Source organism: Dipodomys spectabilis, unplaced genomic scaffold (genome assembly GCF_019054845.1).
Source record: "Dipodomys spectabilis isolate Male_0828 unplaced genomic scaffold, ASM1905484v1 ptg000304l, whole genome shotgun sequence".
Taxonomy (NCBI): domain Eukaryota; kingdom Metazoa; phylum Chordata; class Mammalia; order Rodentia; family Heteromyidae; genus Dipodomys; species Dipodomys spectabilis.
Window position 1 is genome coordinate 3,000,918 of NW_024870981.1, and position 72,089 is coordinate 3,073,006.

Genomic DNA, 72,089 nt, shown 5'->3' on the forward strand with positions numbered 1-72,089 from the left:
TGAACTGAGATTCCCAGATCTCTGCCTTATGATTAAAGGTAGAATTAAACTCATGAGCTACAAGTGCCATGGAAAGTGCCTGACTTTTTTTGATTGTTTTTACTTTTGTTCAAGATCAACATTGAATTCAATATCTGAAAGCAATGCTCATTAGGTAACAAGTTGCCACTTGAGCCATATCTCCAAAAATGATTATCTTAAATAGCTGGAAATCATTAAATTTTCTTCAGATGATATGTATCATTAGTGTTGTTCTAAAAATTATCCTAACCAAAACAGATTTATAGACCCTAGAGGTGATCTGAACAGATTCTTATGGTTGGCTTCTAATTGCATAATATTTTAGGGACATGATTTTTTAATTATTATTTTAAGTAGCAAAGGAGTTAGTAAACAAGGCAGTTTCTGCATACAATATACCTTGATCAATGCCAACCCTTTCAACATTCACATCCTTCCTCTATGCACCTCTTCCTTCACTCTTCTTAATTTTGTAGGATATTTACTGGATTACTCTGTGCACTTCCCCCATTTTCTCCTAGTCATTCTTGTACCTTTTCCCCCTTCACCCCTGTTTTGACTAGCCACTTACATATGATCCAGCAACTCTACTCCTAGGCATTTACCTGAAAGATTACAAACCAGGAAATAGTACATATTTCAGCACAACCATGCTTACTGAATCAGCCCAGATACCCCTCAAGAGAGAAATGATTCAAGAAAAAGTAATACACACACACACACACACACACACACACACACACACACACACACACACACAGGAAATCCTACTTACCCTTCAGAAAGAGTATTGTACTACTTGTATCTCTCATTTCTCCTTTCTTCTGCCTGGTATCACATTGTTGTTGTACTGTCCCTGTACTGCAGTAAGTGACACATGCAAACTGATGTAAAAGATTGTCAGTGTTATCGGCTAGCCATAGATTCCTAAATATGAGTTCTATGCTCATTCTCTTTGTTTATTCATGCCTTTGAGTAGTGATTGCACAGTTTATTTGTACCATTTGCTACACAGAAAAGAGATGAACCACGTGTATGTATATATACATATATGTACATACATGTATATACATACATACATGGATATTTGTACACATATGGGTATATATTAAATACTTGAATATATTTTATATTTTTGAGAATTATGGAGCTAACAAAAATCGCATGCATTTTATTTCTTAGTCAATTCTTTCAAAGCCTAAATAACTTTGTCTCCTTTGAATACATAATTTTAAAGAGAATATCACCATCTCTAATCTTTCAGTGGCCTTCAAATTAGATGTTCAAATGAGAAAAAGTTATTTAGGCTTTTTGGTGAAAGAGAGGAGTATTACTAGGGTTCTATTCAAGTGTTCTCTGCTTGCTAGATAGGACTTTATTTTTATAGCAACAAGCAGCTCAATTACTTTTGCCATACTTCTAGTCCATTTTATTTACTTGAAGTTTTGAACTTTTTGCCCGGGTCTGATCTTAGATTGAATGAATGATCTTAGATTGCTTCTTATGTCTCCCACACAATTAGCTAGGATTGCAGATGTGAACCACTATGGCCAGCTCATTTGTTGAGATGGATGTCTTGGCAGTTTTTTCTCTGGCCTGGCCTCATTTCTGCTTCCTGATCAGCTGGGTTTACAGATGTAGGTACTTTACTAGATGTACATGACACATTTTTTTAAAGAAGGTTTTTATTGAAAAATAAAGTATAGAGGGGTTATAGTTACATGAGCAAGGTAATGAGTAATTTTCTATTAAGCCTTGCTGCCTCCTCTGTTTTCCCCTACCCTTCCTTCCTTCCCACCTGCACAATTACTCCTCCACTCCCACCTTCCCCTCTTCCCTGCCTAAATTGCAAAGTTCCTTTTTCAACATAGTGTATTGTGTATCTCATTGCTACAATGGGTCAGCCTGTATCCCTATTTAAACAATTTGTTTTTTCCCTTCCCCTCCCAAAGCTAGAGAATTGTGTATACAAGATACAGGGCACTGACACCGAATACAGAGAAAACAGGGGTTATACCATGGTGGAGGAACATACAAAGAAACAAAAAAATCAGATGTTATATAATAAATCCCTATCTTGTAGTTCAATTTGCTTAAGGATATCTTATCTGGTCATATGTACATACTTTTTGAACTTTTATTCTTGTCCCAGATATATACCACTTATTGCAAATAAGGGAAACTATAGGACCTATGATTTTTTGGGTCTGACTTATTTCAGTTAATATAATTTTTTCCAAGACTCCACTTAGAGCTCACCCAGCAATCCCACTTTTGGGCATTTACCAAATTACCAAAAACAAGAACATACTAAGCTACCAGCACAACTATGTATATTGCAGCATTATTTACAACAGCTAAGATATCAAACGGACTCAGACGCACCTCAGTAGATGAATGGATATATACTTATATACATATGTATGGAATATATACATATATACCTATGTGTATATATACATATATATGTGCCACACTTTCTTATATATATATGCATATACATATATACGTACACATATATATGTATATGTATATATCTGTATGTATATACATACATACATATATGTGTATGTATATACATACAGATATATACATACACATATATGTATGTATGTATACATACAGATATATACATACATACATATATATATATATACATATATATATATATGAATTCTATTCCTGCATCAGAAAGAATGACATCATCCCATTTGTTAGGAATTGGAAAGATGTGAAAAAAATATAGTAAGTGAAATAAGCCAGGCCCAAATATCCATAGGTCCCATGGTTTCCCTTACTTGAAGTAACTAATACAGGGTACCATATAATCATATAAGATGTTGTTAAGTGAAATGAACCCCAAGATAGGGACACAAATGATTTTTATTCCACAAGCTTCTTATCTTTATATAATCCCCCCACATAAATTTGGAAGGGAGTTGTGGTTCAAGTATAGAGCACCACCAGTTAGGGAAAAAGCTTAAGTGAGAAGGTAAGGTTTAACCACAATATCAGAGTTTAAACCACAATATCAGCACTCAAATAAGTTTATTTCTTTCTTTGAGGTTTTTATTAAATTGCTCAGAAAATAGCAACATTATATTTATGTTTAACAGTACTATTAAAATCATGTTATATTCATTGATGTTATTCTTTATTTTCCTAAATTTTACTTACTCATTAATAATATCCAGTAATGAAAAGAGATGAATACTGTTTCTCAAGTTTTTATGACAGTTGAGTATATGAATGATGCATACAAGGAGTTTGTACTGAAAATAGATATTTGAAAGCTCTTCACATAAATAAATGATAGTTGAAGAAGCTGTGGGCATGTATGAAATAAACTAAAGAAATCGCAAGGAAAGATAAGGTATGATTCTGGAAACCACACAATTTTGGAAGAAAAAAAAAAGGAAAATATGTAGCTTCTGGTAAGAACTTTGTAACCCACCTATACATTTGATTCCTTATTTCTAGTGGAAGGAATTTCAGTTAACTTTATTTTACAAAGTTAAACATGATTGACATTTAATATTAACTGGCCTCTGTCTCAGGTAAGCTATTATTCTAACCAGGCACCAGGAACTCATGCCTATATTCCTAGCTACACAGAGGGCTGAGATCTCTAGATCCTAGTTCAAAGCCAATTTGGAGAGGAAAGCTGGTGAGTCGTTTCTGTTCAATTAACCACAAGAAAACTGGAAGTGGCACTGTGGCTCAAAGTGGCAGCACTAGCCTTGAGTAATAAACCTCAGAGACAGAACCCAGGCCCTGAGTTCAAGCTCTCTGAAATTATTCTTATCAGAATTTCTCTAACTTGTTTAGAAGAATGTTTTAAACTTAGGGATTTTTTATTTCATGTTGTCAGCATTGATTTTTAAGATGTGTAGAGAAAAATTATTTATAGTCAGAACCGGTTTGTATTGTTTTGTATTACACATTGCCTCTACACCCAGAGATCAGCAGGAAAGTAGATGGCCAAATCCTGACTGTTGGTAATGTATATGGATATGTGTTTCTTTTAGCAAAGAAAAAAATTATGAGTTGGTAGCCCTTATATATAACACCTTAATAGTAATTATATATAATTACTATTATTACTAGTATTTTTTTGTCGGTTGTGGGACTTGAATGCTAGGACTGGGCATTGTCCCTCAGTTCTCCAGCTCAAGGCTTGCAAAAGTGCCAGTTCACATTTTCTGAACTTTAAGTTGGAGATAAGGGTCTCACAGACTTTCCTACAAGTGCTAGCTTTGAAAAGAGACCTTCAATCTCAGCCTTCTTAGTAGCTAGGATTACAGGTGTGAGCCACTAGCACCTGGCAGTACAATTATTTTGAAAAAGAAAAAAACCCACGATTGTATCCTTAAAAATTCCCAATATGGCAAGTGTATCTGTAACGTAAGTTGTATCAAGGAACCATCAGCAGCAATCATTTTCAGATCTCACTATGTCCTGTCCAATGCCCGATAATATTTCATTAATTTATTTTACTTTTTCCTAACAGTTTATTAGTTTATTGAGTATAAAGAATTCTTTAGCCCTGGTGCTTGAAATCAGGGCCTAGGCACTCTCTCTGAGTGTCTTTTGCTCAAGGCTAGCACATTACCAATTGAGCCATAGCACCATTTCCAGTTTTTCTGCTTATGTCATACTGAGGAATCAAATCAAGTGCTTCATGCATGCTACCCTAGCACTCTACTACATTCCCAGTCATTGAGTCTTTTGTTGTTGCTGTTTTAAGATAGCATTTTACTATGTGTCCTTCTGTTGGCCTAAAATCAAGACTGGTCCCAAGCCTACTCCTAAATCAGCCTCCCAAATTCAGAGATTACAGACATTGACCATCATATTCAGCCCACGATTCTTTGTGATACTCTTTTCAGATATAGAAAGAGTTATTCTGTCTTCCTTGGATTGGATGGTTTTTGCTGTTAATCACATTTCTTGTCCTGGTATGTTGCCCCTTCTAGATCAATAGAAATATTTCAGGTTGTGATCTTGAAAATGATCCTTGCCATCCAACAACATCACATTTTTGTGAAAAGCACTAGCTGGCCTAATGAGCATAGCAGCCAGCTGGAGCTCAGCTATCTGATGGCCTTAGGGTCCAACAATGCAATCATTACTGTGCACCTGATGAAAACTGTCACAGATAATTTTGATTTATTCCATACAATTCTCAACTACTTGCCATTCTCAGTTTTGTATGCTTTAAATTCTGTTAAACATTAATTACTATTTCGTCATTCTCACAAGTAACATATATGTCTTACTTTAAAATGTATTCAAACATGCAAAAAGTTATCGTAGTTCTGTCCACCAGTGGCTCATGTTTTAAAACCTAGCTACTTTAGAGGTCAAAAACTGAGGATCCTGGTTTAAAACAGCCCATGCAGAAAATTGTGAGATATTTCTCTCATTAAGAAACCAAATCCAGGGCTGGGAAGGTGGCTCAGTAGTAGAGTGCTTGCCTTGCATGCATGAAGCCCTGGGTTCGATTCCTCAGCACCACATAAACAGAAAAAGCCGGAAGTGGTGTTGTGGGCTCAAGCGGTCAAACGCTCGCCTTGAGCTGAAGAGCTGAGGGACAGCGCCTCGGCCCAGAGTTCAGGTCCACAACCGGCAAAAAAAAAAAAAAAAAATCCAGAAGTGGAGATGTTGCTCAAGTAATAGAGTGTCAGTTTTGAGCAAAAAGACTAAGCAAGAATAATATGTCTACTTCTGACTCCATAATTTACTTATGGAACACTCACACACACTCACACACACACACACACACAAACACACACACAATTTACAAAATATACACATTCTTCTAGACTCTCCTTCTTGAGCAGTACTCAATGCCATTAACTTAATGCATGTTTTCTCCAAATAATTTTGGTAGGGATTAAACTACACTTGTATTATGATACTGCACTTTTTGTACTTTTTGTTTTGCAATTTTTTGTTACTTATGTAAGAAAACAGTGTTTTGTGAAGACTAACCAGAAATAAGCGTGTCGGTAAATAGGTAGGTGGCAGGTAGACTGAAAATTGCATATAATACCACTTGAAATTTTATTTCTCCAAGTTTAAATATATATACATATGTATGTGTTTAAAACTTCTGCCAAAATTTTATTTCCATTAACAATGATCTATTTGTTCCATTATATAAATTTAACGTATTGTATGTTTCATAGTAGATTAATATTTATAGAATTTCTTTTCTTTGGAGACAAGATTCTGCAGTTTAGACCAGGCTTTCTTCAACTCCTAATTCTCATGTTTCAGGTTCCTGACTATTGACTGTAACAGTACTTGTGACGGAATCTACAGTCAAACTGTTAGACCTGGAAAGGATAGATTGGGAAGCCATCTCAAACAGCCATCAAAAAGCTGAGAACTGTGCTCTGGGAAGGTCAAACAGTCAAGGGAAGACAAAGGTATGAGTTATTACCTCAAGAGTATTTAAGTTAGAGCTGTTGGACACTAAAAGATTAAGACTTTGGAGACAAGATGGATGTCTGCTATGGTTGTAATGACTATGGCTCCCTTCGGCTCTCTAACAAAAAGGGATTTATCATTATGTATACAAACAATACCTCATGTTAATAGTTGTAACCACAAGCTAGATTGATGCCTTAGTTTGTAAACATACCTGTAGGCACTGACCACCTCCCACCCCTGTAGTAGAATGAATATAAAGCATGTTAAGCAGGATTTTGGGATGCAGAAGCTGGCAATGAGGCTGTGGGTCCTCTGGTGTCTTCTTTCCTATCACTTCCTGTGATTTCTCAGATTTTTGGCCAGGTATCCCATCATCTTTGCTGTTCCATGGTTATTGTTAGTTACAGTATTGATATTCTGAACACCTCAAAACAAACTATGGAAAAACACCTCCCTGAACAAGATTCAGAAGTGTATAGGAGCACCTCAAGAGATAGCAAACATCAGCAGTCATCCTGTGATTTTCTAGCAAGAAAGTACAATTCAGAAGTATCTTTATTTTTAATAATATAAAGAGATAGATAATTGTCTTTTTGTATATTTTGTACTTGATATTGCATAAATTTTCAGAAAAATATATACATTGTGAAATAATGTTAATTTTTTCATAGGTTACAAAACCACGTCACTGGAGTAATGACCTTAATGTCTTATTTCAGTTGACTGAATCAGATTTAGATGAGTGTGAATTGCCTAATTATGAACATTTCTCCATGAAACTCAACAACATAGAACGAAGTGTGAGGGTCAGGCCATTCCATACCTCTAAGGATCTTACATATGTTAGCGTAATATACACCCACACTGCTCAGCACTAATGGCACATTGTTGTGTCATAATTTTCTTTATATCAGAATTACGCTAGAGCTTAAAGTAGAATGATGGGCTGTACATTTTCAAAGCAAGAGTGATGATCACCCCCTGCAATTATTCTCAGTGGAGAATCCTTCCTATACATTTTACTGACTTAGCTTCTACTCTATGCTTTACCATTATCAGGGAGGGTCACACTGTATCGAGCTACAATATTGCAGCAACCTTAGCTGCCTTTGAATTTTACCTCCAATCTTGATCCCAAGGTCAAATCTGCAACTCTAATCACATAGTTAGTAGTCACCCGAACTTTTCAAGCCTGGTTAAAATTTCAGCTATCATTGCTCATTGCCAGGGTTAAAGATCTCACTACTTTAGATTTATTGTTTATCTTCTTGTATTTCCAACACTGCCTTTGAAGTTGGTTTTTGAAGTAGAGCTTTTAGTTTGCATTTGATTTACGGAGGTGTTAGTGATTCCATTTGAACCGCATATATTATAATGTAAGTAATTTGATGTTTTGATATATGAATTTAATTTTGGCAGTTGAGGAAGTGAATACACATCACTCACAAAAGTTTATTTATGTGTATTGGTATTGCTTTATTGTGAGCTTCCTAAAAGCCAGTCATGAGAGAACATGTCCCTAATCCCATCACTTCTGTCACTGAGACAAGGCTTGAAATGTCCAGACCACTTGGCACTTCATAGTGAGAACCTGGCTACAAAGAAGGGGAGATAATAGCAAAAAGAGAAAATGTATCTCCCAACAGTTTTGTTATATGTGCTTACACGTAGCCATTAAGACCACCATAATACTATTTTTTATGACTTCTTACCTACTTTTTTCATGTTCTGAGCTGTTTTATTTATGGATATCTAAGAAATCATGTAAGAATCTTATAAGAAATCTATAAAATCATATAAGAAATCATAAAAAGTAGATTGGTAGGGATATATAATCCAAAAAGAATAATTTCAGGAAACTATTAAGAACATAAAATATAATGCACACCTAATATTTTCTCTTTGTTGAAAACATCAGCAGTTTTAGTTTATTTATTCTGATAAAAAAGATTATAAACTAAGTTACAATAGTATTCCAAATGGAACACACAACTAGAAATATGAAGGGTAGTACTAAAGAATGCTACTGCTACCACTAATAGAGTAAGAATGAAATTTAGGCAAAACTACTTCAGAGTAAAAGCCACAGGACAGCCCTAACATTATTTCTTTGTTTCATATGAAAACAAGACTTTTTTTAATAAAGACAAATTTTCACAGATAATATCAATTGGGTATATATTTCTTAAGACCTTCAGGAAGGATGCTGTGGACCATGTTGATGGAAGTTGACTTCTCTGGGACCTAGTACAAAATGTGCAGACACCATTCCAAGCACTGCACCTGCATTAGTGTAATTTTATGCTTATGACAGTTCTTCAAGTTAGGAAATTAATTATTTTTTATTTTTTTATTATTATCTTTTAGTCAGTTATGGGACCTAAACTCTGGGTGCTGTCCCTCAGCTCTTCAGCTTAATGCTAGCACTCTACCTCTTGAGCTATATTACCACTTCCGGCTTTTTCTGTTTATGTGGTGCTGAGGAATCGAACCCACAGCCTCATGCATGCAAGGCAAGCACTCTACCCCTGAGGCACTTTCCCAGCCCTAAGTATTTTATTAAAAGCAGAAGTAGGCAACAAGGCCAAACAAATTTCCCAAGTACCTAAGACTGACCAGATGTAGACCCATAATTCAAATCCAGGTTTTTACCAGGCATATCTGAGAATATTCTGACCTTTCAAGAGCTATTGAGTAGATGATCTCACATTTTCTTCCTAATTATGGTTATAATGGCAATAACATTGCTACAGAATATAAGTATTTTAAATGAAAGGGTCTGGGTAATGACATTGTAAGTGATTTTTATTCCAAATGAAATAACTGAATGAACATCATTCAGTTTCCACTGTTTATTATCCCAGGAGTAATTGCTTAAGGAGAACAAATGCATGTCAAAGACAGCTGTACTGATGATGAACACAGGCTTTTATCATTAAGTACCTTGAATACACAAGGAATAGTTTGCCATGGATATATAATGCAAAATGAATAATTTTTGTGACTAGTTTCTTCCTTGTTGTACCAAAGAAAATTTATTACCTATTCTAAAACATATATCAATTTAATGGATATTAGTGTTATCAGTATAAAATTGGTGTGCATAATATATGCAATATATTACATAACATAAGAATGATATATATATATATAATATATGAATAATTACTGATATTTTATAACTACTATAAATAATACATGTATAAACTGGTTTTAGTATTATACTGTGAAGGATACAAGGAATGACATCTTTATTTAAATACATGTATTTGTATGTTTTAGTCACATAATTTATTTTTGTGCCAGTACTGAGGTTTGAACGATGCTCTGGATGTTGTCTCTGAGCCATTTCACTCAGAGTGGCTTCATATATCTATCCTCAGATCTTGGCCCCTAAGTAGGTGGGATTACAGACATGAGTCATGTTATATTTTTAATTCCATCCATGGCATGTTCTTACATAATTATTTTTGAATGTTCAATTATATTACAACATTTTATTTCTAAACCAATTCAGGACAAATAACTAATTATTAGATAAAACTATATGTTACATAAAATTCTAAGGACCATACTTTGCTATAAATTTTCAAAGATATTCCTAGTTTAATTCCTGAACAGACAAGTAGAAAAATTAAGTTATGTGTGCATAATATATGTATTGTTATATTACATAACATATAAAGGATATATTTGTAGTATTTGCATAATTAGTGATATTCTATAATTACTATGAATAATATTTGTATAAAACTGGTTTTAATTTAATACTGTGAAAGATACAAGGAATGTCAACATCCCTATCTTGCCTCTTTTTCAACAGTATACAAACTATGCTACAAACATATATCTTCAAGAAAGCTCACCTTTGTAATCACATATGCACCTTCAAATATTCTCCTCATCACTATAAACATCCTCTAAGATTGGCTACACTTATCCACTAGAATCATCCTACAACCGCAAACACTGTTTAACTTTCTGAATAAAGTTGCTCCTCCTCATCTTCATCAACTTCCAGTAACTTCAGTGAAGAACATTTTCTCCTGCTTTGCCTTAGACAATATCATCCTTTGTTATTTCCCAGCAAAGAAATTGTGGCTTGCAGGCTTGAGCATTTGTACATTCAGAGCTTCTTTGGTTGTGAATTTTTCCATTCCTTTCTTGGTAAGAGAGCTGGAATAATAAAAAGCATTTAAGGCAATGTGTTTTAGTGTAAATGAAAACATACTGATTTGAAAATGTTAGAAATATTCGTTCTTTTTTATTGTGAAAATACCATACAGAGGGGTTACAATTAGATGGGCAAGATGATGAGTACATTTCTTATGAAGCATTGTAGCCTCCTCCTTTGTTTCCCCTTCCCATCCCTTCCAAGCCTCCCCCCACCCCCTCCACCTAATCCTCCCCCCCATAAAAGATGTAAATTCGTTTTTGATATGACAACTTGTACTTCTCATTGTTGCAACGGGTCCACATTTATTCTTATTTAAAAGATTTGTTTTTCCCCTTCCCCTCCACAAATTATACCTACATCAAATACAGTGAAAGCAGGGGTTATACTGTGGGGGAGGGACATACAAAGCAACAAAGAAATAATCTTATCAATGCGTTAGAAACAAATGCATGAAAGAAAAAATAAACATTTGAATACATATCTTAGGGTTTATTTTCCTAACATCACTTTTTATCTGACCTTTTCTGCTTGACTCCTACATATACTAAATATTGCAAATAAGGGAAACCATGGGATGTCCCTCAGTAGATGAATGGATCAAGAAAATATGGTATATATACACAATGAAATTCTATGCCTCCATCAGAAAGAATGACATTGCCTCATTTGTTAGGAAATGGAAAGACTTGGAAAAATTATATTAAGTGAAGTAACCCAAGCCCAAAGAAACATAGGTCCCATGAAATGTTAATACTTTAAATTTATTTTTCATTCAAATATAATAGGGGTGATTTTAGTGGTTCATGCCTTTAAATCTAGCTATTTAGAAGGCTGAAAACAGAGGATCATAGTTTCAAGCTAGACTAGTTAAATGGACCACGACACACTTACCTTCAACTAAGAACCAAAAAAGCTAAAAGTTGAGCTGTGATTCACATGGAAGCCTGCCAGCCTGAGCAAAAAGGAAAAGTAAAAGAACCTGGGCTCTGAATTTAACTCATAGTACTAGCACACATATTTTATGTATGTATGGTTCCTAAAATATTCTGTGAGTTAATTTGTTGAAACCTGGTCATAGATTAAATATGAGGTGTGAAAAGTATGTAAGTTTGAAATGACTGCCAGCTATTTTGACAAGACAACTAGAAGGGTTATCACTTAATTAAATAGTAACGCGGAATAGGTATGTATATAAATATCAAAGCTCACTTTGGGATCTTTTTAGTTTGTTAAAATCAGTAGCTAGTTGTCAGTAAACAGGATGCTATTAAGGACTTGAATTAAAGAAAAAAACAGAGCTGCAGAGAAAAAAACAGAAATAATTACATGTATTCAGTGATAACAACCATGAGAATGAACATTACAGAACTAAGCCCTGGGATACACAAATATGTAAAACATGACAAATGAAGAAAAACAGTAATAAGTATGTAATGCAGACTTATATGGATAGGTATTTTTAATGTTTAAGGGCTACGAAGTGAGTGTGTGATGACCTAAAATTTAAGAAATTGGTAAGGGCAATTATCCCTTGGACCAAACATAGCTAATAGTTTAAGTAAAACACGGCCACAATATTGTGTCTTGATTTATCATAGTAAAAACAAGTCAATATTTGGAAAGTTATTTTTTGGACATGTGGTTGGTGTGACAATTACTGACGTTTGTTCAAGTGTCAGTAGAAGGGTACAGTTTTAGCACAATGATAGAAATCTTTCAGGGATCTGGTAAATTTTCCCTCTGTCTTCAATTTCCTTTTTTTCTGAGAACTAAAATATCATTACTGGAAGCCAGTCCCAAATTGTGCCTTTTCCAAGTTATCAGATATTCAATCCAATACATGCCCAAATAATAGAGAATAGGAACAGGTCTACATTGAGCACTCACAGTAGACAGGTCTCTGGACTTTCTCAGGAAGAGCTTTCTGCCATTGTGGGATGGATAGGGGTGGATAATATACAAAACAGACATCATAGATTGAAAGTATTGTGCTAAGTTGACACCTGAGATATTGGATGTTTTAACTGCATAGTATTGGTTTTCATGAATCAGTTAATCAGATTCTTTACACAATATGATATTACTAGACTGTGGAATGCATGTTTATTGCATTTACTTTGTATAACATATTTTGAAATTTGGTATAAATCGTTCATCTTTTTTTTTTTTTGATATGGATTACTCCTAGTTGTCAATAGTGAGGAAATGCCCTGGAACTTTGTAACTTGAAGTCTTATGTTGCCATGTATCATATCCTATTTTCCTTTTACAGAGTTGGTAAAAAATTATATGTAATTTATTTTTTATTTTATTTCTTATCTATTACAGAATTTGAACTCAGAGCCTGGGCACTGCTTCTGATGACTTTTGCTCAAGGTTAGCTCTCTACAACTTCAAGGCACGGAATCAATTTTAGTTTTCAATGATTAATTGGTGATAAGTGTCCCGCGGGGACTTTTCTCAACCTGGCTTTGAACTGTGATCCTCATATTCCAGCCTCCAGATTAGCAAATATTACAGGCATGAGCTACCTCCACCCGGTTATACGTAATTTAAACTGTAGTTTCTGAAGTGTTTCATCCTACATTGAATATTTTTTCTTAAGAGCTTTCTAATAAATATGTAATCTATTCAATTTTGAAAAGTACTGTGTACCTCCCACTTACTTGTGGCATTTCTGAAATCCAAGTTTCTCTGTGTGTCAGGGTGGATACTTTTGCCTGTAATAAGTATGTTGAACACATAACATCTGGCTACTTACAGAACAAAGGATGTGAAGCTAGAGTAGCCAGATAAAGAACTTCCAGGACAATTCAATGGCAACTCATGTACTCTCTCTGTAGGTGAATAGGCAGCATAGAAAAGAAATTCTTATATTTGAAAGTGATTGAGTGTGTGTGCACATAGGTGTTCACTTATTTATCTGTTATTATAGTTTTAGATAAATTCACTAGTACAAAACAATATTTCATATATATATATGCAATAACAGTTTCCAAAATCCAGGGAACCACCTCCATGGGCATCGCTTTCCTAGGTTGCTCTTTGGGTAATAAGAATGAAACTTGGAATTGTCCTGTGGTAGAGAAATTACTCAGAGATTCAAGCATTTTTCTTTTAATATGTTGCTTGTTCCTAACTCTAAAATTAGGAAGTCTGTTAATATATATGTTATATTATAGTATATTTAATATATTATATATAATGTATAATATATTGTTTATTACGAAATATATTTCATATAATACCTGAGAATATTATATATTTATGAGGAAAAATACAACAAACGTATCAGTCCATACTTTCCTAGCCATGATTAGCTTCAGTACAGTTAGGCACATTACATCTCAACAGGAAAATTCTACTGAAGTTCTGATCACCTTGAGCTATATAAGAATTCCTGTAAAAGAAGCTTCTCCTCAATTATGAGAAAAGATATGTTTGGAAGTTTAGTTTAGTTTTTTTGTTTTGTTTTGTTTTGTTTTTATGGCCATTCATGGGGCCTGAACTCTGGGCCTGGGCGCTGTCCCTCACCTCTTCAGCTCAAGGTTAGTGCTCTACCACTTGAGCCATAGCTCCACTTCTGGCTTTTTCAGCTTATGTGGTGCTGAGAAATAGAACCCAAGGCCTCATGCATGCCAGGCAAGCATTCTAATACTGAGCCACCAACCCAGCCCACATTTGCAAGTTTTTGAGAAGAGGAATTTGGCATTTGCTTTGCATCCTTGATTAGTCATGAATAGATATCATTTTGCTCCAAATTTTGTCTCCTTGTAGGTTCTGTAAACAGTTACACATCAGCCTCATTCCATCACATATTTTTAAGTCCTTCTTTTATTTCTTTTTATCATTATTGTTTTGTTGTTGTTGCATTTCTGATCCTGAAGCTTGAACTCATGGCCTAGGCAGTGTCCCGGAGCTCAATGCTAGTGCTCTACCACTTGAGCCATGTACCACTTCTGGCTTTTTCTGTCTGGACATGCTTTGAATCATAATACTCAGATGTCAGCCTGCAGGGTAGCTAGGATCACAGGTGTGAGCCACCAGTGCCAAGCAAGTTCCTCTGTTTTAGATATTATTCTAAAAGCCTCTTATCCAATGTCACTCCTAAGATAGTAAATGGACCTATGCCAATAGTTCCTTCACACTCTCATCTCCTGTTATGGCTATGGTGTATCTTTTGCAAATTATATTGAAACTACTTCACTGTTCTCTTCCTAATCCATGATTCTAGATGTGTTAGTAATAATTACTTAAATTTAGCTGCTATAAACCCTAAATCTCTCAATTATTAATTTCTTTAATTCTTTGAATATGATTATTTTTCAATACAAATATGAGCTTATACTCACCTTCTTGAATTTACCCCTTGGCATGAGCAGTGCCTGAGCCTATTCTACCTCAAATGCAATAGGTTGGCAAAAGAGTAGCCTACGGTATTCCTGCCTAAGAGTCAAGACAAGTAGTTGAGTGCCTAAAAGAAGCAATGCATTCCTGGCATGGAAAGGGGTGGGAGAGACAACAGCCTAGAGAGCAACCTGACAGTCACAACATTTAACAACTTCCCCTTTGGGGAAACTGATCTCCTGCAAAGTGGCAGTGAGATAACTCACCTAGTGAATTTTCATACATGAAGGAAGTTGTCATGTCTCACTACACAACTCACTTTTAGTCAAAGAGAGGGTCATTCTTTTGTGTCCTCCTTAGGCCCAGCCTCATTTTATCTCCATCTTAGACTTTGCCCAGACTCTGTTCCTACCAGAAGGTCCCTGGTGAGGAGGAATGTATGATCTCTTGGCTTTTGATTAGCCCTATGGGAACTGAGGCCACTTTTAATTTTGATAATGTTCATTTTGACAAGGCTGTGGTGGGTGGTGAGAAAGCTCATTCTCTGAATTGTTCCCTATTACCAAATCTCTTCAGAGAAAGTCAAGTAATGACAGATTCTGCCTGAGGGAGTGAGTTTCTCCATTTCCAAAGAGGTCAATTAATATCTGATTATGAGGCCCACATGGTGATCCTTCCCCAGATCCTCCGAACAGGAGTGGATGTTACCTCAGACATCAGGCCATCCTCATATTTCTTCAGCTCTTTCTCATGCAACTAAAGGCCACAGGAGTTGAGTTGACAATCAAGAAGAAATGAGAGTAGCAGAATTATTGGCATGGGGAGGAATTAGAAACTCTGGGTGAAAAAAGGGCTCAGAATATCTAGGATCACACATCATTTGGGAATCACATCAAAAGATTAGGGAATAAAAGTAATAAATTGCTACCTAAATTAGTAACTCCACTGCTCTGACTACATTACATGTGTTCTCTCAAAAGGTAGCTGTCCTATTTTAATGAGGAAAAAGGAGCACATTCTTTCCTCACAAAGTTCTACTAAGTGTCTTCTTCCATAAACTAGGTTGTTCTTACCCTATACTTGTCGGTTACTTTCCTTTGCTGGATTCAATCAATGACACTTGAAAGTGTTATCATCTTCAGACATGTAATTACATTTTGTTTTAATCCATTTGTTATAAAATAAAACAAATTTTGGGGAAAATATGTCTATGCTATATTTTCTTCCATGCCATAGTTATTTGATGTTATTAAGTATTATTTTAATAGTTTCATTTTTAAAACTTGAGGAAAATGTTTTGTTACTGTTAGCACTAATTAGTTGCACCATTTTTTTGTATTTTTCCATATCTGTATATTTGTTATTAAGCTTCTAACATTGTATTTTCCCCCTACTGTTGCCTTCTTAAAATTGCCTCAAATTATAAACTCTATATGATGATCTGTATGTGTTCATTGATATATTTAAATTTTTATATAATATGCACATTTTATATGATATTTTCATCCTATTGTAACTGCTCTGAAATCAATAAGGAAGTCCTTCATTAAAGAAAAATCACAATACCACAAAACTCATTGAAATTAGGATTAGGTATCTATCCAAAAATATTTAGCAATGATATAGTAGAAACATCCACTTCTCTTATATACCAAAACATGTTTATAGCTATGAAAGGTGCATTTTCTTTGTTCTCTCTTTATGGAACATCCAGGTTGATTACACAGTTTGGTTGCTATGAATATTGCTGCCATGAACATGTTTGTTCATATTGATTTATATTCTTTCAGTATGGATCCAATTTGCAATAATGGTCTTCAAGATATGTGTCTTTTTTGTATCGAGTAAACTTCCATCATGATCTCCATATGGGTTGCACTAGTTTACAATGCCACACCACCAAACACAGTTCCTGATTTATTTCAACCTCTTCAGGAGTTTGTTTATTTGTGTGGTGATAGCTATTCTGGTGTGTAAGATGGGATGGCAGTGACTTTCCTTTTTATTTTCCTATGTATTTCCTATGTGGATAAGAATCTCAAACATTTCATTTATTTACTAAACACATTGGTAGTTCATTATTGATCAATGTCTTTCTTTTTCTTTTGGTATTTGATCAATTTTTAAGTTTAATAATATTTGATTTTTCCCATTCCAAATACTCACTTTAGTAAAAAGATTTTTTTTTCATTACAGTGTTGTATTGCTTGGATATTTAGATTTTGTGAAGGCTAAGAGAATTTGATATTGTTCTCTCAGTCAAATTATAAGCTTGTAAAAATGAAGTGAAGTTCTTTCTGCACATTTTCTCCGGTACAGATTTCTCTGCTTTAATTTTATGTAATACTGGATGCCTAACTAAGTCTGTGTGTGTGGATGATTCAGTAAGAATTGCAGAATTCGCCACATAGATTTTGGAGCAAAGGTAACAGCTGGTAACAGGGCAATGATTCAGAACACAGCTGAGGCTGAAGCTGTGATCCCTTCTACCTGTGTTCAGCCCCCAATCTCTTGTAATACACCGCTCACGTCCCATGCAGCGGTTTCTTTTTCTATCCGAAATGTTTCTGGAGCTTCATGTTGTTCTTGCCTCCTAGTATGCCAACATGAGGCGAGTGAAAGCAAGCAAGGCAGATGTGGCAGAGGAATTTATTTTTAAAAATTGTGTAAATACCATACAGAGGGGTTACAATTACATGGGAAAGGTAATGAGTACATATCTTATCAAGCATTGTGTCGGCCTCCTTTGATTGCCCTTCCCTTCCCTTCCCAACTCCCCGCCCCCACCCAGCGGTCCCTCCTCAGATCCCCGTCCCGCCAAAGTTTTAAAGTTCGTTTTTCAACATAACATCTTGCACATCTCATTGCTGCAATGGATCCACCTGTATCCCAAATTAAATAATTTGTTTTTTTCACTTCTCCTGCACAAAGTATGCCAACATCAAGTGCAGTGAACACAGGGGGCATACCATGGCGGAGAGACATACAAAGCAACAAAGAAATCATCTTATAAATATGATAGAAACAAACACAAGAAAGAAAAAAAATTTGAGTTCTTATCTTGGGGTTCATTTCGCCTAACATCAACTTATCTTACAGTTTCTGCTTGTCTCAGACACGTACTAATTATTGAAAATAAGAGAAACCATGGGACCTATGCTTCTTTGGGCCTGGCTTACTTCGTTTAAAATTTTTTTTGGTCGGTTTTGGGGTTTGAACTCTGGGCCTGGGCACTGCCCCTCAACTCTTCAGCTCAAGGCTAGCACTATCCCACTTGAGCCACAGTGTCACTTCCAGATTTTACAGTGTCGCTTCCAGCTTATGTGGGGCTGTGGAATCGAACCTAGGGCCTCATGCATGCAAAGCAAGCACTCTACCACTGTGCCACCTTCTCAGCCCTGGCAGAGGGTTTTTATCTGAAGATCCATCACACTTGGGAGCTTCTGGCTGAAAACACCAGAATGACAAAAGTGAAGAAACACTTAAGAGAAAATGTAAAACAGAAAGCCACAATGTTTAACCCTAAAACCAGTTTCTAGGATAAGGAGACTCAAGAACTGGTGTCACCTGAGGAGAAAGAGGAAATATTCAGGAAGAATGGGAGGGAATAGAGAGAAAGAGACCTAGACTACCTAGAGCTGGGACCTCAATGTGAGCTTAATTTTAATATGGGAAACCAGACCCAAGGACGCAATACCTTACAATTTTGATTACTCTCTCTCATGCAACAAAGCCTATTCCAGATCTACTTCCACTCAGCATGGTGTCCATTCTGGGATCCAGACTGATTGCTGGAGGTTCCCAGGGGATGCAAAGAGTGAAAACCAAAGGGCTAAAGCTCAGAAAAGACACATGCCATCACTTCTCACATGTCATTTGTCAAAGTAAGTTCTACAACCAAGCCTGGTATCAATGGGGATGGGAGTAGATATTGAGAGCATTATAATAGTATCTACTATTATTATCATATAATAATCTGACATCTATTGTTTCATCAAAGGGAGAGAGATAGCATTTCTCCCTTTTTAGGAGTATGGGACAGGGCATTCTATAGAATGTTCTTCAATTGGGGGCTCTCTGCCGTGGACCGGCTCTGTCAGGACGATGGAGGATACCTAGGGGAGGAACCTGGAATAGGGGGGAAGATGGCAAACAGACAACTCACACACATTAGGAGTGGATGCTGAGTGCGATTTAATGAAGAGGATAACAAACTTTTATAGCAAAAGTTTCCATAAGAAAGGGCAAAAGGTTACACAATCTTGCTCCAGGGCTTCATTCTTGGGTGGTCACCAGCTGGTCGCCTGAAAGGCACTTGTTTCCAGCTTATCTCTAAGAAATATAATGGGTTTCGATGTTTGTCACCATCTAACCATTACCTTATTTCTATAGAGGCCTAGATCTAGCAAATCTCTTAGTAAATAAAAGAGAGTAACAGGAAGTTCTTTCTCCTAAGTAGTTATCTCAGCAATTGCCATACATTCTTTCTGTTCTAGCCGCGCCTACAGCTTCTTGTAAATCTCTTACAGACAGTTCCTTCTGCTGAAGTGACTTCATGAAACCCCCAATACTTTTATATTTACTTATGACTTGTCTACTCGCCTCCTTAAGAGGGGTTTCAGGGTAGCACTTAACTCTGATGAGTTAGTCATATTTTTAAGACACTCATCAGATGTTGGAGTCGTCAACACTCTTAAGAAAGAGCTTTGAATAAAGGAACGTTGAGCATGAGTAAGTACAATGAGCAGCAGAAACAGTAAAAGATTAATAGGCACTCTTATACAGTGAAGAAAAGAAAAGAAAAGGAGAAACACATCTTTCCCAGGGGTTTGCCAGCCTTTCCAGGAGTAGGCCTCTTTGAAGCCCTATTCTCCGAGGTAGACTTCGGTGAAGTCCCAATACTCAGAGATAGGTCTCTGTAAAGCCCCATTCTCTGAGGTAGACTTCAGTGAAGTCCCAATACTCAGAGATAGGTCTTTGAAGCCCCATTCTCAGGTCTGAAAGCTGGTTTCCCATGCTAAGCAGACTCCACTGGAGTAGGCGTGGCAGCTCTCTGAATCTTTTCTCCCAAGATTGTGGCTATGAAGTTTCGGAAAGGAGAATTACAATGGAAAAGTGAGTTCTCAAGCTGGGTACTGATGGCTGACACCTATATTCCGAGCCTGAGATCTGAGGATTATGATTTGAAGTCAGTCTGGGCAGGAAAATCCATGAGACTAATCTCCAATTAAACAAAAAGAGCCAGAATTGGATTTGTGGCTCAAATGTTAGAGCATTAGCTATGAGTGGGTGGGGGACGGACAGAATCTTGGTCCTGAATTTAAACCCAGGATTGGGGGGTGAGAGGAAATGTGTTCTCAGTGCATGAAATCAAGGGTGTATGGTCAACATCACTATTGATGTTATATTTGGGGTAGAGTTGATTAGTTTTATTCTGGAAATGATTTGTTCCACTCTTCTCTGTCCTGTATTCTTTAAAAGAAATAGCTTTGAGCAATCTATACCTAAGATGTGTGGATTGCACTGAAGCACTGGTTTCATTTTTTTCTACTTACAAAATGATACATAAGTAGTGTACAAAGGAGTTTTAATTTAATATGTCGGTTTGTGAGTACATCTTGATCGATGTCATCAATTTGATCATTCTTCTCTTCTCTTTTTTGATCTTGTCTTCTCTATCTCACCCCCTCCATTTACGTGGTCACATTTTCACACATGTACATTGAATATTATGACTGTATTCTCCCACTGAACCAGTTTGGCAAAGAAATTTCTTCATTGTACAGGTAAAGAAGATGAAGAGGACTACAAGCCCAAGACAGCATAGCTATTACTTTGCATCGAGATTATTTGACTTACAAAATCTTCACCAAAAGAAGCATTATAAAAAATAACATGGCCAGGAACTAGAAGCATCTATCTTTGTGTGTGTGCTGGTTTTGGCGCCTGAGTGCTGTCCCTGAGCTGCTTTGATAAAGGTTAGTTCTCTACCACTTGAGCCACAGTACCACTTCCAGCATTATGGTAGTCAATTGGAGGTAGGAATCTCATGGACTTTCTATCTTGGGCTCATTTTAAACCACAATCTTCAGACCTCAGTCTCCTGAGTAGCTATGATTGCTGGTGTGAGCCACTGGCAGCTAGCAAAACATCTATTAGTTGTCCCAATTAAACATGTGGAGCAATAGGTCATTTGATACTGGTGACACTCAGATAATGATTCCTCTACTTGTTCCTTTCTGGTGTTATTACTAGTGTGATAATGCTTGCTCAGGTTCATATCATTGTGCAATCATTGCTCCATTTTGTTCAGTAAACTGCTTTTCAGGACAGGAGAACTGTGAGAGGAGAATATGGGATGAAAATTTTATCTGTACTTCTTGTGGCCTGGCAAAAGCTTCTCAGAATGTTTGCAAGCAGAAATAAGAGTCCACTTCGGCCGAATAAAATGAAAGACACACACCTGACACAGAAGCAGTGCCACAGAAGGACAAACAGGAAAACTCATCCAGGCTCAGAGCGAAGCATCAGTATGAGTTGTTCAGGTGCATGAAAATTTGTGAAGATTGTCTTTCTAACCATGGAGAGATCATTCAATGCTGGCATTTACAATATGTTCCAGGACTCATATCTGTTTAGGTCTGTTTCCTCTGAATCATCTTTGATAAAGACAGAAATGAGAATGTAACAATGGAACCTAATTATGTTTTCTGAATGAGATTTCATCTCTTTCACAAATCAAGTAAGGGTTGTAATGAATGACTGATTTCCTGAGAGAAATTCATGTTTGATTCCTTGTTTCTATTAAGCTTATCAACTGAATAACTTTACATTTGTAAGCTGTTATTATAACAAATATGAAATAATTTTTTTATTTTTATAGGAGAAACCCAGTTTCCTTTTTGAGAGAAAATATTTATCTGGCTTCCAACCAAAATCTTTACATCTCAGCCTCCAGAGTACGTAGGATTGCAGGCATCAGTCACCTCTCCTAGCTGAGACAAATATTTTTGGTATGGAAAATCACTATGATATAGAACATGAGGAATGAAGAATTTAGACTAACAAGGAATATTTTGAAAACATTAACAAAACTGAAGTTATCACAAACTTGCCTGCTTCAGTGAGGAGAAAAATGAGAAAGAAGTTACAGAGGCAGAGAATTGGAGACTAAAGAGAAGTGAGTGAATAGTTCTTTGTTAGAAGAGCTACTGAAGATTTCTTTTTAAGAAAATTCAGCTTGATATAGTGGTACATGTCAATAATTCTAACTACTTATGAGCTAGACTCTGGAAGGTATAGGAGGTTTGCAGTTGGTATGGTAAAAGTATAATACTGAGACTTCAATATTTAAAACACACTGGTGACACATGGTGATAAGAGAGGCAGAAGTAGGAGGGTCATGGTTTGAGGCCAGCCTAGGCAGTTAATAAGAAACTATCTGAAAATCAATATAAAGCTAAACAAAGTTCTATGTGTATGGATCAAGAGCAATTATCCAGCAAGTTTGAGGCCCTGAGTTCAATCCCTTCTCCTGAGAAAAAAAGACAAGAAAAAGGAAGAAAGATTATAATACAATTTTCAAGATATTTCCTTTGCAACTTTCTGCTATAATTTCTTTCTTCAATTGCCTTAAAATGTTTACGAAGTCACTTACACAAATGACTACCATCATTTGGGGAAATCACAAGGAAGTCTTTGCAACCAGCTTCGTAACAGAACAATTTTGTCAAGCAGATTTCAATGAGCTGAAAATGAGATAATGGGCTCACGAAATTGCACTTTATAGCTATGTGTCAGAATGTGAGGAGCTCATAAAGAGGATTTATTTCTTAAGAGAAGAGGAGGATTAAGTTGATTTATCAACTTGAAAAATTACGGTAAATTCTGTTGCTATTTGGGATACAATTTCAAGCAAGGTGTTAAACCAATAAAATTATGGTTGAGATTTTTATAAAAGCTGTAAGATAATTTTTTCATTGATTTTTATAGAAGCTATTCAACAATTGTTGGATAAATCTGTGTCATCTGTGTCATCTGATGGTATTACCTATCTCATCATCTAGGGTTGGAAGAATGTTATCTTCATTTTAAAAATGCAGAAATGGAGGCATGAGGAGAGTTGGTGTGTTTCTGAAGGCTGATGTGTAAATGACAATTGAGATTGAGCAGAACCAGAATCCATGGCTCAGATTCAATTCATGATTTGGAAACCCCGTGACTATACTAATATCTAAAACTCTTGTGCTAGCTGGGTGACATTTTACATGTTTCTTAGAGTAGTCATCTGTTTTTGAGAATTAAAGAATGTACCTTGGGAAGGTGGTTCAGTGGTAGAGCACTTGACTTACATGCCTGAGGCCCTGGGTTCGATTCCTCAGCACCAAATAAGCAAAAAGAAAAAAAGCTGGAAGTGGCATGTGGCTCAAGTGGTAGAGCACTAGCCTTGAGCTGAAGAGCTGAGGGACAGCTCCCAATCCGAGTTCAGGCCCCACAAATGGACCCCCCCCCCAAAAAAGAATATACGTTTTGTGAAGTATTATGCACAGAACATGAAACAAGAATTCCCTGAATTCTGAAGTTCTTTATGTATTTCCCTTTAAATTATTATTTTTAAGACTCAAGATAGTGAAATTATTAACATTCTTTGCATTCCAGAAAGCATTATTTGAACCCATTTGGAAGAATTTCTACAATAGTATTGTAATGTATGGGTTTTTGATGTGCTTATTTGCCTTCTCTCTGTATCTGCTTAATTGGGTTATTTATTGTATGATTCATGTATTAAGAGTTCTTTATATATTATGAATAAAAGCTATTTGACAAGAATTTTATATTTTGCTTCATTATATTAGCAAAAATGTCTGCTTTGTGTTTGAATAGATTACGGTTTTATCTGAGGATGTGGAGGACAAGAATTAAGTCACATAAAGAAGAACGAAAAAGAGGATAAGGTGAAAAGGATAAGAAAGGAAGAAAAAAGATCAGAAGTTCAGTATAGCTAAACAAAAAAACAGAAAGATAATTTAAAAAGAAAAAAAAGAGAAAGAAAACAAAAAAAGAAAGAAAAACACACTCACATATCCCTAAAATAAAAATTATAAGAGGAAAAAAAGTTACTGGAAAACAATTTTTTTTCAAAAAAGGCAAAAATTAAAGATTAAAAAAAGTTTTAGAAAAGAGAAAAAAAATTTTTTTATATAAGGTACCAAAAAAAAAAAAAGAAGAAGAAAAAACTTCTTTGATTTTTTTGGGAGGGGTGGGAAAAATCCTGTATCTCCCTTGTGCCTGTAACCAGCCTCTTGTTGGAGTCTCTGGTCTGCTTGTGGTTCTGCTGCTTGGTTGGTTTCTTAAGTCAGTTTGTTCGAACAGGCAGAAAAATGCTCTGCTTTACCCAGGATTTTGCGATCCTCCTCCCAGGCTAGTTCAATGGGAGGCAGATCTACTTTGAGTATCACCAAAGAGGGGGATGCAGTGATGAGGCTAGGTTCTGGGTAGAGTTGAGGCCTTTCAACAAACAGTGGCTTTTCCTGGGGGCTAGTTTGTGAAAAACTCACAGAGCCCAGCCTAGAGCCATTCTCAGGGTTTCTGTTCACTGAATTTCAATTGATTGTCCTGGCTGCTAGAGGGAGAGTCAGCCTCTGGCTCTGATTACCCAGTGAAGAAAGCCACTCCTTGGGCTGGCGCCGGAGCTGGGTGACTTTTCCCTGGGTGGAGGTTAGTCTGGCAGGTCACGCCGCCATTAAGTTCTTGTGACCTGCTAAATGACTCGTTTTATTCCAAGGCTTGAGTTGGAGCTAGCAGCTCCGCGAGCTTTGTCGGTATCCAAGATGGAGATCTCCAGTACTGGGGGGTGGAGGGGTGGCCTTCCCTCCTCTGCTCCCTGAGAAGGAGTGAGGACGTTAGGCTTCTACTCATGCCGAGTCTTGGTTCCTGGGGCGTCTCTGGTCTGTGAACTGCAGGATGAAGATGTCTGCTCCTTGTCGGTTCTTGCTGGTGTTGAGTAGAATCCGCTCGCCTGCTGCTTCTGGCTCCTTCGTCCTGGACTCTCTGTGGTTCAGGTATGGTGCCTGCGATCGCCGCTGCCACAGCTGCCGCTGCTGCAGCGGCAGCTGGCAAGAGCTCAGATGTGTCTCCTTGCCTGGATTTTCCCTCTCTGGCCTGACTGTCTGTCCTGTGATGGCATACTTGGTGTGATCTCTGGCTTAGGACTGTTCACTGGAACTCTAAAACTGCTTTCTATGCGAGAGCTTGTTTAGACTCCAGCTTCTCCTCCGCCATCTTCCCGGAACCCCTATGTGTTTGAATAAAAGTGGATGACATCTTTGCCTGATTTCAGAGCAACTGAGAATACTTTCATTCTAATGCAGTACTCTTTATCAGATCAAGAAACTTCCCATATAATAATTTTGACAAATTTTTACCATTCTGCTAGTTTGAAAAGATAAGATTTATTTTAGAGTTACAGCAGGGAATTCCCCTGTGACCAGTCTCCTCTACAGGCATGGAACCCCTCTTTGCAAACTGCTGATCATAATGGAAGCAAATTTTTGTTTGTTAGCAATGTCAATTTTTTGACCTATATACTCAGGATGTTTTCCCAGGAAACAAATCCACACGTAGAAATTAGATCATCACAGCTGTTTGAAATGGCATTAGCAATATATATTTGTATTACTGATGTGCCATATCGCTATATAAAACAGTTTGTCACATAACAGTTTGTGAAAGAACAAACAAATGAATAACCTAGAATCTGGTATGGCAGTAACCTCTAGATGATTTTCTCATATTTTCAGACTTTTCATAAACATAAATAATAGAAGCCAAATGAGGTGATTTATACCTATAATCCTAGCTACTCTGAAAATAGAAACGTGGATAGTCGCAGTTCAAGGTAAAACTGGAGACCTCCATCTCAATCAATAAAATCTGGATGTGCCAATGTGTGGATGTCATCCTACCTATTACTGGACATACACCTAGGAAGTTCAGTATCTAGGTAGCCTAGGAATAAACAAATGCAAGATTCTATATCAAAAACAATCAAAGAAAAATTACTGGATGTGGCATGATTCAAGTGGTAAGGTGCCTGCCTGGCAAATGCAAGGCTCTGAATTTGAACCCAAGTACTTACCAAAAAATATTAAAAGTAAACATTATGAATTAATTCTCTAAATAATGTATCTGTAAATATTGTATATTCATATAGACTTGATAAAATTATATTGTGGTTAATATGTCACAAAATAAAGTAACTGAAGTCTCCGTAAGGTACTTGTGAAATATTAATGTCGTATTTGTGATGTATAATAGAAATACTTAAATAAATTGGAAAAAGCTTTCAAGGGAATTATGTGTGTTCTTACAACATCATAAAGGTCCATACTAACCTCAATATAATTTAATGATATCTAGAAAACAGAAGTCAATATTGAATATTTACATTAAAAACAAGTTTGCTCCCAAACTTGAGATGAAATATACCTTGCTAATTAGGAGGCAGAGATTTAGAAAACTGATATAATGGACAGTTTTGACAAAAAAAATTCATAAAAAACTACAAAAACAAAGAAAGCTAGATATAGTGTAATTTTCCTGTTATCTCACGATGTGGAAGCCATAGGTAAGAGGTCATTGCTCAAGGGAGGCTTCGCCTGAGAAATAATCTAAAGTGGTTAGAGCCTTAGCAATTTCAAGCACCAGTAGTGCCAAAGGAAAAAGAAAAGAAGAAAACAGAAAATGAAAGGAATGGATAAAAAGAAAATATTTTCTCTTCATTCTTGGTTTCATTTCATTGGATACAAGAATTGACAATATTTTGTTTACTGTTTCAGGATTCAGGCCTCTCTAATATAAAAGCATTTATTTCAAGTAAATATTGTATTATTACTATTTATTAACTTATTATTAGACCTTTAGGTTTGGAGATTGAAATCATGGCTTTGTATATATTAGTCTCATTCTACAACTTAGCTGTACCCAAGCTCTCTTGTATAGTTTTGAAAATTGTTTATGAATTCTTCAATTATACTTTCATCTTATATACTTTTCATCTTATATACTTTTCATCTATTATACTTTTCATCTTATATTTTCTCTCCCACCTTTTCCCCTATGTATTTTATTTTATGTGTTGAAAACTCAATTTTATCTTCTAAACTTAGAAATTTGCTTTTGAGTTTACAGAGAAGTCAGTTATTTGTGACATCTTTTAAAATTATATATAGATATAAGTATTTCATATATATGATTGATTCTTAGAGTTCATTGCAATAAGCAACATTTATCTGTTCATATGCACATAGCTATTGAGCCATTGCGATCCTCTCCTAAGAATAGCTTCCCTTGTTCTTGCCATGTGAATGCTTAGAGTGCTGTTAATCATATCCAAGTTTAATTATTTGTCTTTTACTATCTATTGGATTAACTTGTAGATTTATGGGCATATCTAGTTATTAGAAATGAGGAAAACCATGCAGCATATATTTAATTGGATCTGGTTTATTTCACTTAATAGCATTTTTCCCCCAGTCTTTCCATTTCTTCAGAATGTGGTAATACCATTCTTTCCCATGGAAGCACAGAATTCCATCAATGCAACAGAATTCAAGATCCAGAAATGAATCCACTCCTATAGGCACATAATCTTTAATAAGGAAGCCAGAAACACAGGATGGAAGAAAAACAGCCTCTTCAAAAAATTGGTTTAACTGGCTGTCCACAGAAAACTGAAATTAGGTCATTTTATATCCTCCTGCACCAGAATCAATTCCAAATGGATTGAAGAGCTCAATGTAAGTCCAGATGCCTTAGGAATCTTACAGGAAGAGTTAGGGGAAACATTAGGGCTCCTTGGAATAGGTCAAAATTTCCAAAGTAAGTCTGGATAAATGGGATTACATCAAACCAAATCAATCATTTGTCAGACTCAAAAGCCATGAAAAAAAAGAGATAGTGTAGCACAGATTTATTAGGGAGCAAACCTACAGATAAGAGCCTCAGCCAACGGTAAATCCTTTCTCCCTTTTCTAACTAGGTTATTTATAGTGGGTTTACATGAATATAAGTGTTTTCTGATGGGGATTAGTCAGAAAACAACTAATGCTAAGACAGAGATAGTATGTGAAATGAGTTGTAGCTGGAGAAAGGGAGGCATTAAAGCAGGAGTGTCTAGTTCAAAGACTTGGCTTAGTGCCAGCTAAGTAAGGTAAAGCTGCACAAGGGAAGAGGGGTAAAACAGGAGTGGTTATAAACAAAAGCACTGGTCTGAAGCCTCAAAATAAGGACCTCAGTCTGTGTGGACCAAACAGTCTCTAACAATAAGTTTTATTTAAATTAACAAGCACGATTTTAAACTTTGCAGAGTGGGATGGTACATAGTCACAGGCAATTTCTCCTATGTCAGGTAATCCAGTCTACTCTTTCACATGTTACCCAGTAGCCAGGTTTCAACGCAAATGACTACAATGAAATTGTACAAATGAGGCTGTGACTTTTCCCTCTCATGAGTCAAAATTATGTCAAGTGATTTCTGTCTTCCAGATGTTTACACATTTGTCAGGATCTTTTTTTACTATTTTGTCTTCATTATTGATAATCATAGTACATTTTGTTGTCGTTGTGTGTATATGTCATTTTTAGGGCTTGAACTAGATGTTTAATGGTCTCCCTTGTATTTTTTGCTCATGGCTGATGACACTCTATCCTTGAGTCACATGCTCACCTTATGTTTCTTGCTGGATAATTGGAGATAAGTTTTCACATTTTATCTGTTTGGAATGACATTGAACTAAAATATTCAGGTCTCAGCCTCCTGAGTTCTAGGATTATACACATAAATGGCTAACACCAATTTTGCTTTACTGTTATTTTAATTATGTGGTAGAGGAAAGTGGAAGTATACTTGTGTTAAGTGTGCAATTTTCAAATACAAGTTTGAATCAACTTGATATAATATAACTGTTATTAATTTTAAAGTTAAATCAATGAGTGTCACACATTCCCACAGAAATATAATTGAAAACAAAAGGCATAATTGTTTTCTTAAATCAATCAATGAAACCATAAATTACTTTCACTTTACAAATCATGTTTTATTTAACTTAAATTAGCAGACTTCTTTGAGTAAAAGTAAATATATTAATTGTATACCACAAGAAACAAAGTTATTATAGTTAAGAATAAATATTTCATCACACCCAGAAGATACGTTTTAGTATATTCTCACTAAAAAGAAACGTTACATGCAGAAATTAATGGATATGATGGAGCTTATCATTACACAATATATAAATAAATGGGATTACCACTCAATACTTTAGAAATATGTAAAAAATAATTATGTATCTTGGAGCCAGTAGCTCATGCTTGTAACCCTAGCTACTAAGGAGGCTGAAAGCTTAGAATCATGGTTCAAAGCCAGCCTAGGCAGGAAAGTCGACGACCCTCTTATCTCCAATGAGCCACCAAAAAACTGACAGTGGCTCAAGGGTTAGAGCACTAGTCTTGAGCTAAAGAGCTGAGGGACAGTGTCCAGGCCCAGATTTCAAGCCCCACAACTGACTTAAAAATAAACAATTAAAATAAATATTTTGACATAAATGTTAAAATATCTATTCTAAAATTTTTAAATCCTCACTAGATATACTAGTTTATATAAATATAGAGAAGTTTTTTTCTGGATTTAGTTGTCATTGAATTTTGTAAATCACATATTTGTCACTCAATTCATATTTGTATGTTTATATACTTATATACCCTAAGTATAATTAAATGATATGTGATAGGCAGTGCTGTTTTAGGAATTTCACTTGGCTTTTTAACATTAACCCTTCTACCCTAAAATCTATATACCCTCCAACCTTATCAGAGATTTCATCTCATTGGAGCAAAAAAGTATAAGCTATAATCATTGTTTGGAACAACTGTAACATTTTACAAGAATTTCACTTAGTTTAAGATCAAAAACATTCAAGTCATCTTAACCATGCCAATAATAGCAAAATGTCTTCTGAGCTTTGCAGTCTCTTAAGAGATGAAAATCTTTAATTATACATCTATTTTTTTCTGCCTAACATGTTATATCTTAGGAAAATCTTTTTGGGTAACCCTGTGTTCCTGACTAGAAGACTGCAACAAAGGCAATATGGAAAATACTTGAAAATAATTAAAAAAGCAATCACAGATACTCCTCTAATCACCAGTTTCAATGAGAATATACATTAAAGTAACACGTTTTTGTTGCATTTAAAGAGCAATAATTAAACTTTAATTAGCAATGAAGAAGATAACAGAAAACTGTGTTTGAAGACATCTTGACTTTGAACAATTCAATATAAGCATAATGGATTTATCTTGTTTTTCTATGGAGTTGCCAAAATAATAGAGACCAACACCCAAAGGCAGGAAAACACCTAAGCCAAAGCAGTAAACTTTTGTCTATAAAATAATCGTGAGGGTGTGACTCTTCCAAAGTCAGGCTTGCAAAGAGGAAAGTGTATTTGCTTTGGAGTGAACAATAAAAAATATAAAAATCCTTTATTAATGTTTTACATATCTTGACTAGAACTTCTCATGTTGGAGAAGAGGAAAGGTATGAAAAATTTCAAGATTGTTTGACTATTCCCGAAGATCATTCTTATTTATCAGCTATAGCCTGGGTTACGCTTAGTATCATGCTTGTTTAAATTTAGAAGCATTATTTGTTTCTGGGTTATAAGCCGCAAAGCCTTGAGTATTAATAAAGGTCATTTCCTAAGAGGTGAAAGTTGCTGTGTAAACAAACCTAAAATATCAAAGACAGCATAGTGGAAACTATTTTCTAACTATATGACAATCTGTGGTGTAGATTTTGTTTCGTATTGTTCCAGGGGACTCATTTTTGTTATCTTCTTTTTCACCATCTAGTGTTCCTATAATATTCTATACCATTCTCTGATGACTATAATTTTACTGGATTCTCTAATTTCTCTGTTTCTGTTTTACCTTTTTTAATTACTTTAGAAACTCTAACTCAACATGACATAAATTATCTTTATAATATTAGCAAACAGATTTCATTTCCATATTCTTACCCTAGCCTTCTACATAATTTTGGTACTTAGTGATCCCCAAATGTGAAAATAAAGATAGGGAGCTTCTTATTTAGATATTATTTAGTATTTCAAGACTTCATTAATTCAAGGCCCTTAGTTGTATGTACATCATACATGTATACTAAGCTGGTGGCAACTTTTTCTTATTCTCAGAAACTAGGAAATACGGTGTCCCTGTAGTTTCATTAGGAAAAGGATGTAGTTGAATTAATTTACTAAACCAAATCTGCTGTAAAGTATTTCTACAAGTTATTTGGCTTAAACAATCCGTATTTACCGTTTTACAGTTCTAAAGGACAGAAATCTAAATGAAGTCTCACTAGATTAAAATAGAGACACCCACAGAGCTAAAATATTTTTCAAATGATTCTAGTGGAAAAGACATTTATCTCCTGTTCTGCTTCCCAGAAATTCAGAATCTGGGTTGTTAATTTTTCCTTTATCTTCTAATGTAGGATCTTTACATCTTTCTGATGGTTCTTACCTAATCATGTCCCTTTTGAACTACACCTGGGACTTTTAACTACCTTTGAGTATACTTCCCCCATATGATAATTATGCAAATTTGTTCTCCTTGGGTAATGAGAGGTTATTATTTTACAAACATATATATAATGCAAATCTACATTTGAAGGATTAGGTATGTGGGAAAGACAGATATTCTGTGAAGGTATTTTGCTATGTACAATGAGTGTGTAGCATTCTTTCTATTATAACCTGTTATCCTTTCATTAACCTGAATAAGATATTTCTTCAATGAAATATAACTAGAAAAAATTTAGTCCCTGAAAGCAATTAATCCTGATTAAAACATTGTCATGTACTAGAAATCATAAATGCCTGAAGCAGTTCTGGCACTATCACATTTTATATATTCTGCATACAATCTTCTCTTTTCAAGAGCATTTGATTGTTATTATTTTGGAATTATGGTTAATATTTATTTGACTGCTATTTTTAAAGAATGCATCACCAAATGCTGGTTCTCTTTTTCTAACTTTTTTGGGTCTAATCTATTTTTGAAAGAAAGGCAGCCATTTGAATTACATGAACTGCTTATTGAAGTTGAATCAGCATGGAGAGGAAAGGAAGAAAATTGATGACTTTGTGGGTATATCACATTAAAAATGTATCTGCAAGCTATTTATCTTAAAATCGTCTATTTTTCATTATATAAGATTCTGATATAATTTAGTCTCCCAACTCACACATTGTTAATGCAGTCTTATTTCATGCCTCCCAAAAACAAATACCAAATTACTATTTATTTTTAAATTATCATTTATTTAAAAATATATTTTTAAAAAATTAGTCGAGGGAAATGGTTTATTAGATATTTAGAGTCATGTTCAGACTCTAAGGTGAAAGCCAGAGAGGGGGAAAAATCCTGATTTTATTCTTCCTTGAGCCACTCTGATTTATTTCATCTGTTTCTGAAAGAATGAAATTCTTGATTTGAAGCCTTTTGCTTGATATCCACAATGAGTCATTCTTCCATTATTAATAGAATTTGGAGAAAGGATGAGAATTCACACTAGAAATAGGAGAAGAGGGAAGAGAAGAAGAAATCTAGATATTTTATTCTTCCTCATCACAATCACAAGGTCTGGATAATGATAATGGATATTAGACACAATGCTCTAGAGTGATTAAACACATCTATAGAAAAGATAACCCTACAAGTGATCACATGGAGAATGCTTATTTATAAAATATTATAATAATTTCCTACAGAAAATGTTATCTATTTGTTAAGTTCTTGGTTAGGATTTGTTTAATTCTGGTGTGCTATAGTCAACTATCATAATGGTATACAAGGATGGTAAGAAACTAACATCTTAATATCACATTCTAATATTAGCTTAATTCTGCCTGTGTTATATGTATGAGGCTGTATTTGAGTTTTGCTTCAATTTCACATGCTATATTCTTCCAGTATATAAATTGAAGGAAGACTCCCTCTGAAATATGCTATTTTTATGGCTAAGGGAAAACAAGTCAGCTTTTAGACACAGACAATGAGATAGAAATCTTCCCCTAGAAATAATCTTTCTTCAATTCTGGTTCACTTTTGTAAGCTGAAATAACTCACATTACCCATTTTTATATTGCAGGTAGAGGTAAATCTCACCTACAGAAGCTGATGCAAGACATAGAGTAATATACCAAGATATGCAACACTTGAGATAAAGAGAAAAAAAAGAGAACTATAATACAATCAATCATACTTGTGCTCACATGTCTCTGCAGGAAGGAAGGTATTATGTACCTTTGTTTCTAAAACTACTGAGATCTTCAAATCATGTCTTTTATGCTTGGATGTTACAGGAATTAGAGAACATTTTGATACTGAGACAGCATAAAATCTTGAAGAAAGCTGGACTAATCATTTCAATACTACCTTTTGTTCTCCAAGAAAATAAACCATTTTAAAGATAATACTTTATAATTTCTTACCTAATATCTTTTATTTTCCAGAAATGGATTTTGTTAATATATGTGACTATCCAACAGAATAAATATCTTCATTTATATGCATCTTGTGCAGACAGCAAGTCAATTAAATGTAAGTGTGAGTTCATCAGTAGCACTTTTTCAAACTGCAAAACTTCGTTTAAATAGAGATACAGGTGGACCCATTGCAACAATGAGATGTACAAGACGTTATGTGGAAAAATGAACTTTACAACTTTGGTGGGGGAGGGTGGGGGGAGGACTGGGTGGGGGGACAGGGGGAGGATGGGAAGAGATGGGAAGGGGAATCAAAAGAGGAGGCTACAATGCTTGCTAAGAAATGTACTCATTATTTTGCCCATGTAATTGTAACCCCTCTGTACAGTATTTTCACAATAAAAAATAATATAAAGAAGAAAAATAAATAAATAAAACTGCAAAAAATTTGGACAAGGAGATAATACATATATTTTTTCCATCATCAACTACCAAATCCTCCTTCTTCCTTCCTAAGAAACACACCCAATTAATAAAAAGTCATAGATATTTGGCTCTTGATCTTGAAAATGAAAGCAGAACGTTATGGATGTCTGAGATGATAGTTAATAGTGTTTTACATAGTAATGTCACATGCAACAACCCTAAGAATCATGCAGGTCTTAACACTACTTCCTTAGTGATGTAATAGGAATGTCAGCTTTACTGGATGTAGTATTGTTTCCACTTCCTTTCCTACCACCGGACCTAAATTATAATACATATTATGGGTGTGTTCTCTTCTTTTTCTGATAAGATTTGCTAAGCGTCTGTCAATCACTTTGATTTTTTCAAAGAATCAACTCTTTGTTGTGTTGATTCTTTCTGTGTTTTTTTTTATTCTAATTCATTTAATTCTGATTTAATTTTAATTATTTGTTTTCGTCTACTGCATTGGGGTTTATTTTACTGCTCTTTTGCAAGGAGGCCCAGATGTCTCATTAAATTTTTGGTTTCAGATCTCTCCAATTTGTTGATGTAAGAACTGAGAGCTATAAACTTGCTTCTGAGTACTGCCATTGCTGTTTCACAGAGGAGCTGGTAGTTTGTATGCTCATTTTTGTTGAATAACATGAACACTTGAATTTCCTTTCTAATCTCTTCCATGAACCAATCGTGATTCAGCAGTGTGTTGTTCCGGGTCCTTGCGTTGTTACAGGACCCTCTTTGGTGGTTTTTAGTGTTGAGTTCTAATTTTATTCCCTTGTGTTCTGAGAGAAAGCAAGATATTAATTCAATGTATCTGAATTTGGACGAGTTTGCTTTGTGGACTAAAATGTGGTCTATTTTGGAAAATGTTCCATGTGCTGGAAAACCATGTATTCTGATGCTGCTGGTTGAAATATTCGGTATGTGTCTGTTAAATCTAATTTACCTATGCAGTTGTTTAGGTCCGCACTTTCTCTTTTTAGTTTTTGCCGAGTTGATCTATCTAGTGGGGACAGTGGTGTGCTAACGTCCCCAACAATTAATGTCCTTGAATCTATTTGGGATTTGAGGGAAAGTAGTGTTTCTTGGATAAATTTGGGTGCTCCGTTGTTTGGCGAAAAGATATTTAGAATTGTAATATCCTCCAGAAGGAGATATCCCTTAATTAGTGTGTAGTGACCTTCTTTATCTCTTCTCACTAGTTTTAATTGAAGTGTATTTTATCTGATATTAGTATTGCAACTCCCACTTGATAATGGGGGCCGTTTGCTTGGTAGATTTTGTTCCAGACTTTCATATTGAAAATGTTTTTCTTTTTATGAGCAAGACGTGAATCCTGAAGGCAGCAGATGAAGGATCTTGCTTTTTAATTGAACTAGACAGTCTATGTAGCTTAATTGGAGAGTTAAGTTCATCAATGTTGAGAGATAGGACTGAGAGATATTAGGGAGTTCCTGCCATTTTATCCACCTTCTTGGGGGCTGAGGCAACTGAGTTCTTCCTATGTTTCTTGGATTCTCAGTTTGGGTTTAGTTTCTTGGCCTTTATTGTGGTCTTGTTGGTTTTCTATGTGTAGGACATCTTTAAGAATCTTTTGTAGGGCTGGTTTGGTGGAGATAAATTGTTTAAATTTTTCATTGCTATGGAAGGACTTTCTTTGACCTTGGGTTATGAATGAGAGTTTAGCTGGGTATAGTATTCTTGGTTGATATTTGTTTGTCATTATGGCATGGCATACATCATTCCATGGTCTTCCTGCTTGAATTGTCTCTGCTGAGAAATCTGAGGTGATTCTAATTGGTTTCCCTTTAAAGGTGATTGATATTTTCTCCTTGACAGCTTTAAGGATGTTTTCCTTGGTCTGAATTGATCCTGCGAGGATTATACTGTGAGAGTGGGATGTCCTGTTTTGGCCATGTCTATTTGTATTTCTAAAAGCTTCTTGTATCTTAATAGGCCTATCTTTTTGCATGTTTGGGAAGTTCTCTGCTAGGATCCTGTTAAACAAATTTCCTATACAATTAACTTCTGATTCTAGGTGCTCCTCTACACCCATTATCCTCAGATTAGGCTTTCTGATGGTGTCTTCCATGTGTTGAATAGATCTATCGTATTTCCTGGATTTTTCTTGAATGGTTGTATGTTCTTTCTCTATAATATCTAGGCTGTCTTCAATCCCCGAGAATCGATCTACTATCAAGACTTTCTACTTTGTTATTTATTTCTTTTCCTTCTAGTTGGTTGGCTTTGATGGCTTCCAATTCTTTGTTGGAGCTTTGTTTTAGATCTTGTATGAACTTCTTTACTTCCTTAATTTAATGTTCAGTGTTTATTCTCAAGTCACTTAGTTGATTGGTTATGGTTTCCTTGGACTCCCATTCCTTCTGTTGGGTTCCAGTCAGCGTTCCCTTTGTGGACTTCCTGACTTCTTTCAGCTCTCTGTTTATAGATTCCATGGATGCCTTTAGTGATCTTTGTGTATTCTCATGCTGCTCTTTCAATTCCTGTATCACTCTTTGATTAGCTTCCTTATGATCACTCAATTCCTGTAGTTCTCTTTGAGTGTTCTCAGCCTCCTAACACCATTCCTCACTTTCTCTTTGTCTCTTCTACGCCAACTCCCGCAATTCCTGTCTATCTCTTTGACTGATCTCAGCCTGCTCACACCATTCTTTTATTTCTCTTTGAGTGTTCTCAAGCTGCTCATACAATTCCTGTATCAATCTTTGAGTATCTTCCTCAGGCTCATGATATTCCTGTATTGACCTTTCGTTTGTCTTCTCTCTCTCCCTATCACGCTCACATGAAGTCTTTGCAGGTTTTCAATCTTTTCATTTACTATGTTTACCAGTAGTGTTTGCAGAGCTTTTTGGGAACTCTCCTCTGGATTATTCATTTTCTGTTCTGTCCCCTGATTACCATGAGTGGGAGTTGAGATACCCGGATTTACCATTATTCTTGTGTTTTTCAGGTTTGTTCTGCCCTTTTGTGATGAATGAAACACCAGTTTTGTGCTAGAGCACTATCTTAAGGCAAGCATCAACCAGTCTGTAGTTGCAAAGTAAAAAGTCTGCAGATACAATCTAGTTCAACAGATATAGCTATTCAACATCAAACAACTATGTATTAGTGTGCTGCGAACTGCAAAGAAGAATTTGGCAAAGCAGACATTATTAGGTTAAGGGAGATATGTGGGTAAAAATAGGAATAGTGGGATGTGGAAATGTAGAGGGAGAGTTAACTTGACTAAATACTAATATCTAAGCGGGAAATAGGTTGGATAGAATGATAGTAGAGAGAGAGAAAAAAAGAAAAATGGCAAGAAAAAATAGAAACAAAAATTAAAAATTAAAACTGAAACACATAAATTATGCAAATTAACAAAGTAATATTCAGAGAAGAACGAGGATAGGATAAGAGAAGGGGAGGGATAGAATGAGATATGAAAAACTTAAAAATAAAAATGCTTAAAGTATCATATAGGTACATAGAAGTAATACTGATATTAAGGAATTTAAGTCTAAGAGGTTTTGAACTGAGTAATAAATTTCTGGATTAAGTGTGTACAAAATGGGGGTTAATGTCTAATAATCGACTATGGGTATATCTGAGGATGAGCAGAACAGCAATTAAGTCACACAAAGACGAACGAAAGAGAGGAAAAGTGAAAAGAATGAGAAACAAAGAAAGGAAGGAAGAAAGGAAGAAAGAAAGAAAGAAAAGGATCAAAAGTCTGTAGAGCTAAACAAAAAAATGAATGAAAAGAGAAAAAAGAAAAAAATCACACACACACACACACACACACATACCCTTAAAATAAAAAGTATAAGAGCAAGAAAAAAGGAGTTAAAAATATTTTTTGAAGATAAAAATTAAAAAGTTTAAAAAGTTTAAAAAAATTATAAAATGTACAAAAAAAGAATTCTTTGATATTTTTTGGTGGGGATGGGTAGATCCTGTATCTCCCTTGTGTCTGTAACTGTCTCTTGTTGGAGTCTCTGGTCTGCTTGTGGTGTTTGATTTTCCTGTGGCTTGGTTGGTCTCTTAAGTCAGTTTGTTTGAGCAGGCAGAAAAATGCTCTGCTTTACCCAGAATTTTGTGATCCTCCTCCCAGGCTAGTTCAATAAGAAGGAGATCTGCTTTGAGTTTCACAAAAGAGGGAGATGGCTGTTTCTTCTAGTTTGGAGATGCTGTGATGAGGCTAATTTCTGGTAGTGTGGAGGCCTTTTAGCAAACAGTAGCTTTTCCCTGGAGGGCTAGCTTCTGAGACACTGACAGAGCCCAGCCTGGAGCCATTCTCAGGGTTTAAGTTTACTGAATGTCAATTGATTGTCAAGGCTACTATAGGGAGGGGCAGCCTCTGGCTCTGTTTATCCAGTGAAGAAAGCCACTACTGGGGCTGGTGGAGCTTTCTCAGCTGTGCTGGGTCACTTTCCGCTGGGTGTAGCTGAGCCTGGAATGTCAGAATTGGTTCCTGTGACCTGGTAAATGACTCTTGTTTTCTTTCAAGGCCTGAGTTGGAGCTAGCTGCTCAGCCAGGCCTCTGTCAGTATCAAAGATGGAGATCTCTGGTAGTGGGGAGGGGAGGGATGTTCTTACCTCCTCTGCTCCCTGAGAAGGAGTGAGGATGTCAGGCTTCTACTCATGCCAGATTCTTGGTTTTTGGGTCATCTCTGGTATGCAATCTGCAGGATGAAGATGTCTGTTCCTTGTCAGTTCTTCCTGGTGTTGAGTAGAATCAACTCACCTGCTGCATCTGGAGTCGTTGTCCTGGACTCTCTGTGTTGCAGGTATGGCAGCTACGGTCGCCACCGCAGCCACTGCTGCCACAGCGGTGGCTGCTGACAAGTGCACAGATCTGTTTCCTTGCCTGGATTTTCTCTCTCTGGCCTAACTCTGTGTACTGTGATGGCACACTTGGTGTGATTCTCTGGTTTAGGACTGTTCACTGGAGCACTAAAACTGCTTTCTATGAAGAGAGCTTGTTTTAGCCTCCAGCTTCTCCTCTGCCATCTTCCTGGAACTCCTGTATGTATTTTTATTTTGTCAAGCACTGAGCTTGAACTCAGGTAGTGGCAATTCTGCCTCAGGTTTAATCACTCTAGGCTGGGGTGCAGCCACTGGACCCATAGCCGAACCTGGATTCCTGGGTCCCAATGGCTGACAGGAAAAAAAATTTAACGCAAAACAGAAAAAACCCTGGCAATTTGCAGATGGCTGCCAATTTTACATTTTTTTCTTTGCTAGGTGACCATACTGGGTCTGAATGACACGGTTGAAAAATGTTGGTAACCTGGCATTGCTGAAAGCTGGCAGGTTACCAGGGAAGCCATAGGCCAACACAGCAACATAGGCCCTGTGTTTGAAGCCCAGTCCTGACCCCTAAGAGATCTAAGAGTCTCGTTCCTAGTAATAGGAATACCGATGGAAGATTATGAATAGCAAGGTTGAACTAGTTATTTCTGAATACTACTATACAATTAGAGTGATTTTAGGAGGCCAATTGATTTTAATGAATGCTTTTTGACACATTCAAAGAATACTATTAATTACATGTATGCTATAGTTTCAGGACAGTGGTTGATTTAATTAATAATTCATTAAGGCTGAAAACAATAATATTAATTACATGAAGGCATAATAAACACCCAAGAATTGGCAGGAATGTAGCCTATATAGCTGAATAATGTGTAGACATCTCCTGCACTCTATAATGATCTATATTTATTTGTGTACTACAATCTGCATATCAATGTGTTCTTATTTTGTCAACACTTAGGGCTCAATCTCAGGTGCTGGAAATTGCTAGTCAGCTTAATATGCTCCAGGCTGGCATGCTGACACTTACCCATTAATGAATTTGGCTTTGTAGACTGTGAGTTCAGATGTGAGAAGCCGAGCATGAAACATGTTTTCTTTTTCTTTGAAAGTGCTCGGTGACAGGTAGGATGTATAATTCAGATGCAAATCTATATGCAATGTAATAGGATGTAATAAATGTAAAAAATGTCATAGGTGGAAGAATTGTCATTACAATAAATGAAAAACAGATTGAATTAGTAGGGAATCATTCTAGGATAAAATTAGACACAAAAATTATAGGATGTGGATTAAGTTTAATATTTTATTAAGCATTGACAGAATAAAAATTTCATGGAAACACAAATACCTAATAATTGGTAGTAACACACAATGCATAATTTAATAATATATAGGAATATGTCTCATTCTATAAAATACATAATTATAGTAGGAATGTACATACATATGTGATAAATAATAACAGGATATTGAGTAATTTTAATTAATGCTTTATTAATTGTTAACTGTGACACATCATTAAATGGAGACATAATTATTACTTAATAATTGGTAGTAATACTATCTATAATTTAATAATATGCAGACATCTCTCTTTTTGTGTATATAATATTTTTATACAACAATCTCTATCTATTTATATCTCATTCACTCCTGAGGCTCAGTGGTTGAATGTTCACCGAGGAAGCATGAAGCACTTGGTTTGATTCCTCAGTGCACATAAACAGAAAACCCAGAAGTTCTGCTGTCTTTCATTCAATTGTGTGCTAGCCTTGAGCACAAACGCTTAGGAACAGGGTCAAAGCCCATACTCAAGCCCCAGGACTGCCGCCAAAAAAAAGTAGAATGTTTTAACTGCAACTATAGAAGGGCAAGAAGGGCAGGACATCAAATACCTCATCACAGGGCAATCTAGGAGTCTGGGGCTGACAGCTTCCACCTAACCTGACTTAGCCAGATGTAAACTGCTGCAACCCAGATCCATGGGTTATCCCCATCATCCTGGTTACCCTGGCTTATCCCCATATCCTGGGTGCTCAGGGCCTTTAAAACTTGGCAGGAAGTCTGCTAGAACCTTTGAAATATGGCTTGAAGTGGTAGAGCTCTAGTCTTGATCAAATGTTATTAGAATAGTATCCTCATGTTTTGAGTTCAAGCCCCATGGCTAACCCCCCCCCCAAAAAAAAACCCACCACACTAAACCATTAGATGTGAACTTGTGTGGTTTGTGAACTGTTCCTCAAAGAATGGTGATACTGATAAAAGCACCCTAATTCTAATGAAAGCTTGTGGAATAGAGCTAGGTGCTGAGTCCTTCACAGGGTGCAGTTTGCTGCATCCTGCATTGGGTGCTGTGTGCTGAGTCTTTCAAAGGATGCTGTGTGCTGAGTTATGCAAAGAGTGCAATGTGCTGTGTCCTTCAAAGGGTGCATTCTTTCTTCGGGTCCTTATAAGATCTCCACAACTGAGATGATTATGCAGACAAGAATATTGAGGCTCATTTATGTCCCCATGGCAGGGACAAAGATGTATTACTGAAGACTAGTAAGTTGTCTCCTGCAGACAATTGTTTTGTTTTGTTTTTTCTCAGTCATGAACCTTGAACTCAGGGTCTAGGTGCTGGCCCTTACCTCTTGGGCTTATGACTAGCGCCCTAACACGTGGAGACATGGATCCCCTTATAGCAGAGGCCACAGCCTAGGGGTCTATAGCTAAGGTCTGTCATCCTGCCTTCTCAGAAAGCTGAGATCTGAGGATCTGGGTTCCAAACTATCCCAGACACAAAAGCCTATTATCTCCATGAGCCTATTATTTCCAATTCACCACTAAGAAACCCGAAGTGGAATCTGGGTGCTTGTTGCTCATGTCTGTATCCTAGCTACCCAGTAGGATGAGATCTGAGGATCATGGTTCAAAGCTAGCCTGGGCAGGAAAGTCCTTGAGACACTTAGCTCCGATGGACCCCCCAAAAAGCTAAAGTGGTGTTTGGCTCAAGTGGTAGAGCACAAGACTTGAAGAGAAGAGTTCAAGGACAGTACCCAGGCCCAGATTTCAACTCCTACAACAATAAAGAAAAGACAGAAACAAACTAACAAACCTGAAGTAGAGGGCTGGGAATGTGTAGAGTGTAGATTGCTTTGCATATATGAAACCCTGGGTTTGATTTCTCAGGACCATATCACTAAAAAGAAGCCTGAAGTGTCTCTGTTGCTCAAGTGGGAGAGGAGTATCCTTGTACAAGAGAAAATAAGTACAGTGCTCAGGACCTGAGTTCAACCTCCTGTGCACACGCGGGCTCACGCACACATACACACACACACACACACACACACACACACACTCACAGACTAGAAGTGGTGCTGTTAGACAAAATGCTAAAGCACCAGGCTTCTACACTGAGCTCATGGTCAGCACCCCAGCCCTGCTTTCAACCCGCAAACCTAGACAGCCAGGGCCCAACTTGGAGAGGTCAAATGTTTCAAATCCTGAAGAGCTTCAACAGCCCTAGATGACAGGAAGCTTTGTGATATCAGATATGTGCTTGGATTTCCCAAGCTTCCAGAAACCTAGGAGAGACATCATAGGCCCATCATCGTCCTCAATGAAACATTTCATGAGTTTCAGTGCCCCAGTTGTCTGCCAGAAGGACTGCTGAATTATATTGAGCACTGTATCTGAACACCGGAATATAGTCTCACAATGGCAGGATAAGTGCACAGGACTTGGCCTACCATGGGAGATGGCACAAATGGCGTCCTGTCAAACCAGAGCACTGGGGAAAGAAATAGATTGGGATAAAATTAGACCTTTATCCTGACCTTCAGAGCCCACTCACACTCATTCTCACAATATGACACAGATGGAGTTGTTTGTTACATAGCTGTACAGAAGTGAGGCCTTTTGTCTGCCTGTCCAGACAATGAGGGAGACTTCTTCCAGCAGGCCTGGGATGCAGAGAAACCCTCAGGCTATACTGGGAACAGTGAGGGGAGCCGCAGAACATGCACTTTCATGAAATCAGTCTCTGTTATGAAATCATTTTATTGGATACAAATTTTCTAGCTTGGTGCCATTCATCGTAACTACTCTGGAGCTTCACCTATAGGAATACATACATACATATACAAAGATATGGAGGTACAGGTTATTTTTGAGGGGGCAGGTCCTGGTGTTGAACTATGAGCCTAGGCATTGTTCCTGAGATCCTTTTGCTAAAGGGTAGTGCATTAACCTTGACTCAAAACCCCACTTCTGGGTTTTTCTGTGATCTCTTAGAAATAACATTGTCATAGACTTTCCTACACTGGCTGGATTCAAACTCAGATTCTCTACATCTCAGACTCCTGAGGAGCTCAGATCACAATGAGAAGCCACTGGCACCTTCTTTCTTTTCTTCTTCATTTTTAAATCTGGAAACCTGAATTCTTAACAGGGTCATACCAGTGTTATGAATTTATAAGTTAACTACCCAATGTCCTTTATAGCTGCTTTCTCTAAGAAGGATTTTCCTTCCTCATCTTACCATCTGTTCATAGGTTTGAAACCAAAAGTGAGAAATGAGTGTCACAGAATTTCTGTGCAAATGTCCACAGGACATGCCAGCTCTACAGCAATTTACTGTCTCAAGATGGGAGGACCAAAAGCTAGAGCGATCCTTGTATTGTCTGCGTTGCTTCTTTTGCCTATAAAATGATCTAAAAATTAGGAGTGTTGTGTGTCTCCAACCCTAAGTATCTAGAATATACTAGAAGCATCTTCATGCATCACTTTTCTAGTGTCTCTTGAGATTTAGACTCCAGGTTTGTGTGGAGGTGCTCCTTGGTGAATCCCTGAGGATAGCCGCTTGAAACCTTTTTGAGAGATCACCCTTCAAAGTCAGCCTGAGCAGGAAGTCTGTGAGACTCTTATGTCCAATAAACCACCAGAAAACCAGAAGTGGAGCAGTGGACCAGAATGTAGAGATGGAGCTTTGAGAGAGAAAGCCGAGCAGAAGAAACAGGCTAGACCAGGCTGGAAAGCCTGGGAGGCACTTATGTCCGATTAACGACCAGATGGCTGGAAGTGGAGCTGTGGCGGTGGTAAAGCCTCAGCCTTGGGAAAAACAGCTGAGGAATGCATCAGGCCCTGAGTTTAAGCCATGGGATAGCCTCAAAATCATTTTCAAAAAGAGAAGGTCACGTTTATGAATCAGTGCCCTACTTACTTATGTGTGTATATTACCTCCCTGAGTTCAAACACACTGTATGCAATGATGCTTCTCTTATTTATTTATTTATTTATTTTTAGATATGATCCTTGCGCCTACTGCATCATCCTCTTCATGTCAGACCCATTGCTTTCTCTTCCAGGGTTCCAGGCCTTTGTCCTTATATGATGCACACTGAAGATCTCAGCAGTCTTTATTTACATTTTATTATGAGGACAATGTAGGAACAGTAACAAATCAGGCAGGGGTACACAAGATAGGGTTTCTTAGAAGTAACCAGTCTTCAGAAAATTAAACTTGAGGAAGTAAAATGGTAGCATACTTATGTAAAAACTACCATTAAGAAAAATAAGAGGGGGCTGGGAATGTGGATTAGTGAGAGAGTGCTTGCCTAGCATGCAAGAAGCCCTGGGTACGATTCCTCAGTAGCACATACACAGAAAAAGCCAGAATTGGTGTTGTGGCTCAAATAGTAGAGTGCTACAGACAGTGCCCAGGCCTTAAGTTCAACCCAAGACCTGGCAAAGAGATACCTAGGTAGGTAGGTAGATAGATAGGAAGAAAGAAAGAAAGAAAGAAAGAAAGGAAGAAAGAAAGAAAGAAAGAAAGAAAGAAAGAAAGAAAGAAAGAAAGAAAGAAAGAAAGAAAGAAAGAAAGAAAGAAAGAAAGAAAGAAAGAAACAAAGAAGTTTAATTTTTGGACTTCAGGAGGAAAGAAGGGAACACTTCCCAGTTAGGAGACCTTTTGCAGTGTGCCTTCACATAACCACAGAGCAGGAAGACTATCTCTTTCCCACTTCTCAGGCAACCAAGGGCCCCAGAGTCAAGAGGGCAGAGCTAGGTTCTAAATAATGTGCTTGGAGACAAAATAGAAACAGTCCTGCCTCTAGTTAGTCTGGGGATTTGCATTAATTATGTGGAGAATGAAGGAAGGAGAATGGACTGGCAGAGGTAGAAGGGTCTTCAAATCTGATAGATGGAGAGTCAAAAGCCCACTCCCTAAGACCAGAGAGCAGGGTTTTTCTACTCTGTTCCTCCCCTCTCCCCCACTAAACTGGCTCTCTATTGGTAACCTAAAGGTAGCCTGAGTCTCCCTTCACATGAGAGAGGAAGGTTAATTAGTCATTGTTTGAAGAAGCCGAGTAAAGCCTGACCCTGGTGTAACTTTAACAAATGTTACAGGTTTTCCCCATTGCTGGTTGTGCCTGGAATAAATGAAGTGGTTTTGCAGCTCACTTCCCTGTTGGGTGTGTACGTTCTGCCTCCTAATCCTGTAGGCCTGGTCTCTGCACCTAGCCTGGATTTTGAAGCTGTTTTCTGTCCTTCAATAACAGAGTTACACTGGAGTTCTTCCTGCTAACAGAGCTAGGGCTCTGAATCCAGGATAGGTCAATAATGTTTCTTTCCTTCTTCTATAGCTCGAGTACTATAAGAACATTTAATGCGCAAGTAAATTCTCATCACCAAGGGAGACACACGAAGCTCTTGAATATCTGACCTTTCAGAAGTGCAAGTCATTTTGTCATAGATTTCCTGCCATGGCTGGCTTCACCCTGTGATCCTGAGACCTCAGCCTCCTGAGCTAGGGTGATGGGCATGAGCTACTTGTGCTCTGCTAGGTTCAGAACTGTAATGACATTGACAATACAAGTCAACTGCTTATCACAAAGGGCTTGTGGAGCATATTAAGCCTTTTAACCTTGGACATTTAAGAACCCTGTAGGACACAATATTACAATGCTACAGTCTGAGAGGATGGGCATATGTATGTGCTACACTTGAACCTTGAGCTCTGAGTCCAATTCTGGTGTACATCAGTGTTCATCTTCCATAGAATGTTCTCGTAATTAGCAAATAGGAAAAGTATTTTAATTAACCCTCACTCTTTTTCCAGTTGTGTGTCTCGAACTCTAGCCTGGGCACTGACCCTGAGCCCTTCAGCTCAAGGTGAATACTCTAGCCCTTAATCCAAAATGCCAGATGGGTTCTTTTGGTGGTTCACTGGAGATAAGAAACTAACAGGCTTTCCTTTGGACTGTGGTCTTCAGCTCTCAGCCTCCCGAGAAGCTATGGTTCCACTTATGAGCCACTGGCATCTGGTCTATGGTTTTAGACAGTCCTGGGCTTGATTTTAGGGCCTGGGTACTCTCTCTGAGCTTCTTTTTCTCAAGGCTAGCCACTTGAGCTACTCCATAACTTCTGGCTTTTTCTGAGTATGTGGCACTGAGGATTCAAACCCTGGCATTCATGCATGCTGAGCAAGCACTTTACCACTAAGCCACATTTCTAGCCCCACCCTCACAATTTTATACCTCACTTGCCTATCCTCAAGAAAAGGCTTCTGAGTATAAATCATCTAAAGAAAACCCGATAGGAAGTTTCCAAAGATAAATAAGACAAAGCTCATACTTGTGAGAGACTCTAATCATGTGAAGACTGTGACAAATGCTTCCATTTAATTATGTATTATGTTTCAACACTTAATAAAATATTAATGAGAATGAGTCAATGTCCTAAATTATTGGGTATAATTTTATAATAGATGTGTAAAATGTAATAAATATTATGTGTATAAAAATACTAAATACAGTAATCAATAAATAAATAAATCAAAGAAAAATAAAATACAAAATCATTCTTTTTCTGTGGGGGTCCAGTTGTGTGGCTTGAACTCTGGGCCTGGGTGCTGTTCCTCAGCTCTTCATCTCAAGGCTAGCACTCTACCACTTGAGCCACAGCGCCACTTCCGGATTTTTTCTTTTTGCTTATGTGGTGCTGAGGAATCAAACCCAGGGACTCAGGCATGCAAGGCAAGTGCTCTACCACTGATCCACCTGAATCATAATATGAAATTAACATACATATGTAAGTATATATATCATATATTACACATGTATAGAGATATTTTTCCATTTTAGGGCCTTCATTCAGGCCCTGGGAACTCTAGCCTGAATTTCTTTCCTCATGGACAGTGAGCTTCACCTTCACCCATGATGCAAAATTGTTACCTCGAGGGTGAGCTCAAATCCTAGCAATGGCAGAAATACTGGCCCCAGTTCCAAGACAGTGACTTAATTTTTTAATGGAAGCAGTTATGTTTATTCAGTTCCATACTGAACATTTTAAAAAGTGTAGAATTTTGTACAGCTATTCACTCAGAGATCCTTCCCTTTCCTCCAAAATGCTTCTCTGAGAACTACATTGTTTGTCTTTGTTCGTTTTTTATTGTAAAAATATTTTACAGGAGCAAAGTAATGAGTAAATTTCATATTGAGCATTGTTACCTCCTCCTTTGTTTTCCCCCTACCATACCTTCCCTCCCATCTCCACAACTACCTCCCCCTGCTTAGGTCAGTGACTTAGTTTTCATTTTTGGTTGGCACAAGGTTTGAACTCAAGTAGTAGCAAATCTTCCCTCACATTGCTACAGATTTACCAAGACCCTGAGTTCAAATCCCAGGATAGGAAAGAAAACTAGCAGAAATTCCAAACTAGGTAGCTTTATTTTTTTAATTTAGTTAAATAATTATATTTTCTTTATTCTTTTTCTTTTTTTTCTTTTGGCCAACCATGGGGCTTGAACTCAGGTCATGGAAACTCTGCCTCAGCTTAGATCTCTCTCGGCTTGGGTGCAGCCTCCAGAACCATAGCTGATCCTAAGATCCTAGGCCCAGGGGAATTTCTAGAAAAAAAAACTGGAAAGCAGAAAAAGTGGCAACCTTCAGGGGGCTGGAGTTTTATTATTTTTTTCTTTGCACAGTGACCATCCTGGGTTTGAATGACATGGCTGCAAAGTAGATATGACTTGCCATTGCTGATGGCTTGTGGGATATCAGTGAAGCCATAGGACAACCTGTGAACATAGGCCCTGGGTTCAAATCCCAGTCCTGACAACAATGGCAGGAGAACACAAGAGACTCATTCCTATGCATGGGAATATCCATTGAAAGAGTAGTTCATGCATCCGTCTAGTCTAAAATTGGATGCAATAGTCTTAGAATGCTGATTGATCTTAATGTATAATTTATTAAGCATTAAAAGAATAATATTCCTTCAATGGTGGTATAATAAATACCTAAGAGTTGGTAGGAACGTAGTAGGTGTCATTCAATCATAGATAGATGGCTCTGGCACTTTTTAACAATATATATTTCTTTGTATATCACCGTCTGCCTATCCATGTATCGCTGTTTTGGCCAAATCTCAGCACGTGGGAACCACTTAACAGCTTCATTGGCTAGGGGATCCCATCCTCAAACTCACCCATTCATGAATTGGGCCTGCTAGGCCCTGAGATCAGATCCTAGCACTGCCAGGCATGATGGAGAACACATACATCTAAAATCTAGATTCCATGTGATAGGATGTAAATAATGTAATAATTGGTATAAGTGTCATTAGAGTCAATAAAATAAGTAGTAAATAAATTAATAAAACAAGAAATAAAATGAATAAACACACCAAACACAATATGGACTGAACATCTGAACGGAAGTATAAATCCTATCGTTAAGATGTATATAAGGAGTAACTTTTCCAGGACTGAGGCTTGAATTCAGTCCCCCTAGGAGGAGGGAATGGTGGGAGATCCTGAGATACTTGTTTCTGGACCTAGGAAGAGTCATGGCATGCGATCAATCTCATCCTTGAATGAGTAGTTTGTGCATGATGCGAGTAGGAAATGATACGCAAGACTCATGGGGTATAGATTATTTGTAAAGAAGAGTTAATGAGGCATGACAATAATCATCACAGACATGAAATGAATGCATCAGAAAATACCCAAATATAGGTACACACAAATTGGATTCCATCACAAGTCACCATCAATCCTACTCTATACAAATATGTACTTATTTGCATTCTACCTTCTACTTATGAATGATGACTATTGTGCTCCCCACTCTCCCCCCAGGGGGGCTCAAATTCAGGTACTGGAAACGCCTAGCTCCTTTGTCGCTCACAGGCTGTTGTGCTCATATGGACTCATTCACCAATTGGGCCTGCTAGGCCCCGAGTTCAGATCCCAGCCCTGCCAAAAGATTCATCTTGATGTAAGATGCCAATGGTTGCATATGTTTTCCTTTCCTGTGCAAGTCTTGGGTCTCAGCTAGGATGGAGAATGCATGGGCCACCCTGTGGTCATGGGAATAAGTTGTTATCCATGTCAGCGCAGTTATACCTGTCATTATATACATGAGAAAATACACAATAATCCATGAATAGCATACAAAATAAACACAATAAATACACTCAATGCACGATGCAGTCCCCACACGGATGTGAATATACATCCCATGTTTAAATGATGCATTGAGCACTATTTTGGCCTCCCTGCAGCTCGATCTCAGTTCCTGGGAAAAGCCCATCTCCTTAGTGGCTCAAAGTCTGGTCACGTAGACCGATTGGGCAGTTGGGCCTCTTAGGCCCTGAGTTCGAAGCCCAGCAATACCAAAAATTCACTCTGATGTGAGAAGCCAGTCATTGCACCTGTTTTCCTGTGCTGTGCAAATTCTGAGTATCAGCCAGCATGGAGAATATATAGGCAACTGATGTCAGCTTATATTTCCATAATTCATTCATCTGCAATAACAATTTGCAAGACTGGAGATGTGAAGCACTTAGACATGATTTTATTCTCGTTCATTTGGAAGATTAATCTTTAGTCAAAAGGAATGTTTAAAAATGGCCTAGAATTTATTCCTACCAGTTTTTATAAATGGCTTTGTACAATGGTATGTGATTATTTTATTTTACATAGGATAATTTTTTCTACTACCTATAAGTATTGGAAAAAGAAGAAAACTAAAATTTACTACTTAGAGGAATATGATAGAAATAGAAGACAGATTTTATGTTTGTCAAATCTCTCATCAGTACCCATATTCAAGACTTAAAGTCATATTTCTTACTATGTTACACAGATAAGGAAAATATATGATAAGGCAACAATGATAAGGCAACTATTAGTGACTTTAAAATGTACCTTCTTATGTGATGAAATTTACTTTATTAGCTAGTATTTGGGTTTGAATTATGGGAGGCTGATCTATTTAACACATTTCTGGAAGGCACCTACTGAACAACGCAAATGGTGGGAGATACTATTTCTACACTTTAATGAATGGTTGAACTTATTTTGCATTAGTGCTGGGTAAATAAATGAACTCTATTGTAACTTGATTCCTACACTTGAAAAACTTTTAATGTCACTATCATCTACTTGTCAAGTGTTATTTTGTTGAATATGATTTTTAAAAGTTTATTTGAAAAGGAATATACTTTCAGGAGATTAAATGTAGGTTACATTGGTTTGAGAATGACATTTTTATACTACAGAACCAAGTTTTACTGAAGTACCAGTGTTTTGAAGCACTAAGGGTCTTCTCAATTAATGTTTTTCTAAATTATATTTGACCTCTAAATCAAGTTTTCCTAGTCTTGGTTGACCAATTATGATCTATCATTCCAGAAACTATGTTTTTGGCTGCACTGAAATCTTTTATTCATCATTAGGAGAGGGGTATTAAAAATAACCTTGTTCATTTGTGATTTTGTTCACTCATATGGGCTGGTCATCTGTAAATTGAAAGTTTGAATTACAGTACTTTCTCTCAGATTTTGTGATCTCATCTTTCATTTTAAGTTGCCTTGCATTTCACAATTGATTACTGCTAATTCTTGTAAGCAATTGGGGCCTTGAAATATTATAGGAAATGAGAAATTGAGATGAGTCTTTAATTATTTTCTGTTCGCATGTTGCATGGGCCTATGTGAGAAGTCATGCCCTTATTATCTGATGATGCAGATAACTGGGACCTGTTATCCTAGGACCTGTGGGTCCTGCAGAAGAATAATAGCTTTTAGACATCATATCAGCAAAATTTGGGTATAATCAGTAAGAATGCTTCAGAAATATGGAGAAAAACACTTTGGGACCAGCAAGTTAAAACAATAAACAGAGCATCAGAATAAAATCCCTTATAGATTAGCAGAAAACAATACTGTTATTTTACCATGTGTATTCAGAAGACCACGAACACTTAGAAGGTATCACAAGCTTATACTGAAGATATTGCATGGATACTTTTTATATTCTAATATATATTCTAAACCTAATTATTTATATCCAATCTATTTATGGGAATAAATGTCAATATATTTGTCAAATTATCAATTCTAGTAAGATTCACTGTATGAAGTTTAAAATCAGCACATATAAATATAAAATATATAAGTACATATAATATAAAAATTGTTTTGCATTGTTGTGTTTAGGGAATCAAAGGCAACTCTGTTTTAAAGTATTATTCCACTATCTGTACCTCAGTTTTTGGTAGAGTTAGACTTAAAGCTTTACCATTTGTAGATATGCAGCCTGGAGGCAAGAGGAAACACTTTGATTAAAACATTACAAATTTAAGGCCTAATATCGAGGAGAAACATATGGACTTCTCCAGGAGCTATTGCAATATTTGGTGATAGAATGTCAGTAGTGTAAGTTCCTGCTTGGTTGGATGATAGACAGGTCAGGACAGTAGGTAATCATGCATATGAACAATTTTTTCACTTTCTTGGCTTTAGCTACTTTTGAAATGATACGTATAATAAACAATTATGTTTTGATAAAATACCTTCCATTCTGAACAATTCTGTCTGAACTGTTCATCTCTCTATGATCCCTTGTAACTAAGATTATTTTTGTTCCAGTAAGACAATCCATGCTGTCAGGGTAAGATATTCTGGTTGGTCTGTTCCTACATGGAAGAAAGGTAAAGGTTCAGGGTCAACGTCTAGTGCATTGCGGTCCCTGGGTAAGGGTCACAAAATCACCAGGACACAGGGGATGCAGTGTGCAAACAGCAATTGCCACTGCATGCTGTGCTTTATTGTTAGTGGGTATTTAAAGACTAGCAAGCATAATCTTTGCCAAGATTTGGTCAGAAAACATTCACACAAAAAATTTCCACAGATACATTTTTACTTAACCTATGAGAGAATGTCTAGGTATATTATTATCTAAACTATTTTAGAGCAAGCTCAAACCACTTCTCCAATCTCAGCAAAATGCTTGACCAGCTGTTCATTTATGCTTAAGCAAGCAGAAGAGCCACTTCCTCAGCTCCCAGGAGTCTGTGACATGTTTTGAGATAGGGAGAGGGAACATTTTCCCTCTGTAGCCTGGCGTTCCAAGAGTTTTCTTAATCCCAAACACAGTCCTCAGATAATCCCGAGGCTGGAGCCTGCATCATTCTGCCCCCTCAAAATAGACCCTGAGTCTTCACATTTCAGGTAGACATTTGTCCCAGGAAGACCTCATTTGGGAAATTTTAACCTGCAGAAAGTTAGAAGTAGCTCTTAAGTAAGGCTTACTTTGAATCCATTAGCTCCACAAAGCTAACTCAGTTGATAAATAAGTACTTGAAAAGCCACCACCTTTGGACTTAGCTGTAAAGGTTTCAAAGTATGATCAAATTTAAAATGAAAATGACAAAATAGTCATTGACCAAAAAATTGTAAATGTGAGCAATCGACCAAACTATATAAGTTTTTTCCACTGTACACAGAAATTTAGAGAAATAAGATCAATAGCATTTTTAGGAACAATAAGGGTTCCTTGTTACAAATAGGCAACCATGGATATATGTCTGTATAAAGATTGTATCATTACGTACTTAAATTTAGAGGATAATACATGCTTCAGCAGCAGGTCTACCCAAAGTACAACAATACAGAGATTAACATGGCACTTGCACAAGGAGGATATGAAAATTTGTGAAGTATTCCATATTTTTCATTCTTCTGATGCAAGAAATGAAAAACAGTTATTAAAAAGTTGATTACAAAAATACAAGTGTAACAATACATGTAATTCATAGAATTAAAGGTTAGTTTGACATCAATGTATTAAATTTTCTCCTTAGAAAGGCCTTTACATAGCATAACCCTTACAAAACTTGAAATTAGATAATATTGCCATTTTATCCCAAAGAAATAAAATAATATAAGAAACTACAAAAAAAAGGAGTCTTAAAATTCTTCTATATGGAATGCAATCTGCAAGGTCACATTTATTAATGAGTCTATACATTATATTACAATGTAGAATTCAAAGTATTATATCTAGGAGAGAATGAAATAGATTATGGACATTACACAAACATAGATATACTTTTTTCAGAAAAGCACCCGGAACATCTTTAGTTTCTATACTATTCATTTCAACAGAAAAGTTAAAAATATTTCTGATTTAAAAAATCACAAACTCTGCAGAAATCATTACAGATGTATACAAACAACTCTTGAATACATTTTGATATCAAAGTCATGCAATTCACTTGGAAGAATACCATGGAATACATAAATTTTTATAGTAAGATATTGCTGTTGTTTTGTATTGTGAAAAAAATTTGTAGGGACACAAAAGATGGACTGGCATTTTTGAAATTTAAGAAACTTAACCAAACCATTACGACTTAGGAGAACAATTTGTACAGCCTTCGACAACTTCAAAGAGGTAGTGATACATACTTATCTTTTGGCAATATCAAATGCAGTTTCTTCAAAGTTGTTCTTCAGACCTGGTTTGATGTAGTGGTTCAACAGAAGGAGATACAGAGTATCTTTGCTATTTCTATTCCCAGCAGCAAGATGCAAGGAGGTCAAGAGGCCTTTAGTTTGGGGATTGGTATCTGCATCATGATGAAGTAATAAAGAAGCCATTCTGGTATTATTCCACATATAAGTACTGTGCAGGGGTGTCCAGCCATTCAGAGTTATTGCATGAATATCTGCCTTGAGCTACCAACTCATGGACAACGTCTAAGTGTCCACTCTTGGCTTCGCGATGAAGAGGGGCATACTCATCCTCATCCCTAGTATTCATCTGGGTGGCCTTTTTGGAAAGTAGTGTTCACACCACAGTAAGCCGATAAATTTCGGCATCCCAAAGAAGAAATTTGCTTGGATCCTACTCCATTTTTTTCTTGCAATTGATACCATTCCTCATTTTTTCATCTTGTTCCTTGTCTTCGTCAGAATTGCCTAACCAGAGATTTTGAGTACCAGTGGGAATGTGGTGTCCATGTATTTCCCCAATAGTTCACATTGGTTGAACTGGTCAGAAAAAAACTGGTGAATGTTCTGCATATGTTTTTTCACCATGATTTATTTTCTCTTTTTCCATTTTTATTATTCTAAATTATTCTAACTGGAGAGTAGTGAATTATAGGGAGCAGAGGAAAGATTTTCATCAGTATTCAAAGATAAAGACTGAAAACATGGACCAGTGGTGTCTTCATGTGCAGCTTATTCTAGGAATGAGAAAATAGGAAACAATGCCTTCTATGTAAATGATTTGGGAAATACCATGTTATAGTGTAAGAGAACTCACTTCAACATATGGGATTTAAGAGCTTTCTAGTAGCTTTCTAATGTTGGTATCCAACATTAGAAAAATGTATAATGCATTAGTAAAATAGAAGTCCTTTGTATGACTACCTAAATTCTTGTTTTGTTTTTTTTTAAGACACTTGTTTTCATCTAAAAATAGGCCTATCTATTGTCTTCAGGTGATTTTGATGATTGAAGATGCTTAATGAGAAGTCAAAATGTATTAGTAGTCCTTTGCTATCAATTAAATTTCACTTTTTCTTCTTGGAGAATATAATGATCAAAGCAATAGTTCAGAATCAGCAAGCAATAATTCAGAATCATGCTTCAAGTGCAAGTGAATCACCAGTAAGTAATCCTCGATTCCATTTTCCACAAAGTTTTTTTACAGATACAATCTGCCTACCTTCTCTAGCTGCTTTCCTAGCCTGGATCTATTACTTCATTTTACAGGAAAAGTGTGATTCAACTGATTTCAGTCAGATCTGTTAGTAGAATTATCAAATATTGAGATTCTTTTTTTTAATTAGTTGTGGGGCCTGAACTCTGGGCCTGGGCACTGTGCTTGAGCTCTTCAAATCAAGGCAAGCGTTCTACCACTTGAGCCACAGCACCACTTCTGTATTTTTCTGTTCATGTGGTGCTGTTTTGGGAAATGGCAGAGCAGAAAGTGAAATGATGCAACCAAAAATATAAAAGCAAAATAAATTAGGATAATTATGGAGCAATCATATTGTCTATGACAACCATAAAATAGAGAGAGGAAAAGAGATCCAGATGTGCAATGACCTAGCTAGCCACAAAATCCATGCTTCTACTCAATTTACAGAGCAAACAAGTTTTTTTTATTTTTAAAAAAAGATGAAATAGAACTTATGTATTTACTTGAAATTAGTAAATACATTGTTAGTCGCCTACATAAAGAGACATAGCTTTGACTAAATTACAGATAAGAATCTTAATCCTTGGGCTGGGAAGGTGGCTCAGTGTAGAGTGCTTGCCTTGCAGCTTACTACAGTGCAGACACTACTTTCCAAAAAGGCCACTCATATGAATACTAGGTATGAGGATAAGTATAATCCTCTTCATTGGGAAGCCTAGAGTGGACACTTAGACATTGTCCATGAGTTGGTATCTCAAGGCAGATATTTATCCAATAACTGTGAATGGCTGGACACACCTGCACAGTGCTTATATGTGGAACATATTGCAACAGCACACACACACACACACACACACACACACACACACACACACACACACACAAATCATCAGATTTCTTCTTAAGTATTTTTTGTGTATGGTCATAAGAAGAAATTTACATTACTAACTTGAATTTCTGACAGAACAATATAATCACTGTACATCTTGCTTCTATACTCTCAATATTAAATTGCTATCTAAGTATGTGCAATAGATAAGTATAGGAAAAAGTAGGAGCCACACTGGTGGCTCATGTCTTTATTCCTAGCTAATCAGAAAGACAAAATCTGATGATTGTGGTTTGAAACCAGACCAAGAAAAATAGTCCATTAGATTCTGGTTTGAAAGTAACCAGCAAAAGCTAGAAATGGAGCTCTTACAAGCGGTAAAATGCTAGCCTTGAGAAAACTAAAACAAAATAAACAACAAATTCTGAGACAGAGCCAGGCCCTGAGTTCAAGCTCTAGTATTAGCACCAAACTAATGAATGAATGAATGAACTAAAAATAAATGGTCACATGTGGAGAGACAGGGAAAATGTAACCACCGTGGTGAATGGATTATGTATTATTTTGTAATAAGGCAAATTATCATTTTTCCTAATCACTAATATTTTTTTGGACATACTTTGTTTTTTTTTATTGTGAAAATACTGTACAGAGGAGTTACAATTACATGGGCAAGATAGTGAGTACATTTCTTATCAAGCATTGTAGCCTCCTCCGTTGTTTCCCTTTCCATCCTCCCCACCCAATCCCCCCCTCCTTCCCTTCTCCCTCTCCTCCCCACCCCCTGCACGAAAGTTGTAAAGTTCGTTTTCGACATAACGACTTGTACATATCACTGTTGCAATGGGTCTACCTGTATGGACATAATTTGTATCGGTAAAACATGAGTGTCTTCCAGTACTTCGAATGCTATTAGAACTTAAGTCTCCTTAGAATTAACATATACATCTATGACAGTTAGGGAGGACAAATAGGCCTGTATTATATTCAGATTTTCTGAGCTTTCTTCTGGTGCATTTTGTTTTGCTTTCACATAGGATACCTAGTGAAATATCATTATAATTTGGTCCTCATATCCCTTAGGTTCTTTTCTTTTCTTTTCTATTATTTATTTATTTTTTATTTTTTTGTGAACATACTGTACAGTGGGCTTACAATTACATGGGCAAGATAATGAGTATATTTCTTATCAAGCATTGCAGATTCCTCCTTTCTTTGCCCTTCACATCCTTTCCCAGCCTCCCCCCGCCCCCCCACCCAATCTTCCCACCCCCCGTCCTCCCTACCCCCCCCCCGCCCCCCCCCCCCCGCACCAAAGTTATAAAGTTCGTTTTCGACATGACAACATGTACTTCTCATTGTTGCAACGGGTCCAACTGTATCTTTAAACGACTAGTTTTTCCCCCTGTCCTCTACAAATTGTACCAACATCAAATATAGTGAAAGCAGGGGTTATACTGTGGGGGAGAGAGATACAAAGCAACAAAGAAATAATCTTATAAATGCATTAGAAACAAATGCATGAAAGAAAAAAAAACATTAAAATACTTATCTAAGGGTTCATTTTCCTAACATCACATTATCTGTCCTTTTCTGCTTGACTCATACATATACTAGATATTGCAAATAAGGGAAACCATGGGACCTATGTTTCTTTGGGCTTGGCTTACTTCACTTAATATAATTTTTTCCAAGCCTTTCCATTTCCTAACAAATGGGGCAATGTCATTCTTTCTGATGGAGGCATAGAATTCCATTGTGTACATATACAACTTTTTCTTGATCCATTCATCTACTGAGGGGCATCTGGGTTGGTAAATAATGCTGCAATAAACATAGTTGTGCTGGTAGCTTTAGTGTGGTCTTCTTTGTAAACATTTGGGTAAATACCCAAAAGTGGGATTGCTGGGTCATAGGGGAGCTCTATGTGAAGTCTTTTGAGGAACCTCCATACTGCTGTCCAACGTGGTTGAACAAGTTTACATTCCCTTCTGTGAAGTAAGGTTCCCTTCTGTCCACATCCCCTCCAGCATCTGTTGTTGTTAGAGTTCTTGATTTTTGCCATTCTAACTGGGGTGAGCTGGTATCTCAATGTTGTTTTGATTTGCATTTCTTTTATGGCTCGGGAGATTGAGCATTTCTTCATGTGTCTATTGGCCATCATTCTTTCTTCTTCAGAGAAGTTTCTCTTTATGTCTTTAGCCAACTTATTTATTGGGCAGTTGTTTCCTTGAGGATTTGTTGTAGGGGGATTTAATTCTTTAAGTTCCAAGTATATTTTAGATATGAGACCCTTGTTCGTTGTATGGCTAGTGAAGATCTTCTCCCAATCTGTGGGCTTTCTATTGATCTTGCTAGCTAAGTCCTTTGCCATGCAGAAGCTCTGAAACTTCATGCAATCCCATTTGTCCAACCTTTCTGTGATTAATAGTGTTTCCTGGTCTCTATAAAGAAAATTTCGGCCTGAGCAAGGAGACCTAAGGTTTTTCCTATTCCATCCTGTAATGTTTTCAGAGTGTCTGGTTTGACTCCGAGGTCTTTGATCTATTTGGAATTGATTCTTGTGCCGGGTGATATATAAGGATCTAGCTTTAGTTTTCTACAAGTAGTTAACCAATTTTGCCAGCACCATTTACTGACGAGGTTGTCTTTCTTCCATTCTATGTTTTTAGCTCCCTTATCAAATATTAGATGGCTATAGGTCTGTAGGTTCATTTCTGGGTTTTCAATTCTATTCCATTGGTCGTGAGGTCTGTTCTTATGCCAGTACCAAGCTGTTTTGATTACTATGGCTTAATAGTAGAGTTTGAAATTTGGTATTGATATTCCTCCAGTAGTGTTCTTTCCATTGAGGATCGTTTTTGCTATTAGGGGTCTTTTATTGTTCCATATGAATTTTTAGAATGCCTCTTCTATTTCCTTGAAGAACAAGTTTGGAATTTTGACCGGTATCGCATTGAATTTGTAGATAGCCTTGGGAAGTATTGCCATTTTCACGATGTTAATCTTTCCAATCCAGGTGCATGAAATGTTTTGCCATTTTCTAAGTATTGTTTTGATTTCCTTTTTCAAGATTTTAAAGTTTTCATCGTAAAGGTCCTGCACTCATTTTGTTAAGTTAATTCCTACGTATTTTAATATTTGTGGGGATATTACAAATGGAGTTACTTTCCTAATTTCAGCCACACTTTTCTCATTGTTGGCATACAGAAAAGCCATTGATTTGGGGGGCTTAATTTTATACCAGGCTACTTTGCCAAAGTTTTGAATCAACTTGAGTAATTTGGGAGTGGAGTCTATGGGATTCATTAAATACAAAATCATGTCATCTGCAAAGAAGGAGAGTTTTATTTCTTCTTTCCCTATGTGGATTCCCTTTATGTTTGGATCTTGTCTTATTGCTGTAACTAGGCATTCTAATACTAGATTGAAGAGACGTGGAGAGAGTGGACATCCTTGTCTTGTTCCTGAGTTAAGAGGAAATGTCTTTAGTTTTTCACCATTACGTATAATGCTGGCTGTAGGTTTGTCATATACAGCCTTGATTGTATTGAGGAATGTTCCATGGATTCCTAATTTTTCCAAAACCTTCATCATAAAGGGGTGTTGAATCTTGTTGAATGCTTTTTCTGCATTTATTGAGATAACCATGTGGTTCTTATCCTTGCTCCTGTTGATGTGATGAATTATATTAATTGATTTGCGTATATTGAACCACCTTTGCGTTCCTGAAATGAATCCTGTATGATATTGGTGTATGATTTTTTGGATGAATTGTTGAAGTCGATTGACCAAAATTTTGTTTAGAAGTTTTGCCTCAATGTTCATCAAAGAAATGGGTCTATAGTTTTCTTTCTTTGATGAGTCCCTGCCTGGTTTTGGGATGAGGATTATGATGGCTGCATAGAATGTGTTCAGTAGTGAACTTTTCCTTTCAATTTCATTGAAGAGTTGGAGGAGTATTGGTGTGAGCTCTGCTTTGAAGGCCTTGTAGAATTCCGCTGTAAAACTATCTGGTCATGGACTTTTCTTACCTGGGAGTTCTCTTATTGCTGTTTCTATTTCAATGCTTGATATGGGTCTGTTAAGATGGTTTAACTCATCTTGGTTTAGTGTTGGAATGTCAATATTTGCTAGGAAAAGGTCCATTTCTGTCAAGTTCTCAGACTTATTAGCATAAAGTTTTGAGAAGTATTCCCTTATAATGTTCTGAATCTTGGTTGTTTTTGTGGTGTTGTTTCCATTCTCATCTCTGAGTTTATTTATTTGGGTGTGTTCTCTTCTTTTTCTGATAAGATTTGCTAAGGGTCTGTTAATTTTGTTAATTTTTTCGAAGAACCAACTCTTTGTTTGGTTGATTCTTTCTATAGTTTTTTTTTGGATTCTCATTTATTTAATTCTGATTTAATTTTAATTATTTCTTTCCATCTACTGGATTGGGGTTTATCTTGCTGCTCTCTTCAAGGAGGTTTATATATGTCATTAAATTGTTGGTTTCAGATCTCCCCAATTTGTTGATGTAGGAGTTCAGAGCTATAAGCTTGCCTCTGAGTACTGCCTTTGCTGTGTCCCAAAGGAGCTGGTAATTTGTGTTCTCAGTTTTGTTGAATAGCATGAACATTTGAATTTCCTTTCTAATATCTTCCATGACCCAATCGTGATTCAGCAGTGTGTTGTTCAGCCTCCATGTGCTACCGGCCTTCCTTTGGTGGCCTTTTGTGTTGAGTTCTAGTTTTATTCCCTTGTGGTCAGAGAGAATGCAAGGTATAACTTCACTGTTTCTGAATTTAGACAAATTTGCTTTGTGGCCTAAAATGTGGTCTATTTTAGACAATGTTCCTTGTGCTGCTGAGAAAAACGTGTATTCTGATGCTGCTGGGTGAAATATTCGGTAGATGTCTGTTAAATCTTGTTGATCTCTGCAGCTGTTTAGATCTGTGGTTTCTCTGTTTAGTTTTTGCCGAGTTGATCTATCTAGTGGGGAGAGTGGTGTTTTAAAATCTCCAAATATTAATGTCTTTGGATCTATGTGGGATTTGAGGGAAAGTAGTGTTTGTTGGATAAATTTGGGTGCTACATTTTTTGGAGAATAGATATTTAGAATTGTAATATCCTCCTGCAGGAGAGAACCCTTACTTAGTATGTAGCGACCTTCATTATCTCTTGTCACAAATTTTAATTTGAAGTCTATTTTATCTGATATTAGGATTACAACTCCTGCCTGTTTATGGGGGCCATTTGCTTGGTAGATTTTGTTCCAGCCTTTAACATTGAAAATGTGTTTGTTTTTATGGGCAAGTTGTGACTCCTGAAGACAGCAGATAGAAGGAACTTTTTTTTTTAATCCAACTAGACAGTCTATTTCGCTTAATTGGAGAGTTAAGTCTGTTAATGTTGATAAAAAGGACTGAGAGGTATTTGGGACTTCCTGCCATGTTATCCACCTTCTCCGGGGCTGCAAAAATTGGGTTCTTTCCATGGTTCTTGGATTCTCAGTTTGGGTGCAGTTTCTTGGCCTTTATTGTGGTCTTGTTGGTTTTCTATGTGTAGGACATCTTTAAGAATCTTTTGCAGGGCTAGTTTGGTGGAGAGGTATTGTTTCAATTTTTCTTTCCTATGGAAGGTTTTTATTTGGCCTTCAGTTATGAAGGAGAGTTTAGCTGGGTACAGTATTCTTGGTTGATAGTTGTTTGTTTTTAGTGCATGGGATACATCATTCCAGGCTCTTCTTGCTTTGCTTGTCTCTGCTGAGAAATCTGAGGTAATTCTAATTGGTTTTCCTTTATAAGTGATTAATCTTGTCTCCTTCACAGCTTTAAGGATCTTTTCTTGGTCTGAGTTGATCCTGTGTGGATTATAATGTGACGGTGGGATGTCCTATTCTTTTCTGGTCTATTTGGAATTCTAAAAGCTTCTTGTATCTGAATAGGCCTGTCTTTTTGCATGTTTTGGAAGTTCTCTGTTAGGATCCTGTTAAACAAATTTCCTAGACCATTAACTTCCGTTTCTAGGTGCTCCTCTACACCCATTATCCTTAGCCTTATCACTAATATTTTATTTGAACTTTATTGTGCAATAAACCCTGAATTTTCCTTGCCTGTAAATGTGTGTGTACATGTACGCAAATATGTGTGTATGTGTGTGTGTGTGTGTGTGTGTGTGTGTGTGTGTGTGTGTGTGCGGTTGCAATGTTGCTTGCCAATGAGGACAGAGAGAGGCTGAAAAGAACTGTGTTGCAATGTTGTTATTTATCAGTGTTCCGTACTGTCATTTCAGTGGAACCACCCTTCTGTACATTTTATTCGTCAAATAATAACATCATCATAATTCAAGCATTTACAACATTAAGTTATATAAAAGAGATCACTTTCAGCTCTTTGTATATGTTAGGCAAGAAGATACACATATATTTAAGTAGTAAGTTATTGCTGTAAGATGACTGTCAGTACAAAATATGTATTTGACCTCTTAAATTGGCTATACTTTTAAGATATACTCATGGAGTGAGTTTGACTGACTTGACCAAAGAGGTATTACACTCTGGTTATTCCTGTGAAACTCAAGGTGGATAAACCCTTTCCGGATTTCTGTTGAAAATAACTTTCTTTATAAGATATAAAGAATAAATCACGTATTTTTTAGGTTTGAATATCCGATCATATTGACTGAAAAACAGTATTGTGGATATGTTTGTTAGATATACATTGCAAAAACAAATAAACAAAAAAAGCATGTGTGTTGTATTTTACATACAAAGGTTTCTTCATTAATAATTCTTTTGTGGGAGTAACTATCACAACTTTAACAAATAAGGCTTTTTGAAGATCTTTTCCAATACAAATAACATCCAAGAGCAAGTCTTGCAATTTCTGAAAACCCTTTGAATACTTTAGTGTTATTTCATTTCATTGACTATACAGCTAAAGACATTTCTGAAATAAACATTATTAAAATCTGAAAATGTAAGTGGGTATATAGGCTTTTTATGCATCATTTTATCAAAAGACAGGTTTTATGAAACTAAAATATATAGAACAAAAGAATGGAAGAGAATTGCGTGAGCTAATTTTTAGTATAACTTTGTTTTCTATTAGCACAGTCCTTTGAATGTACATGATGAAGTTAAATTATGCCCTTTGTGACACTATGCTTCAGTTATTTTTAGAATCTTTGTAGTTATGAGTGAATTTGTAGTATAAATAAATGTCTTTGGAAATGATTAGGATTAATCTTGTGTTTTGTTTCCTACTCCCAAGAAAAAGAGTTATTTTCAAGTGTTAACAATTTATAATTGAATCTTCAGTATCATAAGAAATTTTGAACAAATATAGTAGTATTGATGTCTTTTTTTTGGGGGGGGGAGTCTGGTAGTGGGGCCTGAACTCTGGGCCTGGGCACTGTCCTTCAGCTCTTCAGCTCAAGGATAGCGCTCTTCCACTTGAGCCACAGCGCCACTTGCGGCTTTTTTCTTTTTTTTTATGTGGTGCTGAGGAATCAAATCCAGGGCTTCACGCATGCAAGGCAAGCACTCTACCACAGAGCCACCTTCCCAGCCCTTTATGTCTTTTTAAAACAATTGTATTCCCAAGTAGGAGAGGCTTTAATTCATTAATGATAGGTCAGACTGCATTTTTGGGTACATGAAAGGTAAAATATTTATCTAGGGTCAAAGGTGATTTTTATATGTCTTACTTTAATAGCATTTTAAAGTAGTACCTTTCTCTCAAAATGTTGTGTATAAAAAGCAATCAAAATACTTCTAATGGTAAACAAATTAGTTGAGCTACAATGTGGAAATGATTGGTCCATAAGACCTGCAGTCTGTTTCCATCAGGAATTGGGGAGGTCATTCTTTCAGTAAGACAGTGTTAAACAGAGATAGGGTCCCCAGGCAGTGCAGTGTTCAGTGAAGGGATAGAATATGATTTCTGCTATTTTGACCTAGAAGTCAAGAATGTTATACTATAGCACTTCCTTTCACCAGGGAGGTATGCACTGATTATGAACTTTGAGTATTCATATTACAGTTCCCTATTTTCTAACAAAGATAAAGTGAAATATTATGAGTGTACACAATAATTCTGGGAAATTTTCCTAGAATTTGTAGACTAAGTGCTGGTATTTTAGTCATAAAATAGAATGAGGTTAATTGATACAGTGGGAGATGAACCTCAGGCTAACACTTACCATGCGTGCAATGTTGTACTAGTAATTCCAACTCTGAAGACTTCAATATCATCATCTGAGAAATAAAAATGTAAGTAGTTCCACTTTATGGAATTATTGTGAGGATTAAATTAGATACCATTGGTATAGTACTCGGAAAAACAATCAATGATCCTTGGCATATTCTACCTGTTATTTTATCATGTGGTTAATTCTAACATTTTTGCTGTGATTTTTATTGTGTCTCTTTATGATGTACAATGTGATGTATTGATATTCATTGCATTGATCATTTTTCTGTGACTAAAAGGAAAATACCTGCAAAGAAAATTTCTGAGGAGGAAACTATTATATTGACTCATGGTTTAAGAGAACACAGTTTAAGATCAGATGGCTCCATTGTTTTTAATTATATTTTTATTATCATAACTAGTTGTACAAGGGAATTTACATTCAATAAATAATGCTTTTAAGTATAATGGATCCTTACATAACTTTTCCCTGTCTTTCTAAACCTCACCACACGTTAATTTTTTCTAGTTTCATACTATCTGCATTGAATATCATGTCTTCACTTTCTTCCTCCATAACTCTTTTTATTCTTTCCCTTTGACTTCCCCTCACATCTTCAAAGTGATAGTTTCCTGGTATTTATTTTGGTGGATTAAAAGTTCAATTTTATAAAAAATTACATCTTTTAAATACTCCTCTACAAATAGCATGATTTGGTTAATATTGCTGTGTAAAATTGTATAAAGTTCTAGCTTCCAAATATGAGACAGAACATGGGTCTTTTGTGTGTCTGGCTTTGACTTCGTTTATTTAACATATTTTTAGATCTATCCATTGCTTTGCAAATAACGTAACAGTCTTCATAATGGATAAGTACATTCCACGTATGTATATATGACACACTTTTGCCAACCATCCCTTCGCCAAAGGGCATCTGGGCTATTTCCATAACTTGACTACAGTGAAGAGTGCAGTAGTGAACATGGTTGTGAAAGTGATTTTACTGTCCTTTTGGAAGAATTCATCACTATCTTTCTGGGAGCAATCCTCTAGCCAGTTTTCCAGAATAACACATCCCTCCCTTCATCTCCATCACAACGTATTGCAAGTCCTCAAAAACACACTACCCCATACAGGTTTCAATAAACTAAAACCACACTGTGCCCATATTCTCTCAATACATTTTTAATAATTACATATAATTTAGTGAGAACCTTCTATGTACTTTCCTAATGTGGGAATGAGGAACATAACAACAGAGTAAAAGTAAGAAATATGTAATTTAATTAGTTATCATATTTAAAATGTTTTTCAGCTCTAACTAATAGCCTCACTTACTATTATTTTAATCTTTATTTGATTACTACATCTAGCCTCTAAATTATAACAGGTGAGTTAAATACAAAGGCAAAAAGTGTGGTTTGATTTTGACACTCATGTTTGAGGATGCACAATATGGGCAAAGAGATGGATTGGAATTAATAGCAATTATCCATTTTGTTAAAGTAGAGATGGTTTTCCCAAACTGATTCTCATAATTCATATTCCATTCAACAAAATAAAGGTGTAACAATTACCTTTGTTTTGCTTCTTATTAACTTTTGTTTCCATTATATTTTTAATGTAGGATGATTTCATAAATCTACTGTAGATGCAAAAATATTTTAATATATTTCTAACTGTATGCATTGATCTATACATACACACATATATTACACAGGTTACAATCATAATTTATAGCTTCTGTAACTATACAATTTACTAAATTATTAAAAACATCGACGGCTCATGCCTGGAATCAGGAATACTCAGGAGGCTGAGATCTGACGATCTTGGTTTGAAGCCATCCTGGGCAGGAAAGTCCATGAGCCTCTTATCTCCAAACAACCAACAGAAAATCAGAATTGGAACTGTGGCTCCAAGTATTAGAGTGGTAGCCTTGAGAGAAAAAGCTCATGGACAACACTCAGGCTCTTAGTTCAAGAATTACAATCTAACCCCCAAAATCTATTTAATTTACACCTGTGTAAGTAGAGTATTTCCATCACCCAAATGCACATCCATGCTCATTTGCAAGGTAACTCTGTTTTGTCTGAAGTACGACTAAACATTATCACTAAAGGAGCATTGGAATGTGGGTTCATTCTATCTCTCTAATGGATTTTTCTCCACACAAATACTCAAGTGTTACAATTGTTCTAATTATTTAAAATCATAGCTTTTTTCTTTCATACTCCTAATATTAGAGTTTGAATTGAGTGTTTTGTCCCCTTAAATGTGTGTTCTTACCACTTTGTCATGCCCCCAGCCCTAAGTTATCCTGATTATTTTTCAGCTAGAAACTGGCTTCCTACTTGTGTATGAACTTGGCCTCAGTCCACTTGATGTTATTCTTCCTGGAATTTAGAACAACAGGTGCATGGCATTGTGTACAGAACTTTCTGTTCAGTCTGGGCTTTTGCCACTATACTCACAACATTGCACTCCCATGTAGTCACAAATTTCATAAGCTTGTCATAGCTGATTTTTTTAAATCTTTCATTTCCTGCAGGTTCTTGAGTACTGAATTAATTTGTGTTTTCTTGGTTTGTTTGTTTCATTTGAATCTATGTGTTGAGTTGTTCCTCACTTTTCCTTTTGTTTCTTTCCCTCAAGTTCTTACCTAAAATGCTGAGAAACCAATTCTTCTTTCTCAAGATAGGGTGAACATTATTTATTCCAAAGCAATTTCCGTATCTATGAATGGTATACACATGCTAAGCACTGAGAAGGGTGTTTTTATTTTCACGGCAGTCCTTGTCATACACAGACAGATCATGAAATATATGAAGAAAATAAAACTACAGATGAATGCCAGGAGGAAAATAAGCTATTATTAATTGTTTGACAGAGGTTTCTCTTCTAGTGAAAGAAATATATTACTTGATGCAGGATTTCACAAAATCATATTGCTAGGAGGAATCTAAACAATCATCTAATACTATAAACTTGCGAGTGATGAATTGACTTCCTGAATAATTTACTTTTGGGTCAAATAAAAGCAGGCTTCCAAAAAGAGCGTAGATTTTAGAGAAACGATGAATTTTATGTAAATAGGTGATTAGCTGATTTTGTTAATTTGTGAACTAATACAGGGAAATAAAGTACAGCAAGATAAAAAAATAAAAACTTCACATTGAAATACTCATTTGTGTTTGTGTATGTGTGCATGCATGTGCGAGTACACACACGCACATGTGCATGTGCTCATGCATGCATTCATCATTCTTGAGGCTTGATAGTGCCATGGAAACTATTCCTCAGCTTCTGTGCCCAAGGATAGTGGTCTACCACTTCAGCCTCTGCTACAATTCTGTTTTTTTTTTTTTTTGAGATAATCACTTGTATTTTCATGATTGAACAGTGGTCTTCAGATCTCAGACTCCCGAGTAGCTAGCTCTGCTTACTCAGCCTCTGAGTAGGTAGTTAAAATTCTGGCTGTCCTCTATGCTTCACTGCTCTTTTATACTTTTCCTGAGGTATACACAAGACTAAGTCATATATATATCTAGTTGCTTTAAAATATTCTTACTGCTTGGCAACAGGGGATCTCATGTGTACTCTTAACTATTTTGGAGGCTTGAGAACAGAACGCAAACAAAAAGTTTAGTGGACTTACTTCTCAATCTATAGCTGGGTGAATTGGATCATTTTTACCAACCTGCACTATCTAGAGACTACGATTGGAAGGACTGTGGATCCAGGTCAGTCAAGGTAGCAAGCTAGACAAGTTGGTGTGCAACTCTGATGCCATTGATGATGGGAAGGCTAAAAGGACAGATGAGATGCATGTTCTTGTGGAAAGGGAACCCCGACCTGCAAGAAAAATATATACCAAATTGAAATCCCCACATTTTCCCACAACCAAAATAAGTATATACATTAACATCCAAAAACTTAATACAATCTGTTCTTTGCTCTAATATCAGCTTTATCTGATTATCATATGATGTGACAGAATAATTTCATTAAACTTATGATAATTTAAAAAGACCTAGAAAATTCTTTCTCACTTATTAAGTGCAGATGAATGGCAAATTGCCTCATTTCTTACATATTTGACTACCACTATAAATTCATCTTATGATTATTATTAATAGTAATATATTCTGATTTATTACTTTACTTTGTAACAGTTTTTAAACTTTTTGCTTTTCTGCTGAAGTTGAAGTATTTAAATAGTATCATCAAAGTATATTCCTTGGGTATTTAGGGAAGTTTTTTACAAAAATTTTAACCAATGGCTTCTAAGAATTCTTAATTGGTATATATATATTCTGGTTTATTTTTAATTTCAATTTAAATTTATTGTAATGGTAAGGTACACAGGGGTTAAAGTTACATAAATGAGGTAATGAATACATTTCTTAGGGAAGGAACATTGTTATATCTTCCTATCGATATTTTTGTACACTCAAAACAAGAACTACTGATGCTTTTGCTGTTGCTATTGATCAATGGGTACTTTTGCTTACTTTGTTCATGCATTTTTTATTATAAAACTGATATACAGAGCTTTTCCACTTAATTAAGTCAACTAAAGAGTACACTTCATTTTCTTTTCTTTTTTTGGGGGGGGGTCCGGTTGTGAAGCCTGAACTCTGGGCCTGGGCCCCGTCCCTCAGCTCTTCAGCTCAAGGCTAGTGCTCTACCACTTGAACCACAGCGCCACTTCCAGCTTTTTCCTTTTTGCTTATATGGTGCTGAGGAATCAAACCCAGGACTTCATGCATGGAAGGCAATTGCTCTACCACTGAGCTACTGTCCAAGCCCCTACTTCATTTTATTTTCTAATTTTCAAATTTTGAGCTTAAATGTTTCCTTTTGTTTCTTTAGGGTAATTCTTTTTTCAGAGTTGTAGGATCAGTTAATATAATTTTGCATGATTTCTACACATGTAAATTATTCAGTCACATATATTTTGCTTTTAAAATATTTAACATGTGGCTATTTGAAATTATTTTCTTAATTTTTATATGGTTAGTGAATTTAAATACATTTATTTTCTTATATTTATAAACATATTTGTCCAGGTAACAAATATTTACTGTATTTTCAAGAAGCACTTACTTTATTAAGAAAGTTTTCATTACCTGATCACTTTTTGGAAATATTTGTTCTTGAATTAAAAAAAAAGTTTGAGCTCGGCATGGTGATTTGTTGCATCCATTTTCTAGCTATGGTGGGAATTGTAAATAGGGCTTGTAATTAGGGAGAGACTGGGAAACTATGAGACCTTATTATAAAACTATTCAGAGTGAACTGATTAGAGATGTAGCCATCGCTAGTATTATATAGAGTACCTCGCTATCACATTCTAAATCTTGAGTTAAAACACCAGTAACATCAATCATTTGTCAAAATAAAAGGACACTTGTTTCAAAATGATTATTATTTAAAACTTATTTGCAAAGATTCTCATGTCTTCTATTAATTTTCGATTTACTTAATCTATTAAAATCCAAGTATATTGTGACTATTTTATTTCTACTAAACTTTTAAATAGTACGAGCAATATTATGATTTCATATATTAACATACTTTTACTGTTTGTGATAATTTCCTCCGTTTAATATAATAAAATCAATATTCCAAATGTGTGTATGTGGTGTGTGTGTGTGTGTGTGTGTGTGTGTTTATGTGGTTTGTGTGTGTGTGTGTGTGTGTGTGTGCTTTGTGTGTACTTTGTAATGCTTGCGAGATCACACCATTGCTTCACATATGCAAGGCCAATGGTATACCACTGAGCTATCCTGGCTAGTTATAATTCAAAGAGTATTTTAAACCATGACTTTCAAAATTTCATTCCTAGTATGCCCTTTCAAAATTATATATGATAACATGTGATCCATATTCTATCCACATTAGCAATTTTTATTGTTATTTAGAATATTTCCACTGCCTTTCCACTTCCAAACTCTTGTGTTTGTTATTGATAAAGGTTTTACTTTGCTTCTTTTGTCTCTTCATTATTTTTCCCTTTAGAGTTTAACTATTCTTTCTCTTATTTTTTTGGAAATTAATTATCATATTCCTATTACAATTTCTTTACATTGTAACAGGTATATACAATGCTTTAATTTCTATTTTAATTTTTCCCATTTTCACTGACGTTTAGTACAAACTATTAGATGGATTAAAAAGAAACTTGTCTCAGGAAACGTTATTTTTCTCCTTCTCTTCTCTGAAGTCTTTCTGTTTTTTGAAACACAATAGCAATTACATATAGCTCCTATGTGGTACATCATTGTTTCCCCTCTCACTCGCCTCCGTTGTACAGCTCAAGTTGTTATCATTCAGCTTTGTTATGTTACAGTGTTATCTAAATCGTAACTCATTCTTGAATTAATTTTAGTTGTTTCAAGTATTCTCTGAAGACATTTTTCTATATATAATATCTGAGGTCTTGTGTTTTTACAAGGTAAAAAATATGAGTCACTTTCAAACATCTAGATATCTCTGTAGAATATTGGTCCACCTGCTCAATAAACTCGTATGTAAATTCAAGGAATACAGGTCAGTTAGAACAATCTTGTAAAATGGTGTAGCTTCAGCCTTCATACTAGCTTTGAATCTTTTTACCATGTTTAGTAGTAAAGACAACATAGTTCTACTACAAGAGCAGACACATAGAAGAATGTAACAGATTTGTCAAAAATAAATTTTCAGTTTATGTTCAATAGATTTTGAAAACTAACCTATGACTTTACGAAATAAAAAATAGAATCTTAAATGGGTGTATTGGCACTATTTTCTCTCGAGATTTAAAGAATGATCTTAGACTACTACCTCAATCCTTTTTTTGTTTCTTTTGTTTTGTTTTTTGTCACTCATGGAGCTTGAACTCTGGGATTAGGCGCTGTCCATGTGCTCTGCAGATCAATGCGAGCACCCTACCACTTGAGCCACCGCACCACTTCTGGCTTTCTAGTGGTTTATTAGAAATACGAGTCTCATGGGCTTTCCTGCCCGGGCTGGCTTTAAACTGTGATCCTCAGATTTCAGACTCCTGATTAGCTAGGATTACAGGCGTGACCTACAGGCACCTGGCCTACCTCAATCCTTATACAAAAATTTAAAATAAAAAATGATTATCAAACTAAATGTGAGATGTAAAAACCTATAAGAGATAAACGTAAAAATTCATGACATTGTATCAGTAAAGGTTTCTAAATGGAAAGCATTAGTTGCTAAAGAAAAGCAAGAATATACTGAATTATATCAACTGATAGCCTTTCATAATTCGAAGGACACTATAACTGAAGTGAAAACATATCCAACAGATAGAGGTAACATATTTGTTAATGCTAAAATGTGAATGCTACAATGATTCTTAATCATAAGTATTTTTATATCTTCTATTTCTATATAATTTTTCCTGAATAGGATATTTCTTTAAAGAACATGTGTAAATTAATAGTCAATAAGAGGAGCATATGAAATAAGTTCCTCTTTAGTATCTTAGAAAAAAGAAAAAGAAAAATCACTAGTATGACTCTAATATAAAAAGATGACACAAAATATAGTAATGCATTTGAGGAGGAATTGATAAACTACTCATAGTGATCCATTTGTATAATGCTGCAATCATTTTAGCAAGCAAGTTTTCAAGTCTCAAAGGTCAAAAAGAATTGTATAGGATCAATTCATTATACTTCTATGAATGTATTAAAGAGAAGTAAAAAAAAAGTATTTGGACAGGGAATTGTAGTTCATTGACAGTGCACTTAAATAGTATGTGTGAGACCCTGGAAAAAATCCCCAAAATAAAATTTTGAAAATACACACTACAGAGGATGTATGCTGGACAAATTCTAGTAACAGAACTTTTTATCTATTTTAATGTCTGTTCTCAAATTTTTAGCATTTCTATTAGAAGAAATGCAAGTTTGTGAAAATTAGGCTTTGAAAACCTATGAAGGTACAATTCACTTCCAAAGCACTAAAGTGTATACAATAAAAGGAGATAGTATATTGCAAGTGAATTACATGTCAGCAAATAAACTATTGTTAAAAATTCTTCACACAAAATGCAGAATATCTAAATAGACGTTTTTGATTTTGGCTAAAATCTCTGTAAACTACAGCGCTTAAAACAAACATGTGATTTCTGTTTATTTTAAGGGTTTTTTTGTCCGTTATTTTGAGTTTATACAGAGATATCTCAATCAAGAGGGTATGTGATAACTGGAATACCTAGGAATTATGCATCATTTATAAGTAATTGATAACCTTTTCTGGATG

At 36.1% G+C, this 72,089-nt stretch overlaps 1 pseudogene; it reads left to right on the forward strand.

Moving 5' to 3' along the window:
* The first annotated feature begins 52,720 nt into the window (after window positions 1-52,720).
* LOC122127606 lies at window positions 52,721-52,820 on the forward strand (annotated as a pseudogene).
* The last annotated feature ends 19,269 nt before the right edge of the window (window positions 52,821-72,089 follow it).